General features: G+C 36.0%; 6 protein-coding genes across 8 annotated transcripts in view; 5 read left to right on the forward strand and 1 right to left on the reverse strand.

Annotated features, from left to right (window-relative positions):
* Window positions 1-1,813: 1,813 nt before the first annotated feature.
* LOC126719975 (G-type lectin S-receptor-like serine/threonine-protein kinase B120) lies at window positions 1,814-4,837 on the forward strand (the record flags this gene model as incomplete). Its single annotated transcript, XM_050422466.1, has 7 exons — window positions 1,814-1,991; window positions 2,094-2,293; window positions 2,383-2,593; window positions 2,711-2,948; window positions 3,031-3,181; window positions 3,286-3,596; window positions 4,736-4,837. Coding segments are annotated over 6 exons (1,287 nt in total), but the record flags the coding sequence as incomplete, so codon positions are not given.
* A 5,902-nt stretch (window positions 4,838-10,739) lies between these two features.
* LOC126719000 (pentatricopeptide repeat-containing protein At1g26460, mitochondrial) lies at window positions 10,740-16,692 on the forward strand. Its single transcript, XM_050421470.1, has 7 exons — window positions 10,740-11,589; window positions 13,468-13,690; window positions 13,790-14,272; window positions 15,037-15,243; window positions 15,566-15,703; window positions 15,804-15,992; window positions 16,366-16,692. Exons 1-6 carry the CDS (start codon window positions 10,931-10,933, stop codon window positions 15,990-15,992), a joined length of 1,899 nt encoding a protein of 632 aa, XP_050277427.1. The 5' UTR covers window positions 10,740-10,930; the 3' UTR covers window positions 16,366-16,692.
* Window positions 16,693-38,608: 21,916 nt separating this feature from the next.
* LOC126719976 (uncharacterized) lies at window positions 38,609-38,989 on the forward strand. Its single transcript, XM_050422467.1, has one exon. The coding sequence runs from the start codon at window positions 38,609-38,611 to the stop codon at window positions 38,987-38,989; it is 381 nt and encodes a 126-aa protein (XP_050278424.1).
* An 11,865-nt stretch (window positions 38,990-50,854) lies between these two features.
* On the reverse strand, window positions 50,855-57,789 carry LOC126719001 (triose phosphate/phosphate translocator, chloroplastic-like). 2 transcript variants are annotated; one of them, XM_050421471.1, is made up of 12 exons: window positions 56,931-57,789; window positions 56,663-56,737; window positions 56,068-56,133; window positions 55,883-55,961; window positions 55,683-55,803; window positions 54,917-55,012; window positions 54,424-54,536; window positions 53,595-53,672; window positions 53,368-53,484; window positions 52,268-52,367; window positions 52,048-52,148; window positions 50,855-51,305 (listed from the first exon to the last, which is right to left on the reverse strand). In XM_050421471.1, exons 1-12 carry the CDS (start codon window positions 57,218-57,220, stop codon window positions 51,279-51,281), a joined length of 1,263 nt encoding a protein of 420 aa, XP_050277428.1. In that variant the 5' UTR covers window positions 57,221-57,789; the 3' UTR covers window positions 50,855-51,278. The 2 variants fall into 2 exon arrangements, with proteins under 2 accessions (XP_050277428.1, XP_050277429.1); XM_050421472.1 differs by having other exon boundaries at window positions 56,663-56,734; window positions 56,931-57,787.
* Window positions 57,790-61,754: 3,965 nt separating this feature from the next.
* On the forward strand, window positions 61,755-65,062 carry LOC126719003 (uncharacterized). Of its 2 annotated transcripts, none has more exons than XM_050421473.1 (5): window positions 61,755-62,076; window positions 62,146-62,218; window positions 63,858-63,909; window positions 64,029-64,098; window positions 64,758-65,062. In XM_050421473.1, exons 1-5 carry the CDS (start codon window positions 61,966-61,968, stop codon window positions 64,842-64,844), a joined length of 393 nt encoding a protein of 130 aa, XP_050277430.1. In that variant the 5' UTR covers window positions 61,755-61,965; the 3' UTR covers window positions 64,845-65,062. The 2 variants fall into 2 exon arrangements, with proteins under 2 accessions (XP_050277430.1, XP_050277431.1); XM_050421474.1 differs by having other exon boundaries at window positions 61,757-62,076; window positions 62,158-62,218.
* A 5,953-nt stretch (window positions 65,063-71,015) lies between these two features.
* Window positions 71,016-71,227, forward strand: part of LOC126716451 (uncharacterized) — a 1,413-nt gene continuing 1,201 nt past the window's right edge. The window contains exon 1 of the mRNA XM_050417281.1: window positions 71,016-71,211. Within this exon, the coding sequence (XP_050273238.1) occupies window positions 71,110-71,211 (102 nt within the window). The 5' untranslated portion in view covers window positions 71,016-71,109. The remainder of the gene's footprint in view (window positions 71,212-71,227) is intronic.

Raw genomic sequence — 71,227 nt, forward strand, 5'->3', positions numbered from 1 at the left:
TATGTCAATGGAGAGGGTGAAAGTAGAGAAATTTGGAGAATCAAAAGTCTAAGATTATGGATGAGTCATTCTTGGTTTTCTTTAAGGTTTCTCTTTCAAAATTCTCTCTGAAAGCTCTCTACATTTCGTGGGTATAAGGGTATTTATAGTAGGGTACGTGAGGAATATGAAAAGTCATTTTTTTGCAAAACAGGGCATTCTGGTGACTCACTCTTGCGACTGAAACAAGTTGCGAGTTAACTGCCAGGCCAGATTGTACTTTTTGTTTTGTAGTGCTCCAGCTATTGCGACCTTTCAACTTCCTACATGCTTCACACGTGTGGCATTTTGGCGAGTTGCCAGTCGCGAGTCATTCGTGAGATCCAATAGCTAGAATCCTCTTGAATGCACACACTTGAATTTCTTCACACTCTCTCACACACAACTCTTACATTTTTCCCACCTGAATACAGGATATCTAATTGCTGAAATTACAAACAAATTTGGCACAGAATAAAGCTAACACATGGTTGAATAAATTCAACCTTACATTGATTACTAGCCAAATTCTTGTGTCAAAACAAAGTGTTACGAGGATGTTAATGTAATCATGTTTGGTTTTTATTAAATTCAAGTCAAGAAGCATATTGAAAATTTCAAGCTTCTAAAGATTTGTTTGAGCGAAAATATTCTCACTTGAGCAAACTTTGAATAGAGTTTGGTAGACCTCCCCTTAATCAAAAACTTAATCAAATGTTTGCTTGACCTTTGCTAAATTCCCGCTTGAGTTAAATTTTTGTCATGCCACTTGTTTAAATTAAATTTCCCTATATAAAACAACCCTTACTATATAGAGAGATAAACATTGCTATACATGAGCAAATTTAAGAGCCAAATTTCCTTTAGCTAAAGAAGTCCAAATTCCTCTCCTTTGAGTGTTTCTCTTAGGATTTGTTTAGATACCGCTTATTACTGAAAACACTGTAGCAAAATAATTTTTAAATGTGTAAATAGTGTCATAGAACCCAATTTTAAAGTTTTTGTTTTTGCTGAATTTCGTACTTTCGGATCCCGTGAACAATGTATGGGACCCACGAAAAAACGTTGGACGTAGCTGAAAACACTTTTCAGCTCTATCCAAACTTACACTTAGTGTTCAGAATTACATTTTGAGAGTTTCTTGCCTTGAACTTGAATGGCTAAAACTCTTATGCTATGTTTGGAAGTATTGAGAGAGAGGAGAGTAGAGGAAAGGAGAGTAGTGGAGAGGAGAGTAGAGGGGAATGGTTATCCTCCACATTGTTTGGATATTTTTTAAATTAAGTAAGGAGGAGGGGAATAATTTAGTCTTTTTTATTTGTAATTTTGTTAATATGGTAAGGGTAAATTTAATAATTCATTTGGTCAAAGCATTTTTATACTCTACTTTCCTTCCAAATCTCTTCAATTTGGGGGAATTAAAAATAAGGGGTTAGAAGTAGTTCAAACCCCTCCAAATCTCTCTCTCTTCTTCCTTAAAAAACATCCAAACCAGGTAATTAAATTACTCTCCCTCCCTCTACTCTACTCTCCTTCCTTCCCCCAATAGCCAAACATAGCATTAATTCTTTGCAACCACAGAGTTAGTTCTTCGACAATTAGTTGTTTTTGTTGATTATTAGAATTCCAAAATATTGCAGATGAGGTTCGTTCATAGAGAAAGTTCATGTGGAAGAATTTGCAGATGAGGTTTTGTATGTATGTAGGTTGTTTACCCCAAAAAAAAAAAAACAAACAAACAAACGCTAGCTAAGTAGGTTATTATACCTATTGCTTCTAGTGAATTTTGTAATCAAATCTTGGAATCTTCTGTAACCCTTTGATCTTTTTTTTTCCCTTTTTCGTGTTCAACAACGACTATAACTTTTGTCCAAATAAAGGAAATAAGAAATGGATTGTACCAGTGATCGTTACTGCTATACTTGTGCTTTTCTTGGGAACCTTCAGCTTATGGAGGATATATCGACAACGAGGTATATAATCACAAATAATATTTTATTTTTTGCATTGTGTTCAAAACTTTGTGCCCAATTTTTTGAATGGCTAGTGTACTTTGATATTAAATAACAAAACAGTTGACGCTGAAAGAAGGGAAGAGGAACACCTACTTGAGCTCACAACACCTGATAGATTATTAGATGCAGATGAGCTTGAAAAAGACGGAAATGCAAGACATAATATAAAAGTGTTCAGCTTTGCATGTATTGCAACAGCTACAAATAACTTCTCAGCTGAAAGTAAGCTTGGAGGAGGTGGTTTTGGACCAGTTTATAAGGTATGTTTCCAAAAAAAAAAAAAACTAGTTAAGATGGTTTTTAGCTTATGATTGACAGTGTTGAATAATCGATGTTGTATAAACTATAGGGAGCATTACCTGAAGGCCGAGAAATAGCAGTAAAAAGGTTGTCAAGAAATTCAGGACAAGGATTAGTGGAGTTCAAAAATGAGCTTATTCTTATAGCTAAACTCCAACACATGAATCTTGTCAGACTCCTTGGATGCTGCTTTCAAGGAGAGGAAAAGATGTTGATTTATGAGTTCATGCCCAACAAAAGTTTGGATTCCTTTCTCTTCGGTTAGCATTACTCTCATTTTATTCTTATGTAATTTTACATATTTTGCATTGAATATATCATCAATTTAATTATGAGTATAATGAAATCATCATACTTCACTATTCCTTGTAAGACAGATCCAACTAAAAGTTATCTATTGGACTGGAAAATACGAGTCAATATCATTGAAGGGATTGCTCAAGGACTACTTTACCTTCACAAATACTCAAGGTTAAAAGTAATACATAGAGATTTGAAAGCTAGTAACATTTTGCTAGACGAAAACATGTGTGCCAAAATATCTGATTTTGGTATGGCAAGAATTTTCAAGCGTGATGGATTGGAAGCAAATACTAATAGAGTTGTTGGGACATAGTAAGTTAGAACTTGTTTATTTTGGTAGTTAGATGAATTAGTTGTTCTTACAACTCCACTAATCCATTGGTTTTTGTCTTAGTGGTTACATGTCTCCTGAGTATGCCATGGAGGGCATTTTCTCTGAAAAATCTGATGTCTTCAGCTTTGGTGTTTTAATGCTTGAAATTGTGAGCGGAAAGAAGAACAACAACTTCTATAATGTTAACGGCTCACTGAACCTCGTAGGATATGTAAGTTTTTGAAGCTTATTACAGATTTAGCTATCTTCTTCACCAATTTTTTTTTTTTTTTTTTTCACTTTCCATAGTGTTGATACAAATTATGTCTATTTAAGGCATGGGACTTGTGGCAAAGAGATTCTGGGAAAGACATAATGGATCCAACTTTAAAAGATTCATGTCCTATGCACCAATTGCTAAGATTCATTCACGTGGCTCTCTCATGTTTAGAAGATAGTGCGGCGGACAGACCTACAATTCTAGAAGTTATTTCTATGTTTAAAAATGAAACTGCGCCACTTCCTATTCTTAAAAAGCCAGCATTTTTCACAGGAAGTAATGTCAATAATGAAGATTTACAGAGAAAAGAGTCAGAAAACTATTCAGTGAATGGCTTGACCATTTCTAGAATGGATGCAAGATAGAGGTATGACTTTCCACAACTATGCATTTCTATGTAGTTACATTTTTTCCCCTTTTAAAATATGATAAAAATAAACGAAAAATGAAATATTACAAAAATAATTCAAAGGAAATGCAAACTAGTATTTACATCCTTCCTAGGGAAAATTATTTTATACCTTTGAAGTATAACGAGGTTGTGCTCTTTCTTCTTACATAAATGATGGATCTCACGTGGGTTCCAGTTAGCTTAACTGGTAAAGTCTCTGATGGTTGAATAAGAGATTTGGGGTTCAATCCCTGCCTATACCGAAAACCGATTGGTGTCTTGGTCTAATGATAAAGAGCTATCATTAGAAGCGGACGCCATAGGTTGGAACTCTCTCAAAAAAAATGATGGATCTCACAATGAAATTAATTAGCATGAACCACTATTCAATTTTTTTTTTTTTTGGCTGAATGAACCACTATTCATCTAAGAAGAGTACCGCATTGATCATCTTAGTACAACTGTATTGAACAATTATTCCATATCATTAAACCGACATGGTCTCTATAAGTTTCAATGAAAAAAAAAGTATTGAAAAGTAGATCCAGCAAAATCTGAACTGAATCCATTAGTTCATTCAAATTCAGTGGATAAAAACAAGAATAAATAGGAAACCTTGTATTTGACCCGACCACTCAAGCAAGTAGGGTAGGATTGACCGAGGGTTACACGAGTACCCATTTCTTCTTCTTCTTCTTCTTCTTTTTCTGAAGAAACCCCGCCCCTAATTTCCTTTTATTTTAAATTTTAAGTTCTTATTTAAACCATTTATAGACTAGTTATATTTCAAATTTTCAAATTTTGAATTTTGAATTTTGAATTTTTATTGACTTGTTTTAATTTATACTAAAGCCATATTAAATTTTCTTTATTGTAAATGAAAATATTAATAATATTACTCTCCAACTTAAGTTACATTTCTTAAATATGAATATTTTTGGTATTAGATTTAGAACTAAAATAAATTAGTTTTTTTTTTTTGTAAGTTTATAACAGATTTTTTGTGTGCAATTTATTATTTTTCTTTACCTATCATGTTATATTTTCTTGTTAAAAATTTTTATATTTAATTATTTTATAAGTCATTAATTTTATTCATATTTTATATATGACAGGTGCTCTCAAGGATGATCTTTGGACCACGGTATCCAATTTTTATTGTCCTTTTGTGAAATTATTAGAGTAATAAATTGTTAAAGTTACTAGTTTGTGTTTCCTTGTTTATTTATTTATTTATTTTTTTAGAATCGTGTTTGTTTGTTGTATTGAAAGAAATATAAAAAGAGTTTGTCAAAATTTCTTATTTATTGTTTGTATGTGAAAAAAATAAATAAGAAAGTTTGTCAATCTAAGAGCAACCATATCAGTCCTTCCAAATAAGAAAAAGTAGACAATTTTACACATTTTACCCCAAAAATGACCCACATTAGTGGAGCTAAACTTGTATAAATTTTCATTGTTGCTACAGTAATTGTGTATATTGACACAACTACTATAGCTTTGCATTTCACTTTTAACTTTTTTATTCTTTATTCTCTCACCAAGTCAGATTGTTCTCAATTTCTCTCTCTCTTTTCCTCTAACTCCAAGGCCTCTTCTTTCTCGATCTCACACACTCTCTCTCTTCGTCTAAGTAACAATCATCTATGCCTATCTTTGAAAGATCGTCTCCTTGATTCTGCTTCTCTAGGCTTGGAGTTGGAGATCACACTAAAATATTTTATCATCTTCATTCTTGGGTTTCTAAAATTTTCTAGTTCATCAATGGAGTTTTGGTATGTGTGGAAGTTTAGATGCTGTAATTTAGGTGGATGAGTGATTTTTAGAGTTTGCAGTTTCTCTCTTTCTCATAGTATATAACCTCAAATCGTTGGGTTTTGGGTATGATTTGTTGGAAATTTTGTTGTGTTTTGGGTATTGCTGGAAACACAGAAGCTGGGTCTTGATATTTGAGAATCTTAAAAAGATGGGTTTTATTTAAGATTTGTTGGAAATTTTGTGTAATATTTGATTTTAGAGATGGGTTTTGGGTTTCGCAGGAAATTTTGATTGATAGGGCTATATGAATGTACACAACAAATTATTTGAAAACAAATATTTGAAATACATCATTTGAAGTTATCTTTATCCTCAATATGAATTTGAGATAAAAAGTGACTGCATCTTTATCTATTAGAGCATTCACAATGGGAATGACATATATTTAGCATAAAAACTCAAAACCCCCCACACATCCGGACTTGTAAAAACCAACTATTGCAAAAAAAATTTGCAGCAGTGCTAAGGTAGAATTGCACTGTAGCTCAATTCTTAAAAAAAAAAAAAAAATCTTAATATTTTATTCACTTAATTTATCAATTCCTCTCTCTCTCTCTCACAGGTTTTTGGGTTTTGGATTTTTGTTTTTATTTGGGTTTTAAGATATATTATTTTATTGTGTAGAAATATTATTATAATGTGTTGTATTGTAAAATAAAAGTTAGGATGCTAAGACTATTGTAAAATGGTATGGTATAATTGATAAAATACTTTTTTGGGATGGTAAAATAGGATGTGATAGAATTTTGGGATGTGAATGCTCTTACAAAGGTTGATTTAGAGTTGGAATCTCCATTTTACCCTTGAAGTGGCGGTATGAGAATAATAAAGATTGGATATTAGCCCAAATGGCTAGAAGGCTGTTTCACTAAGAGCATCAACATTAGTGGTGCCAAAAACTTAGTACTTAAGCATCACAAAAGTCTACTTTATCTATTTTACCACTTCACTTTACAAAACACCCAACATCAGTGGTTTTTTTTTTTTTTTTTTTTAGAAACTTTTTTTTTTTTTAGAAGCCAACATCAGTGATTTTATTTTAGCATTCAACACGATAAAATAATATAAACAATACAATAAAAATAATATATCTACTACAATAAACAACAACTACCACCACCAAGGCACCAACACAATAAAATAATATAACTTTTAATAAAATATTGTTTTTTTTCACCAATAGCCAAATTTTTTGGCTTTCCATCCACCATTGTAGTATGCTTTTTAGTTTTTAGTATTGGTGGTGTATGAATTTTTTGCACCACCAATGCTAATGCAGTAGGTAGTTTGGTATTCAAATTCAAAACCTGATTGAGGCTTTGCCAATATTCAGAATTAGGAAATCAAGATCCTTGTAGCCATCCCGGTAGAATTGACACTTCCTATAGAGTTATATGATTATATCATTGAACAAAGAAATAAAAGTGAGTTAGTCACAAGTTTCACCAAATGAGCCCAGCCCATACCATCATAGGTTTATGAAGCTTAATGAGTTCTTCAGCCCTGGTGCTTGGAGCTCTCTGAAATTTGTTAATGTCTACAGAAGTGTCCATTCAAAACTTGGGCGCAAGCAAACTATCCAAAGAAAGAATAAGGAGACATGATCTCTATTTGTTTTTGAAATTCAAATAGGAAAAATACTGATTAATTTTCACAAAATCGATAAAGATCAGTTTTATTTATTTATATATTTATTACTATCTCTTATTTAAAAGGATAAACCGTGGCACACTGAGTATATCTTTAAGTACAATTATTAGTTTACATGAGCAGTGTTAGTGGAATGTAAATTGTACATTGTAGGCACAATGATTTTTCTAAAGTGGCAAAGCAAATAAATATTTGTTACTTTTAGAGAAAGTGTACAATCTTATTATTTAGGGTGGTAGTGTATTGGTTATTGAGCTTCCAAATTGAGGTACTACATTTGAACCTCGCAATAGAAAGTGTTTAGGAAATATCCCACTCTCCTAGTTCAATGATGAATTCCATTAGTGATGGGATAATAGTTATGGCTCACAAGTTCCTCTGCTTGCAATCTCAAATTTAACGATTAGGATGCTTTTATGGTAACGCCAAGACAAAAAAAGTCACTCTACTCTAATCAACTCCGCAATTTATGTGCTAAATTAAATCCAAGATATTATAAATGAAAGAGGCTCAATTCTTTTGCCAAAGCCTCGTTGGGTCGGATTATGAGCTGTCCAATGGACATTCCTACTAAAAGAGCTTTCAATGCAACTTTGGGACATCATTGGCATTCTACTATGCTTTGTTTTTTTATATCACAGCCCAGTAGACCCAAAAAAAGGGAAAAACTCACTTCATGTGCATTTAAGGTAAGCCTATATTGGACAGCTTGTTTTACTATTTATTTTATTTTTGCTATTATTCATGAGTCTCATGTTACTTTTTGGTACTATTTATGAGTCCCGTTGTATTATTTCAGTTAACTTTTAGTTTTATCTTTCGGCAAAAAGTTTTCACTTTCAGCTAAATAAGCTGTTTTCCAATGGACCCTCTATTTCCTCATAATATCCAAAATACCCCTTATCACACACAAAATTACCATATCACCCCCTTAGGTGGATGAGTGATTTTTAAAGTTTGCAGTTTCTCTCTTTCCCATAGTATATAACCTCAAATCATTGGGTTTGGGTATGATTTGTTGGAAATTTTGTTGTGTTTTGGGTTTTGCTAGAAACGCAGAAGCTGGGTCTTGATATTTGAGAATCTTAAAAAGATGGGTTTTAGGTTTTGATATTTGAGAAGCTGGGTTTTATTTAAGATTTTTTGGAAATTTTGTGTAAGATTTGATTTTTTAGATGGGTTTTGCAGGAAATTTTGATTGATAGGGCTGTGAGATCGTATGCAACAAATTATTTGAATACAAATATTTGAAATACATCATTTGAAGTTATCTTTATCCTCAATGTGAATCTGAGATAAGAACTGACTGCATCTTTATCCATTACAAAGGTTGATTTAGAGTTGGACTCTTCGTTTTATCCTTGAAGGGGCGGTATGTGTGCAAATTAGGGTTGGTTTTTGGCTGAGGAGGAGAGAGAAATGATTTGGGAGAATAATTAAAAATTAATATTTTAATAAAATGTGGTGTAAAATAAATAACCTGATGTGGAGTGTTTTGAAAAGTGGTTGTGTAAAATAAAAAAAAGTAGGTTTTTATACTAAAATAGATAGAAAATTTTGCACGAACTAATACGAATGCTCTAATATAAGCAAATTTGCATTGAGGTTTTGACTTGCATTTTTGCAAGCCTCGACTGTGGCCTAAGTTATTGTTCAACCATAAAGATTGGATATTAGCCCAAATGGCTAGAAGCCTAGAAGGCTGTTTCACTAAGAGCATTAGCATTAATGGTGTCAAAATTTTAGCAATTAAGCACCACAAAAGTCTACTTTATCTATTTTGTCACCTCACTTTACAAAACACCCAACATCAGTGGTTTTATTTTAGCATTCAACACAATAAAATAATATAAACAATAAAATAATATATTTACTACAATAAACAACTACCACCACCAAGTTACCAACACAATGCATTTTCAAAAAAAAAAAAAAAAAAGTTACTAACACAATAAAATAATATAACTTTTAATAAAATATTTTTTTTCACCAATAGCCAAATTTTTTGGCTTTCCCTCCACCATTATAGCATGCTTTTTAATTTTTAGTATTGATAGTGTTAAAAATAGCAATATAGCAGTACCAATGCTAATGCAGTAGGTAGTTTGGTATTCAAATTCAAAACCTGATTGAGGCCTTGCCAATATTCAGAATTAGCAAATCAAGTTCCTTGTAGTCATCCCTATAGAATTGACTCTTCCTATAGAGTTATATGATTATATCATTGAACAAAGAAATAAAAGTGAGTTAGTCACAAGTTTCACCAAATGAGCCCAGCCCATACCATCTTAGGTTTATGAAGCTTAATGAGTTCTTCGGCCTTGGTGCTTGGAGCTCTCTTAAATTTGTTAATGTCTATGGAAGTGTCCATTCAAAACTTAGACCTAAGCAAACTATCCAAAGAAAGAATAAGGAGACATAATCTCTATTTGTTTTTGAAATAGTCTCTATTTGTTTTTGAAATTCAAACAGGAAAAATACTGATTAATTTTCACGAAATCGATAAAGATCAGTTTTATTTATTTATTTATTACTATCTCTTATTTAAAAGGATAAACCGTGGTACACTAAGTATATCTTTAAGTACAATTATTAGTTTACATGAGCAGTGTTAGTGGAATGTAAATTGTACATTGTAGGCAAAATGATTTTTCTAAAGTAGCAAAGCAAATAAATATTTGTTACTTTTAGAGAAAGTGTACAATCTTTTTATTTAGGATAGTAGTGTATTGGTTATTGAGTTTACTCCCAAATCGAGGTACTACATTTGAACCTCGCAATAGAAAGCGTTTAGGAAATGTCCCACTCTCCCAGTTCAACAATGAATTCCACTAGTGTTCTCGTAGTGAAGGGATAATAGTTATGGCTCACAAGTTCCTCTGCTTGCAATCTTAGATTTAACGATTAGGATGCTCTTATGGTAATGCCAAGACAAAAAAAGTCACTCTACTCTAATCAACTCCGCAATTTACATGCTAAATTAAATCCAAGATATTATAAATGGAAAGAGGCTCAATTCTTTTGCCAAAGCCTCGTTGGGTCGGATTATGAGTTGTCCAAATGGACATTCCTACTAAAAGAGCTTTCAATGCAATCTTGGGACTTCGTCAGCATTCTACTATGCTTTGTTTTTTATATATCACAGCCCAGTAGACCCAAAAAAAGGGAAAAACTTCCCCAAAAAAAGCACTGTTTTAAAAACCGGATCGGACCGGCCGGTCCGACCGGTTCAAACGGGAACCGGGAGCCAATCCGGTCCAGTTAAAAACCCCAAAACCGGTCAACAACCGAAAAACCGACCAAAAACCTGTCAAAAATCGGGATTGAATCGAAAATTCCAAAAAAAACGGTTCTATGTCCGGTTCGGTTTTTAAAACCATGAAAAAAAGTCACTTAAGGTGCATTTAGGGTAAGCCTATATTGGACAGCTTATTTTACTATTTATTGTATTTTTGCTATTATTCATGAGTCTCATGTTACCTTTTGGTAATATTTATGAGTTCCGTAGTATTATTTCAGTTAATTTTTAATTTTATGTTTTGGCAAAAAGTTCCAATTTCAGCTAAGCCGTTTTCCAAGTGACCCTCCATTTCCTCATAATATCCAAAATACCCCTTATCATACACAAAATTACCATATCACACCCATCCGAAAATCTCTCTCTGTCTCTCATTCTGTCACTCTCACTCACTCACACAGAACAGAACTAAAGAAATCTCAAAAACCCTAAAACAAAAACCAAACATCTCAAACTGGTTTGAAAATTGAAATGAAAACACTCACAAACTGAAACCTTAAACCCTGTCTCTGTCTCTGTCTCTCTCTCTCTCTCTCTCTCATCAATGGCTTCTCAAATGGCGATCCTAACTCGAACCCGAACCCTCTTCAAATCCTCCACCACCAAATCCATCACCACCTTCACATTTCTCTCCCAAGAGCCCCAACTCGCCGAGTCAACTCACTCTGACTCGCCCTCGCCACCGCCGCCACCACCACCACCACCAACAGCAACACCAACAGCAACACCTCTACCTCCAAACCCAGCTTCAGGTAGCCCACTCTACAACGAGAACTGGCGCAGCCCAATCGCCAACTCGCCCAACTCCCTATCCCTGACTCAGTCCCTCATGCCCCTGGGGTTTCTCGCGCAATCCCCGAACTCTCGCATCCAAGCTCTCTCCCAAACCCTAGATGGCGAGAGCATGATGAACGTGTTCGCCGAATGGATGGCTTCGCAGCGCTGGGGCGAGATGAAGCAGCTGTTTGAGTTTTGGATTCGGTCCTTGGATCGGGCCGGGAAGCCGAATAAGCCCGATGTGGGGCTTTACAACAATTACTTGAGGGCTAATTTGATGACCAATGCTTCGGCGGCCGAGTTGCTTGATCTCGTGGCTCAGATGGAGGATTATGATGTTGTGCCTAACACCGCGTCGTTTAATTTGGTTCTCAAGGCTATGTATAAGGCTAGGGAGACTGTTGCCTCGACTAAATTGCTCGAAAGGTTTGTCCTTCTTTGTTTTATTTTTTCCGAAAGGTTTCATTTTGGAATGTAATGTTATGTGTTTGTTGAAATGCCTGTGAGAAATGTGGGCTGGATTAAGTTTGGATTCGTTTTTTGAATGTGGGATTCCATGATTTTTGTATTTGGAAACGTGGGTCCCCTTGTCTGTATGTGTGAGACAAATGTAGAACGTGTTTGGAAGATTTTTGTATGTGGGCATGCGTGTCTTGCATGATTTTCTAGTTTTCTAGCTCAAATGACATATCTTTGGTCTAGTAAGAAGAGCAAGGTGGAGGGTAAAATTGGTTACTTACCAATAAAAATTCAGTTTTCTTTCCATATTTAGTAATGTGATGGAATGTATGTGATTATGAATTTATGACAGTTGTTGTTCTCAGAAATGAAATGCTAGGTAGTGGTTTAGTGCAGTATTCTTTGCTTGGTATGTCAAAGACATAAGAAAGTAACCCTTCTGTTGTAAGGCGTGGAATTAGACCAAGGGGAATCCCCATAGGAACTAGTCCCTTAGTAGAGAATATGATTTCGGATAGAATAGAATGACATAAAAGAATGCATGTGGCTGACTCCTACTAGTCTTCCAAGGATCCACATCTGACTCCAAAATTTTGGGACTAAGACTTGGTTTTTGTGGTTAGTATGTAGAGGATGGACTTTTTTGTTTTTATAAACATTGAATAAGTAAAGAGTACAATCATCGGACAAACAATTTGGAAGCCCAGAGGTATCTATTACAATAGAGTGCAAGGATCCTTCCAGGAAGTGACTGCATTGTGCTTCAGTAATCCAGAAAGACTATTTGTCTTGTGTCAAAATTTATACACTGTTTGTTTAGATTTTGCATTGTGCTGTGTCCCTTGGGGTGTTCCTGAAATGGGAGTTTATGGCATTGTCTGGCATCAAGTTTGACATAGAATTAGAACGAAGGGATTTGATGCCTAATCTGATTTAACATCATGTACCAGATATCTCTTGGGTTATGGTTTGTATCAGACTAATGAAGTTTGAGTTTGGAGGTTGTAAGGGGCTGGAAACAAGATTAAAGTTCACAGGATACTATTTGGTGCTGGATATTTCTAGGGTTCAATACCTATCAAAAATATTTCTAGGATTCAATCATAGAGTAATGAGAGGGGTGTATTTTGGGTCTCAAAAAAGGTAAGAAAAGGAAGAAAATCGTAAATGCCCTGTGAACAGCTAATTGGGAACTGTAGCAGGCCAGGTTTGTGGGTTTGGAGGCTTATAAAATGGGTTGTACAAAGGTTTTTATTGTATGAACTGTAGAGTTGTAAGGTTGGGAAATCAATGTTTGGTTGCGAAGATTTCAAAGTAGGCTTGCATCATGAAAATCCCGAATAGCATATTGGTGAAAATCTTGTGAAACTTTGTTTTATGCTGAATACATACATGGAGAACTCAGCCTAACGCTAACGAGACTTGGATACCAGTCGGGGGGGTGGGGACTTATAAGACCTGGACCCTATGGGTGTTAATTACTAAGCCCAAGTTATTAAAACCCACAAAAAAAGCCCAATAAAAGAATCCGAAACAAGACCTAATGGTCCATAAATGCTATCATTTCTAGATATCCATGAATTCACAGAAATAGCTCAACTCTAAAATTAAATGAATTAACTTAAACCAACTTTGCTTGCGTCAATGTCTGTACTTTGTATTGTGTGAACACATTTTCTGGCTAAATGCATGTAAAAATTAGATTACTAAAGTACTGCTTGAAGGATTTCCTTTCTTTTCATCCTTTAGAGATAACATCCTTGATACACATGTAAGTACTTATAGGTGTGTAAGCTGACATGCATTGACTTTATGATGAATCACTCTTCACTTAATGTTTATCAGGATGCTGCAGACAGGGAAAGAATCTCTTCCTGATGATGAGTCATATGACTTAGTTGTTGGCATGCTATTTATGACGGATGAGATTGATGCTGCCTTGAAATATATAGATATGGGTTTAAAATCTGGTTATATGTTGTCAACGAGGGTGTTCACTGAATGTGTGCGGAGCTGTGCCAATCAGGGCCGGCTGGATACATTGGTCTCAATTATTGAAAGGTGTAAGGTACATGACTGATATGGTTACTTCTTAGAATATTCCATGTAGGAGTGCACTTATCCTCCAATGTTTCTAACATGTGGCTGTTTCTATTGGCGTTGTCAGACAATGGATCAGAACAAAGCTCTTTGTCCTGCCTGGAACATGTGCAACTATATTGCAGAAGTTGCAATGCAAGAGGATAATAGCAAGTTAGCATTCTATGCCCTGGAATTTATGGCCAAATGGATTGCTCGGGGTGAGCAAGCAAGGCCAGCTGTTATGCTTTCAGTAGATGAAGGATTAGTTGTGTCAGCACTTGGAGCTGCCGGTAGAACCTACAGCTCTTCTCTATTGGATGCATCATGGGCAATCCTACGACGTTCCTTGCGTCAAAACAAGGCCCCTAACCCAGAATCTTACATTGGGAAGATATATGCCCTTGCATCATTGGGCAATCTACAAAGAGCTTTTAGTACTTTAAATGAATTTGAGGCAACTTATGGAAATTCTGATAAAGAAGCAGAAGAAGAAATGTTCTCTCCCTTTACCTCTTTAAATCCATTGGTCATGGCATGTTCCAAAAAGGGTTTTGAGACTTTGGATTCAGTATGTCTCTCAAACTTTAAGAATTATTAATAAGCACTCTCCGGTAGTACATTACTTTTTATGGACTATCTATTAGTTAAAGTTTTACATAATTATAATCTGCAGTTCGATAAATCTGCATTATTGTACTATTCTTGAGTTTCTGCAAATTGATGATAATAATCACTTTGGATGTTTTATTTACTTGGTAAAGGTTGCCTAGTGATCACCTCTCCCAAACCTTGTAGAAGTGGGAGCCACATGCACTGGGGATGACCTTTTGTTTTCTTTCCTTCTAAAAGCCCAACTTCTTTTTTGGATAAAGTTAAAAGCCCTTTGAACATTAATGCATCAGAAAAAATATGACTCATATCAACCCCTTCCTGCACCTCTCTGTGTTCCTGTGTGTTTGCTATTCGCTTATCAGGAGATAACCAACTATATTTTTCATGCCAAATACTTTAGAAGTCTCATGAGAAGACTGTTTGAGTGCTTGGCTTCACACAGTTTTGACTTTGATTCATTCCATTATGTTAATTTTGTTAATTCTTCTCATTAAGGACCAATTTATTGTATCTCAAGAATCTTGTGTCAAGATAATACTATTAGTAGCAGCAAGAGAGAGACAGTTGATGGGATTTTATCTCAAGTATGCTTTTCCTGTAGAGACTCTATATGCAACATGTGCTTTATTTTGGTTTAAAAATTAGGATCCGAATATTTTATGTGTCTACTCATTCATTTGCAGCTTCTTTCTGATCTGTATTTGTTATGATGTTCCTCAGGTGTATTTTCAACTGGAGAATTTAAGCCGTGCTGATCCTCCCTACAAGTCTGTTGCTGCTCTAAATTGCATAATTTTGGGTTGTGCAAATATATGGGACCTTGATCGTGCCTACCAAACTTTTGAGGCCATTGGTTCCTCTTTTGGATTGACCCCTAATATTCATTCATATAACGCTCTGATGTTTGCATTTGGGAGGCTCAAGAAGGTAGGACTCTCTCTCTCTCTTCCTCCCAGACACACACAGACATGCATGTTATAACCCACCCCTTCATCTGCTAGTGCCTAGTTTTGAGTTGCTGGATGAGGATTTGTAGCTAGTTAATGGTGGTTTCATAGGATTAACGAATTGTATGTTTCTGATTAAGGGGCAAGTGAAAACTTGTATTTCTTTGGGGTCCATGTTTATGCCCATGTGTTGCAGAAGGGCCTTGATGCACAGTCAAAGGCTGGCATATGCATGAGAAACACACACACAGTATACAATGTTACAAACACCTTGCTGAGTTAATTTTCTGGTTCTTTGGCAGACATTTGAAGCTTCGAGGGTGTTTGAGCACTTAGTAGGTTTGGGTGTTAAACCAAATGCTATGTCATATTCATTGCTTGTTGATGCCCATCTCATCAACCGAGATCCAAAAGCTGCTCTCTCTGTGATTGACGAGATGGTAACTGCATTTTTTTTTTATAAATTATAATTTGGTTTTTGTTTATAACATTCAGTTTCTCATCTCTGGAAAAAAAGCTAATGCATGTGTAAATGGGTAGGTAACTGCTGGATTTGTACCATCAAAAGAATCACTTAAAAAGGTCAGAAGGCGTTGTATGCGTGAGATGGACTATGAGAGTGATGACCAAGTTGAGGCCCTGGCTAGAAAGTTCAAGATTCGAATGGGTACAGAGGCTCGAAGGAATATGCTGTTTAATCTTGGGTACAACACTGATTTTGCCAGATAGGTAAATTGATGCACTAGAGAAATACTTGCATTAAAGAATGAGAAGTAATTATTCTTGTTGCCTGAACTGATCCTGTTTACATATGTCAGGCTTTTCCCAAATTTGGGCTATATTTTTGAGGCCTATAAATTGGATGGTTTGATATTGTTGTGACAAGTTTGACTGTTCAGAAGATCATGTGTGTCACTTTCATTCCAGTTTTTGGGGTTTCTTTTTCTGTCCAATAATTTTTCTTGAATGTATTCCACTTCGATATGAAGGCTAGTTGCTATTTGTTTTTAGTCAAAAAGGAGAGGCAATGTATGCTTGGAACTTAAAATAGGGTATCATACATCAACCATTACTGATTCATGATTATTTTTTCTGCTTGCAGGTCTGCCTCTTTTTGGGCTGGAAAATCTCAATGCTGATAGTTTGGTTCACCAAGTTCACAAAGTTGTCTTTGTCCTGATTAGATTTCATCCTTGTTTGTAAATTATCTGATTGTACCCAATTTTGAATCTTTGTAGGATGCGTTAGAATGATAGCCTCCTACAGCCTTTTTATACTTATTTTTCCCCCCCTTTGTTTATGGATTCTTTCTGTGCTATCTGAGGAGAACTAGAGGGCAGTGACTTGCTAAACGAGAGAAGATTTGAATGTTGACGAATAATTGTAGGACAAACCCAATTACTTAAGAAGTCCAGAGTAGGTTTTCCCATTTCCCTGTCTATTGGTGGGTTATTTATGTTGTGGTGTGCTCATTGGAAGGACAATTTTTTTTTTTTTTTTTTTTTTTTTGGAATTTTGATAGAATACTAATGTATGTGGAGTGGGGAATAGCCTAGTGCAGTCAGCTACTCCTTTTTACTTCAATGCTTTTATTTGAATCTCTGCAAGAGATTAATCAATTTATCACAAATTGAAAGATGAACATTGTGGGGGAAAGAGTTAATGGCATAATATTGCATATACAGGTTACCACTGCCTCTTTCTCAAAAAAAAAAAAAGGTTACCACTGCCTGCCCTTAATGACTTTAATGTATCTAAAAAGACTGAAACTTCAAAATTGAACGAATTGTTAAAAGTGATGATAGGAATATTACAAAAGTTTTATAAAGTAATGTGTTTTATTTTGGACAGTTCTATTTTATAGCTGAATATATTAACTTTGCATTAATAAATACATTTAGATTTGTCAACTATTAGGCTTCTTGTAACATTTTTTTAAGCGAAAATTACATTTTATCCTTATGTGGTTTGGTCGAAATTTAAATTACTTACTTGTGGTTTGAAATTTAATACTTTACTCATTTGAGGTTAGCTCAGTTAGAGTTTTGTAATCCACCTCTGTTAAAAATAGGGCTAAATATGTAATTTTGCTGAACTTTTATGTCTCTTTTATCCAAAAACACAGAAAATATAAAAATACTATATTAAATAAGATCAAAAGTGTTTTGAAAGAGGGGAAAATGTCGTTCACAAACATTGACAAGCAAGTTCAATCATCAATTCAATTGACATAATAAATGACCAAACTAATTTATAAAGTAAAGAGCCGGACATGAAATCGATCGTTGATCAGTAATTATTAGAGCATGATTTGAGATCAACTGCTCTGCAGCCATTTTCAAGTCATCAGGCCTCATGTTCTTCATACCTCCAGTGGCCATCTTCATCAAACCTGGACTAGACATCGTCTGCAATGTCAGTCACATAATTATAACTAATAAAACCATATAATTTAAAGATCCAAAAAATATTTGCAAATGTGAGCGTTAGTTAGGGCCCTAATCACACCCAATTCGACCATAATTCAAATATATCAACACCCAGAACTTAAAAAGAAATTTTATGAGATACCCAATTTTCAAAACTCAGAGTTTAATCAAATCAGTAGATTATGTAATAAACTGAAGAAAAAAGAGCTAATAATACGAAAGCAGAAATTTGACTTCTCTTTTTGTTGAGAAATTAACATATTTTTAACTTATTGATCAATTCATGGCCCTATGTTATTTTGGTATTTCCCCATTTTTGTTTGCTTTCATTCGGGGTCAAGCGACTCAAATTCACTTAACCCCTTCTTCTTCTTTTCTCTCTCTCTTTTTTATTTTTTATTTTTTTTATAGAAGAGTTTAAAAAAGAAAGTACTTATCTAGTTCAATTCCTTCATTATCACTACGGCAATCAATTTATTGTTCTTAATTCTTACCTTTATAAAATAAAATTACATTTACAACAACTTGTTTTTTTAAACCACATTTACAACATCTTATTGCTAGAAAAAAGAAGGATAAACATATTATTTCAATGTAATAATAAGATACTTTTAGTAAACATAAATATCATGCCTTTAGCTCATATAATAAATAAATAAAGCAATGAGAAAACCCAATTTAATCTTAACCGCAGGCACTAACTTTTTTTTTAAAAATCAAAAATCAAAACTGGAAAAGTAAACACCATTTTAATCTATTTCAATCATTTTTTTTCCGAATTCAATGAACAATTATTTTTTTCAATCAATATTTTATTTTATCTTTTTTTATTCAACGAAGTAAGTTAAATTATACCTAAATATTATATATATATATATATATATATATATATAAAAGGTGCACACAATAACTAAATTCATGAAGTTTTGATCCAAAAAGCCCAACACAATGAATTTAGTAGAGTATGGGTTTAAGAACTAAGATTAGATAAGTTAGATAGAGACTTGCATGGGATAAAGGTACACATGAGCAAAAACAAAAACTATTACGTTGAAAAATCTTCTAGTCCGAGGAGATTCAAAGTTATATTTATGTATACAGACCAGTACATTAGGATTTCTTTGCATGCCACAGTATTCTTGCCTCTTTTTTCTATCCCCCCTCCTTTTGGGGGTTTCTATACATTATATAGACCCTTCTTTACCATCTGGGTTTTACACTTGTTGATCATCTAAACCTCCACTTGAGCACCCATCCCATCAGACACCTCTTCCAGTCCTTTATGAGTTGCGGTGGCCAAGACAACACTGTTCAGGGGTCTTCTCCATATTAATGCGGCCAGGAAGGTAGTTGTAGTGCATTCAATGTGGTGGTGGTAGCTTTTGCTGAGATATTTTGTGTTTCCACCATTTTCACGTATTTAGGGGATGGGCTTCAGTGGCTTAAACATACCTCTGCTCCGGGTTTTCAGTGTCCGAGGAGGAATTTCAGTGGCTTGAACGTACCTCTGCTCAGGGTTTTCAGTGTCCGAGGAGGAATTCCTCTTCGGACCTTTTTTCTTTGTCTCTCGTGATAAGGCTTAAAACGTGGATCACTGAGCCACGTTGCCTCCTCGGACGGGCCTAAGGCCCAACTCGTTATTTTGGGCCGTAGCCCCTATAATAGCTCCTCAAAACTCCGGTTTTTTATATCCATCCGAGGAGAAAAGCGGGGTTTTGACTTTTGAAGGGGCAGGATCGATTAATTTCCGGTTCGCGCGTGTGGGGAACAGTTGATCTTGACGCGTTGTAAGTTACAAGGCGTTACTTATTAATCCAGGCGGCTTTATGTCTCCCGTATCCAACGGCGAAGCGGAAATCCAATGGTTGACATTTCTCCTAGATCTTTGAGCGGGAATGACCTTCTCTTTTTCCCCTTGCTATATAAAACCCTAAGGAGACTCTTTTTTGCTTTTCTCCTCTACTATCATATAAGAAGTCCAAAGAACTCCAACGCCCAGATATTCACGAACAGTCCAGCCCTTTGAATTTCCGTAGTTATTTTCGTGAGACGTCTTTCCCTGAAGAGATATCTAAGTGCTTCAGAGATTGTTGTAAGGACACCCGTAAGTTTTCCTTCCTCTTCGTAATCTCGATTTTCATCTCGGCCCTCCTTCTCGGCCTATCAAATTGTCTAGATGGGTAAATTCAAGCGTCTAGTAGATACTCCGACCGCCATGGAGGCCTTTAGAGCTAGGTATTGCATCCCACAGGGGGTGGTTTTGGAGTATTGTCCTCCGGAACGAGTGCTGACCGATTGGGAAGAGAGTCAGGTCGTCATTCCCATGATCGCTTTTATAGAGGGAGGAATGAAGCTTCCCATACGTAGGATTACTCGAGATTACCTGTTTAACCATAGGTTTACACCACATCAATGCGCTCCCAACCTATTTAGGGTTTTGGGTAGCATAGACGTTTTGAACGAGCAGATGGGCTTAGGCCTTACATGGCACGACGTAGTCCACCTGTACGAGTGCCACCATCTTGACAAGGCGGGGTACTACCTTAAATCCTGGTCTGAGGTCGTTAGGTTAATTTCCTATCTTCCTAAGTCCAATAAGAGTATGAAAAATGACTTCCTAATTGTCTCGGGGGAGTGGAGCGACGGTCTTCATTGTCCAACTCGGGTAGGAGAACCAGGTGCGGTACCTTTAGGATCAATCCCTTGGGAAGGGAGTTTAGCCCTTTAGTCTTACTTCATTTGAAGATTCAAACACTTTTTTTTTTTTTTTTTTTAACTACAAATTTCCTTCTCGGCTGTTTTACAGATAGGCACCACGTCGTTCCTCAGCTGAGTCTTACGAACGTTCAAGCCTTGAACTACCTCCTAAGGTCGGAGATATTCATTCATACGGATGGGCAACTGCGTGCTGCTCATTTGATCCTAGGTTACGAGTCTTTATCCTGCGCTTTCACGGATGTCGACCATTCTATAAGAGCTGGTAGTCCAAGGTTGGCCAGGATTGATGTGTCGAAGCCAGGATTTTTGGCTCGAAGGGACCTCCCGCCTGTGGTTTTGCCCGTCCTTCAGAACCTTCAACCAGCCGCACTGCCTCCCCCACAAGAAAATCTTGAGGCCGCCGCGTTTGTTGAGGAGGAGACTGAGTCCTCTCGTCTCTCTTTAGAAGAAGAGATAGACGAATTTTACTTTGAGGAAGATATCCTAAAAGCTCCTTTGATCGAGCTTTCAGACCTTGAGGGAGAACAGGATAGGAATTCCGTGGTCGGCGTTCCTCTTGTTATTACCTGCTCGGACGAATCTTCAAACGAGGAGGTGGACAACATGGCCTCTAACAAAGGAAAGAGTTTGCGAGAGCTGATGGCTTCTCGAGGCAAAGGGCAATCATCGAAGGTGCCCTCCAAGTCCCAGACCCTTATCCTTTCTCCCGTTGCTCCATAACTCCCTATCAATCTCGGCTTAAAAGTTAATCCCGACCTGAAGAAGAAAAGTCTGGCTCAGTCCCTTGAGGAAGGCGAGGTGGGTCCTCACCAGGGGGGTAAACAGCAAAAAACGACTCAGGAGCATAGGGACAAAAGGGCTTTATTTGTAAAGAGCCGAGAAGAGATGAAGCGAGCTGAAGTGCGCGTTACTCCGCGTACTTGGAGCCCGAAACTCGAAGTGGACGGAGCCGCAATTCCCTATACTGCTTCAGTCCGAGAGTACAACAGGGGCCGAGTAGGGTACATAGCTGAAGCCCTAGAGCAGCCTGTGCTCCTTCCCAAGGACATGGAGGCTTACAGGCGATTTTCATAGCCCGAGCTCTTCCTATCCCTAAAGAGAGATATTGTGATGGTAAGGCAATTCATCTTCTTCTCGGTAAGATCATTAGATCCTATCATGTTTTAACACATCATTTTGTCATTTCTTGGGCAGATTACTCAGCAAGTGTTTGTAGCCGAGGAGTATTGCCGCAACAATCGCAAGTTAGCTGACGTCGAGGCCCTCTCTCATGTCGAGGTGGAGAAGGCTCTAGGAACCCTTAAGCAGGAGCATTACGAGCTATCTGAGAAACTCAAAGAGGCTGAGAAAGGCCGCAGGAGCGTTGAGGCTGGCTTGAAGAATGCTAAGAGTCAAGCCGAAGATCAACGCCAAAAACTATACGTGACTGGGACCAACCTTGCCACTGAAAAGCAAACCATGTTGGATCTCAAGGCCGCGTTGCAGAAAGCCCAAGAAGAGGTGCAACTTGCAAAGGAAGCGGCTCAGCTAGCCAAGGAAGCATCTAAGTCCGAAAAAAGGGCTGCCTACCAGCTAGGGGCGGAGGAGACTGAGGCTAGACTTTCCGAGGAGCTATCGGAAGTATGCAGGGATTACTGCAGTATTTCATGGGCTCAAGCTCTTGATGCTGTAGGGATCCCTGCAGATTCTGCCATGAGATTGCCTGAGAGTGTCTTCTTCCCTCCAGAGATCCGGGAGATCCCTGCCGATACTACTGAAGTTTTCGAGCAGCCTACGACAGTTCCTGATGCCATTCCCTTAGCTAAAATTGCTGGGGGCTCTGGCCAAGTCGAGGATGTGGAGGAAGAGAAAGGTAGGGGCAAGGGTAAGGGAAAGAAACCCTCCTCTAAGGCCAAGGATCCCACTAAGGAAGTAATCACTGAGGCTGAAGACCATGGGGCAGATTCACAGGCCAAGGATGCTCTTCCTCCTCAGCCAGAGCAAAAGTGTGATCCTCCTGCTGAGGCTTAGTTCCTAGGGTCCTTACTATTAATATTATCTTTTTTGCTTCGGACGAAAGTTCTATTGCCTTTGGCTTTTTGCATAGACCTCTTGTATTATTTTTGGTTATCAATACAAGTGCTCCTTTCTTCATTTTTTATGATTGATGTTGATGGAATTTTATTATATTTTTCTGAGTTAATGTTATTGTTTCTTTAGTTGATGTTTGCAACCCTACCAAAATAAATAAATGAGAAGAAACAGAACTGTGTAATAAACTTAGAACAATAAATGCTATCACGCCTGACTATGAACATACCTTAGAATGGGATAGAAGTCCCGAGTTGTTAATTTCCCCTAAGTCTGTGGTCCAAGGAGCCATGAAGGACTTAGGTTCTGTTTAAAACTTGGATAGATACTATAAGTTATTAATTTCCCCTAGATCTGTGGTCCAAGGAGCCATGCAGGACTTAGGTTCTGTTTAAAACTTGTATAGATGCCATAAGTTGTTAATTTCCCTTAAGTCTGTGGTCCGAGGAGCCATGCAGGACTTAGGTTCTGTTTAAAACTTGTAAAGATGCCATAAGTTGTTAATTTCCCCTAAGTCTGTGGTCCGAGGAGCCATGCAGGACTTAGGTTCTGTTTAAAACTTGGATAGATGCCATAAGTTATTAATTTTCCCAAAGTCTGTGGTCTGAGTAGCCATATAAGACTTAGGTTCTGTTTAAAACTTGTATAGATGCCATTAGTTGTTAATTTCCCCTAAGTCTGTGGTCCGAGGAGCCATGCAAGACTTAGGTTCTGTTTAAAACTTGGATAGATGCCATAAGTTGTTAATTTTCCCTAAGTCTGTGGTCCGAGGAGCCATGCAGGACTTAGGTTTTGTTTAAAACTTGGATAGATGCCATAAGTTGTTAATTTTCCCTAAGTCTGTGGTCCGAAGAGCTATGTAGGACTTAGGTTCTATTTAAAACTTGTATAGATGCCATAAGTTATTAATTTCCCCTAAGTCTGTAGTCCAAGAAGCCATGCAGGACTTAGGTTCTGTTTAAAATTTGGATAGATGGAAGTGAGTCGACAAATGCGCGATAATCACAGGATGCAACACAGGCATAGTTGTTTTCATTAATAATAATATCTTTTCAAATTGTTTACATTCCATGGGCGAGATACAGTTTTCTCGTCTAGATCTTCCAGATAATAAACACCTATTCCTACCACTGAGTTGATGCGATATGGTCCTTCCCAGTTGGGTCCCAGCTTACCCCAGGAAGGGTTCTTGGTGCTGCCAATAATTCTTCTCATCACGAGGTCGTCTGGCCCTAGTGGCCTTAGTTTTACATTAGTATTGTACCCTTGCTTTAGCTTTTAGTGGTAATAGGCCAATTGGATCATTGCCCTTTCTATTTTCTCCTCGTCTAAGTCTAGACTCCTCCCTAGCAATTTGTCATTATTCCTTGGGGTAAAAGTGTTGGATTTCAACGTTGGGAAACTAGTTTCCAGGGGAAGCACAGCTTCGGCCCCATAAGTCATTGAAAAAGGGGTTTCTCCCGTTGACCGTCGCGGCGTGGTTCAGTAGATCCATAAGACGTGTGGTAGCTCTTCCACCTACCTTCCTTTTGCATCATCCAATCTCTTTTTCAGCCCATTCACTATGACCTTATTCACAGCTTCGGCTTGCCTATTTCCTTGGGGATAGGCTGGAATGGAATATCGGTTTGTGATTCCAAAGTCGCCGCAATATTTCCTGAAGGTTTTACTATCAAATTGAAGGCCGTTGTCAGAGATGAGGGTGTGAGGAGTTCCAAAGTGCGTAATGATGTTTTTCCAAATGAACTTCTTTGCATCCACGTCCCTGATATTGGCTAACGGCTCAGCCTCTACCCATTTGGTGAAATAATCAGTGCCAACTATTAAGTATTGCTTGTTCCCTGCTGCTTTCGGGAAAGGGCCGACAATATCCAGACCTCACTGAGCGAACAACCAAGGACTGGAAAGGGGGTTAAGGACTCCCCCCGGCTGGTGGATATTTGGGGCAAATCTCTGGCATTGATCACACTTCTTTGCATATTCTTAGGCCTCTCTCTGCATGTTTGGCTACCAGTATCCCTGGGTGAGCGCTCTGTGTGCTAACGATCTCCCTCCCATGTGGCTCCCACAAATTCCCTCATGCAGTTCTTCAAGAAATGATTCTAATGCCTCTGGGTGTACGCATAGTAAGTATGGCCCAGAGTAGGAGCGCTTGTATAGCTTGTGGTCTTCTGACAACCAGAACCGAGGAGCATTCCTCCGTATCTTCTCGGCCTCTAATTTCTCTTCGGGTAATATATCATCTTTGAGGAAGTTGACTATGGGATCCATCTAGCTCGAATTCCTTCTGACTTGATGGATTCGAATTGTATCCTCTGTGGTTGTACCTATCTTGCATAAATCCTCAACAAGGATCATCCGGGGTAGATCCTGTGCAGAAGACGTGGCAAGCGTGGCCAGCGAATCCGCATGTGTGTTCCCACTCTTAGAGACATACGTCAAATTAAAAAATTCAAAGTCTGATTGCAGGCGTTTGACTCAACCGAGGTATTCCTGCATTCTTACATCTCTAGCCTCCAACTCGCCCCTTACCTGGCCTACGACTAGTCTGGAGTCCGAGAACGCTTCTGTCGCCTTTCCGCCCATTTTTTGCACCATGACCATTCCTTGCAGCAAAGCCTCATACTCGGCCTCATTGTTTGTAGCCGAGAACCCAAGTCTTAATGATTTTTCAATGGTAATATTCTCGGGCGATATTAGAACTAGCCCTACCCCAGATCCTTTTTGGTTTGCCGCGCCATCCACATAGACCTTCCATCGCGAGGCTCCTTGTGCAGAGATTGTTCCAACCGATTTTCCATCCATGTTTTCCTCCTTGGTTACTACTTCTACAGTGGGTTCAGCAAATTCAGCGACTAGATCCGCGAGGACTTGGCCCTTGACAGAGGTTCTAGGCATATATTTAATATCGAAAGCCTTTAGAAGTGTACTCCATTCTTCCTGTGTAATCGGCGCTTCAGAGCACCTATCAGAGGGGGAGTTAAGTCAGGACAATGACCGCGTGTGCCTGAAAGTAGTGGGGAAGTTTTCGCGTGGCATGCACTACTACAAGAATTGCCTTTTCCAGTGGTAAGTAGCACACTTCAGCGTCATGTAACGATTTACTTACGTAATATACCAGTCGCTGTATCCCATTATCAACTCGTATTAATACCAAGCTTACAGCGTGAGAGGCCATTGCTATGTATGCGAACAAAACCTTGTCGGCCTCAGGGCTAGACATGATGGGTGGCCGGGACTGGTATTCTTTAAGTTGCTGGAAGGCTATGACATAGTCCTCGAATCATTCGAATCCCTTCCACTTATTCACCAAGAGGTAAAAAGGTCGGCATCGGTCTGCAGATCGAGAGATGAACCGATTCAACGCTGCGATTATACTAGTGAGTTTTTGTACTTCTTTCGGGTTCCGAGGAGTTTGTAGGCTATTAATCGCTTTGATTTGGTTCGGGCTTACCTCTATTCCTCTGTGGGTTATCATATAGCCCAGAAATTTCCCAGACCCGACCCCAAATGAACACTTAGAAGCATTGAGGCGCAGCTTGTGCTCCCTTAAGATGCCAAAGATGACTTCAAGGTCTTTCACGTGCTCGGACACCACTTTACTTTTTACTACCATATCATCTATGTAGACTTCAATAGCCTTGCCTAGTTGTGGTTCGAACATTCTGGTCATCATCCTTTGGTAGGTTGACCCTGCATTCTTTAAACTGAAAGGCATCACCTTATAGTGGTAGTTTTCGACGGGTGTCATAAACGCCGTTTTCTCCTGATCTTCTAGAGCCAGTGGTATCTGATGATAACCCTGGAAGGCATCCAGGAAGCTCATTCTGGGGTGGCCTACAGTGGCATCTACCAATCGGTCTATTCGAGGCAACGGGAACGGGTCCTTCAGGCATGCCCTGTTTAAGTCTGTGAAGTCTAAGCAGATTCGCCACTTCCCTGTCTTCTTCTTTACCACCACTGTATTTGCCAACCATTCGAGGTAAAAGACTTCTTTGATGGCCCTTGCCTTTTTCAGCTTCATCACTTCATCCCTAATAGCGTCGGCATGCTCTTTCGACGGGTGCCGGGGTAGCTGCTTCTTTGGAATGGAGGACAGGTTAACGTTCAGGTAGTGACAAATGAGGCTAGGGTCAACCCTCGGGGCATCGTAGGCATCCCATGCAAACACATCAACGTTCCTCCTCAGAAACCCTACCAGTTCCTCTTTTTCTTGAAGAGGTAATTTCAAGCCGACTTGGAAAAATATTTCTGGATTATCGTCAACGGCAACCCTTTCTAAACTTTCACATTTTATCTCCTCTGCTAGTTCGCTGACTTGTGCTGCCAAGGCGGTTGATTGCTATAAGCCCTTCACAGAAGCTGAGGATTCGGCATTGGACCGACACGAGATGGCGGCCACCATGCATTGCCTAGCCATGGCTTGATTACCATGAATTTCTTCCACTTGGCCCCTGGATGGGTATTTTACCTTCTGGTAAAGCGTAGAAGACATGGCTTCCAGGGCATGGAGCCAAGGTCTTGCTACTATGGCCATGTAGGGTGAGTAGGCATCGACCATGATAAAATCTACCTCCACCACCTCTGATCCGGTCTGTATGGGTAATCTGATCTGCCCTTTTGGTACAAACAACAGTCTTCCCTTCGAAATTTATAAGAGGAGAGTCATAAGCCGTTAAATCCTCAGGCCTTAAGTTCAGCCCCTTATACAGATCAGGGTACATTACTTCCACTACAATGCCCGGATCTACTAGTACCCTCTTCACGTCAAACCCTCCAATCCTCAATGTAACCACTAAAGCATCGACGTGAGGTTGGATAGTTCCCCCCTTATCCTTGTCCGAGAACCCCAATATTGATGAGTTTCCCTTTTTAGGTCTTTTGGACTCCCTCTCAGCGTCCTCGGCGGTCAGTACCCCAGAAGGGAAAAAGCCGGTTCTTCCTGGGGCGGCAAGGATGACGTGTATCATCCCCATGAGAGGTCTCAAAGATACATCTTTCCGAGGCTCTTGAACTGCTTAGCCCAGATGACCTTTGGAGGGGTGTAAAAGGTGATGTAACTTTCCTTCTCGGATCAACTGATCCAGGTGATTCCATAGATTTCTGCAATCCTCGGTGGTATGCCCGTGGTTTTGATGATAATGACAATACAGGTTCTGGTTGCGCTTCGAGGGGTCTCCGACCATTTGAAGAAAGGTTCATTTTTTATTTTCTCCAGAACTTGTTGCATCGGCTCTCTGAATATGGTATTAACCGTTTGCATGTTGGTTTATCCAGCCTGTACAGAAAAATCCCTCCTCGGCTAGTTACTGTTATATCGTTCCGACCTGTAATCATTCACTTTGGGGGGAAGATCTTCTCCTTTCCTTTACCTTGTAGCTGGTCCTCTTCCACCCTCTTATATTTGTCAATCCTGTCCATCAATTGGCGAACGCTGGTGACGGGTTTACCAGTTAGAGATTTCCTTAAGCCGTGCTCGGTGGGGAGGCCACTTTTGAACGTGCTGATGGCGACATCATCATGGTTTTCATCCATCTCGTTATACATTTCCCAATATCTATCTGAATACGCCTTTAAGGTTTCCCCCTTATGCATAGACAAGGATAATAACGAACTTAGGGGTCGTGGGACTCTACTATTTGTAATAAAGCGAGAGCAAAAAACTTGAGTGAGATGCTTATAGGAATCTATGGAGTTCGTCTTCAAGTTGTTGAACCATCTCATCACCACTGGTCCCAGGCTGGACGGAAAAACTTTACACATCAGAGCCTCATTCTAGGAATGGATAGCCATTCTCTGGTTAAACTGGCTCACATGTTCCACAGGGTCTGCTTGGCCGTTGTAAATGGCAAACGTAGGTTGATTGAAGCGCCGAGGTAATTTAGCCCCTTCTATCCTGTGCGCGAAGGGTGATTTAGAGATCTGATCCAGTGCCTTGTTCATGGCATCATTACCCAAACCCTTACTGGATGGGCTCTTATATCTCCGTTCAGGGCGCAACTCCTTCTCGTAAGAAAAGGTTTCACTTAGGAGAGTTCTTGATCTCCATCTGTAACTGACATCCTCCTCCTCGTTAGAGGATGTATCTGAGCTGGAAAGGGACTACCTTCGCTGTGCACGGCGCAACTTATTTTTCAAGTCGTCTATCTCTCGCTGCATGGTCTGATAGTTGTTTCGCCTTTGGGATATGTGACTACCTACTTGGGAGTGGTTTTGGCTCGTCTAAGTAGTATGTACGCTTCCCTCTCGATTTCTTCCATTGCCTGGATTTAGCCCAGGGTCAGGAGGATTATTTTGCCGTTGGGGCCCAATAGGTTCTGTCTGCTAAGGGTCAGCTTGGTGTGGATTTTCTTGGTGTGGACCTGATCCTGCCATGCTTAACCGTCGTACTTACTAACACTTAAGTTCTTCCCACAGACGGCGCCAATTGTGGGAAGACAATTTTTGGAGCCCAAACCCTAATCGTGTGAAATTTTGATCCAAAAAGCCCAACACAATGAATTTAATAGAGTATGGGTTTAAGAACTAAGATTAGATAAGTTAGACAGAGACTTGCATGAGACAAAGGTACACATGAGCAAGAACAAAAACTATTATGTTGAAAATCTTCTAGTCCGAGGAGATTCAAAGTTATATTTATGTATACAGACCAGTATATTAGGATTTCTTTGCATGCCACAATATTCTTGCCTCTTTTTTCTATCCCCCCTCCTTTTGGGGGTTTCTATACATTATATAGACCCTTCTTTACCATCTGGGTTTTACCATCTGGGTTTTACACTTGTTGATCATCCAAGCCTCCACTTGAGCACCCATCCCATCAGACACCTCTTTCAGTCCTTTAAGAGTTGCGGTGGCCAAGGCAACACTGTTCAGGGGTTTTCTCCACATTAATGCGGCCAGGAAGGTAGTTGTAGTGCATTCAATGTGGTGGTGGCAGATTTTGTTGAGATATTTTGTGTTTCCACCCTTTTCACGTATTTAGGGGATAGGCTTCAGTGGCTTGGACGTACCTCTACTTCGGGTTTTCAGTGTCCGAGGAGGAATTCCTCCTCGGACCTTTTTTCTTTGTCTCCCGTGATAAGGCTTAAAACGTGGATCGTTGAGCCACATTGCCTCCTCGGACGGGCCCAAGGCCCAACTCATTATTTTGGGCTGTAGCCCCCACAATATGCATTCTATGAAATTATTAATAAGTTTATTTTTCTTTTTCTAGATAGAAAACATACATTTTAATTTCAATATTAACAATATATAAACAAAAGAAAAGTCACAAAATAATTATTTTTCAATACATTTTAAATAGGTCATGTATGGACACGTTTTGCAGCCCAAACCCAAGATGTATGAAATCTTGGCCCAGTGAGCCCAGTATAATAAATTTGTAGAGAGTGGGTCGAAGAACTAGACCATAATGAATTTGACAACGGCTAGTATGGATTTAAAAGATGATCAAGCAAGAACAAGGAAAATAGAGCTGAATGAATTCACTGTCCGAGGAGATATTTTGTCATACAAATCAATAACAGTTGGGTACCAGTAGAATTTTGATTGCTACAGTATTCTTTATCTATTTTTCTGATCCTTTCCTCATGGAGGGTCTCTTACATTATATAGCTCCCTTTGGACTATCTTGATCCTACACTTGTTGATCATTTGAGCCCTTATTTGAGTACCTGTCTCATTAGACACCCTCTTTGGATTTTTGTGAGTTATGGTAGCCAAGACAGCACTGTTCAGAGGTCTTCTCCACATAAATGCGGCCAAAAAAGTAGTTGTAGTGCATTCAATGCGGTTGTAGTAGTTTTCCCTTAGATATTTTTGAGTTCCTCTCCTTCTCGTATGTTCATGATGCATGTCCCTATCACTAGAGCTGCATGGAAGGTCACTCTGATCATTGGAATACATATTTAAGCTGTACTTATCGTATTCGAGGAGATATTTCTCCTCAGACAGTCTTCCCATTTGTATTTTGCTCATTAAATCTTGAGCTTGAACCATCCATTACCATTCGTTCCTTCTCGGACCACTAATGCTCTCGGCCAAGGCCCAAGACCCAATATATGATTTGGGCCCTTAATCCTACAGGTCATTTATCAAAATGGAGTTTGGCGTTATTTTAAATCTTGGAAATAATCTTTAATAGATTTTATACTAAATTTGCACTAATTTTCCTTTCAATATATAAAATCAAATAGTCCTTTTATTTATTTTTAATGTTAATATTGAACACTTATCTAGTTATCTTTTATTTACTCTTTTAGATTTTATTATTTTCTTTGTATTCTAATTTCTAAACATCATGTATTAGTCATGAATTCACTTTATTATCTGTTATTGCTCTTAAATTGATATATATTTAATATTATATGAAAAATAAATACTTAAAAATATTTAATAATAAGATTAAAAAATATTTAGTAATTAATATATATATATATATATTTATATTTCTAACTCTATATCGGTTAAGATTTAGGGCTGATGCCATTTTTTATTTCTTTTTTGGCCAGAAATCCGTATTCAAGTATGAATTTGTAAAGAAAATACTGTTGTGAAATTAAACCACTTACACAAGATTAAAGAAGAGAGACAAAAAAAAAAAAAAAAAAAAAACACATAGAATTTACGTGATTTAGCAATTGCCTACATCCATAAGTGGCGACAGAGAGAGTTCTAGTATAAAATAAGAAGATTGCAATAATAGCACACAAGCACTCTCACAAGATTCAAGCCCCAAATACACTCTTTACTCTCTCACACAAAGAATAGAGTGCTTTATAAAGCACCCTATTGTATTTAGCAATACACTTTTCCTCTATTAATGCTTACACAAAATATGAGAACCTCTCTCTCTCTCTCTCTCTCTCTATATATATATATATATATATAGGCGGCTAGAGTATTAACATTGCCACACATATATTCGAGTCGGTAAGGGTAGTTCTAAATTACTAATCTAACTAGAACTTAATTTTCAAGTTCTTAGTATTCAAAGATTTTAGAACCAAGTTGACTGCCATTAGCATAAAGCCAAAACTGACACTGGCAATCCAAATACAAGACACACGCAACAAATCTCCCTTAAATTTGGTCAAGCCAAAGGACTAACACCTCCTTCGCCACCACCATACCACTAAGGACTATCACAAGATACAAACACCAACCAAGTCCAAGCAATGTTTGAACTTGTCATCTGGAACCAGTTTCGTCAACATATCAGCTGCAATATTCTCTGAAATGTGAACCTTCTTAAAAAAAATTTTTCAATAACAATCGACTCTCTTATCTTGTGCGTACTCTCTTATCTTGTGGAACCTCACAGCAACATGTTTTTTCCTCACATGATAAACCTCATTCTTTGCTAAATAAATGGCACTCTAACTGCCACAATGCAACTGAATTCCTCTTTGATTCAAACTAAACTCTATGACTAGCCCTTTCAACCGCCATGCTTCCTTTGCAGCTTCACTTGTAGCAATTTATTCAAGTTCAGTAGTAGATATGGCTATTGGTAATGCATGTGGATCTCCAACATATAGGCCCGCCTGACAATGTGAAAATATAACCAGTAGTAGACTTACTGTGACCCGCATTACGTGTATAATTTGCATCCACATACCCTACCACTAAATTATCACCTTGTTGCGGGGCAAACAAGATCTCATGTTCTAAAATATCTTTCAAGTATCTGAATATCCACTTCACTATAACCAAGATCTCAGGTTTATTGTATAATATGAATCCATAAATAAAAGGTCAATGGCTTATTTTAATCACAAAAATTTTAGAGAGAATTGGAGAAAAAATAATGGAACAAAAGAAGATACTCTAGTGGGTTATAGGTTTTGGCCCAGATAAAGAATTGGTGATAATATAAATTTCGTTTTGAAGAATGTTATTAATTTTTGGTTTCCTCCACTATTTCAGATTGATAAAGAATAATAAAGGACATGTTACATAAAATACCGATTATTTGTTTGTATAATGATCCTTATCTAATTACTCGAATCATGTGAAGCGACATACAATTGTCACTTACACTCACACATAAGATAAGAGTTCTTCTCGTATTTATTGACATGAAGTTAGTATGTTAATTGTTATCCTCTTTATCTCTTTAATAATTATTATTTTAAATTAAATTTTAAAAAATTGTGTCAAAATAAATTGAGAAAAATAAGCTAACAAATAAGTTACTATCCTAATCACACATGGTAGGGGCAATGGTTTTCTTTAAAATATATATATATAAATATATATATATATAAATATATATATATATATATATATATATAACACTCTTTTGTTACAAAAACTCTGTAATTCTAGATTTCTAGGCTTATAATAATATTCAAAAAAAAAAAAAATTCACATATATTCAAAAAAATTAAATGTATGAAAGTTGTGTGATTGTGTGTGATGATTGAATGATGAGCGGAAGTCTAAAAGAGAGAGCACACATAAAGATTTATGTGATTTGGCCTAACATATGGCCTACGTCAACAGTGATAAACCCTTGACGACTACATATTATATTAAACACTTGTGTTACTATGAACCCAATGTACGGTTTATATAGTAGAAAATACTTGACTAACCCTAGACTAACCTAAGAGTTAATATTTTTGTTTTACAAGTACATGGACCTACAATTAGTTTAAGCCACTTGGGCCATAATATATCTTAATGAGTCTAACAAAATTGTTGGAAGAAGATGTGGTTCACAAAGTTGAATACTTGATGACTACATATTATATTAAGCACTTGTGTTATAACGAACCCAATATACGGTTTATATAATAGAGAATACTTGACTAAACCTAGACTAACCATAGACTAAAAGAGTTAATATTTTTGTTTTACAAGTACATGGACCTATAATTAGTTTGGGACATTGGGGCCATAATATATCTTAATGAGTCTAACAAAATTGTTGGAAAAAGATGTAGTCCACAAAGTTAAATAGGTGATAGTAATTCCATAGACATTTTTGATAGGGTTGAAAACAAAAGAATTGGAGTACTCAAAAAGACTTATATTACAAGAAAAACCATAACTCACTCATCGATAGTATCAAGTTCAACTACCACCGCTGGCACTGAATTTGCATGAGCTTAGTCTTGACAAGTTATCACTACAACACTCAACGATATATACTAATTAACAAGTTCAAATCTTATATCCTATCTTTCTTGCTCCACTATATACTCCACCAATAAAAACATGTCACATTTCCACTTATTTAATTAAATTTTATGATTGTGACTTATTCCTATTTCAACAACCTAAAATTAAATAAAATAAAACCCAACACCTCTACCCCACCACCACCTTTGCCGGTGCCAGCCACCGATACCATTGATATCACCGGTCAAGGCCAACCTACCTCGCCTATACTAATTCTTTGTTTTCACCATATGCCTCGTTTAGAGCTAATTTGTCGTTGCAGAAGATGAGTTCTATCAAGGAGAAGCAAGGGAGAGGGAGGTCTAATTGATGCATATTAAGGAAAGTTCCAAAATTGACACACCTTGAATATCACTCGAAAGGGTATTTGGTGATTGTTCTGCTGATGATGAATATAATAACGCTAAGATTTTATTAAGCAAAAGAGAGATACCCATTGTGGTTGAACTAAACGAGGGAGATCAAATCCAATCATAAAGAAGGGCATTTCATCATCTGGGTTGTGAGAGAAGCAACAAATGCGTATTTGGAGACGGAAGACTAATATTGGACTCCCTGCTCTAATTTCCTTTTCTTTTTCTTTTTTCTTTTTCTATCCTTTTTAGAAAATTTATATATATATATATATATATATATATTTCAATATTAGAACCTTCTTGACATACTATTCATATATTTCTTTATGGGGTAATATAATTTTTTGGTCTCTAAATTTTATTAAAAATTTGTATTTCTTCTCTAAACTTTAAAAAGTTCATTTTTATCCTAAACTTTGTAAAAGATTTTTTTAAATAGTTTGGAGAGAGAAATAGGGATGAATTTTTTTTTTTCAATAGTTTAAGGATGAAAAAAAAAAAACTTTTAGTAAAATTTAAGGTTAAAAAGTAAAACATTTTCAATAATTTAGAGACAAAAAAAAAAAAAAAAAAAAAATCACTAGTTTGAGAATGAAAAACGAACTTTTTAAAGTTTAGGAATTAAAACTTTTGATAAAGTTTAAGAACTAAAATAGTATCTGTGGGACCAAAGAATTCGACGACCCCGACCCACTTTATACTAAGCCCAAGGCCCGTGCCGAGGAGGGAAAAATGCCCGATGACGTACAAAGAAAGCCCAAATGGCCTAGAGATGTTGTCGAGGACAATCCTGTCCTTGGCACTCTGGACCCCAGAAGGAAAGAACGGCATGCCATCAAAGGCAGCTTCCTAGAACGCCCCCAGAAGAAAGGACGAGTACAGAAGGACACACATAGGGGTATGGTGTAGGAGCAATTCAAGGAGAAGCTGTCACCTCCACATTGAATGCACCCAACTAACGTTCTGGTCGCATTAATGAGGAAAGGACCTCTGAACAGTGCGGCCTTGGTTGCCGCAACTCACAGAGGGTTTGGGAAGGTGACTGATGGGACGAGTACTCGAGTAATGACCTGCACGATCAACAGATGGAGGGTCAAGATCGACTAGAAAGAAGTATATAATGTGAGAGACCCTCCAAGAAGTGAGGATCACGGAAAAATAGGAGGAGAGAAAAAGGAGAAAACTATGGCCGTCTACATGATCTTGGAAACAACTGTAACCTAGTACTGAAAGAAGAAGAAGAAGAATACAAAGCTCCTTGGATGAAACGCCCAAGGACAAAGTTCCATACTTTAACCCATCTCCTTATTGCTCAGCCCGCACCTAACCGTGTCTAGTGATTGTGGTTTAGACTAAGACCTAGTTCTTAAACTCATTCTCTAAAAATTTATTGTATTGAGCTAGTTGGGCTTGAGACCTTTCGTCCAATAGAAAGAGCGCTCAAACCCACCCCCTACAGTATCTTACCAAAAGATGATCATTATATGTAAATATAATTTTATGTTATAGAGGTAAGAATTAAGAAGAATTAATTGATTTTTCCAAAGCTATAATTAAGAAATTTAATTAGATACGGATTTTTTTAAATGAATAAATAATTAAAATTTGTCTAGATGTGACCCATAAACCATATCACGATCTATCAATCAATAAGTTAAAAACATACTACATACAAGCTATAATCTAATTAATTGAAAAATCTAAACCCTATTTAATAATGGGGAATTAATAAATTTACATATTATTTTTCTCATTTTTTTCGGATGATGGAATGACAAATATAATAATAATAATAATAATAATAATAATATGTGAAGCTGAGAGAAAGTCAAATTAGAATTCTCAATTAAACTTCTAATTTTGCGTCATGTGTCTAGATTTATGCGTGACCACGCCATAATTATCTTTTAAATTCAAAATTAGATTTCAATTGTGAGTTAAATTTTTGCCATGTGTCCCAAATGTGGGGATCACTATAAATATCTATCAAAGTATTCATTGTGAATGAATAATTTTCATTCAATGAATGAAATTTTTTTGTCATCTGCTTTAATCCCGATACAATATCTATGGCCAAGATGAATAAAATGCAGCTACATCCCCTTCACTCTCTCTTTCAATATTTGATTGGAGAGAATGGAAAAGTTTCTAGCAATGAGTATAAAAAATCTAAAGTTTGAGATTGATTTGTTTGGATCATTTGATTTTAGTTTTTAATTTTGCTTTGTTGAGTTGTTGAGAGAGAAAGAGAAATTTTTTTTGTTTGTGTGTGAGAGAAAGAAAGATGTATAGTTGACAAGTCGGAGTGAAATTTGAACTAGAAAGATGGAGAAAATGGAAATTACCTATGTAGATAACCCTTAAAATGAACCAAGTTTAGTGTAGCATGTAAATGTTCCATACCATTTGAATGATAAAATGCCTTTGATAGAAGTGAGAATTAGAAGAGGCAAAAGTGAATGGTTTTTGAAGTGGATAGATCAGAGAGGAGAAGTTAGTTCAGTTATTTTCCAGTTAATTCTAATTAAGGTTGTGTTTGATTCAATGGAAAATATTTTCGTGGGAATATTGGAGTAAGGAATATTTCGGCAAACTAGCTAGCTCAGCAACACCGACGAAGATCTGCTTCCACACTCATCTTTGCCAATCTTAATCAAGGTCTGAACCTTTCGATACCCTAATCTCTGATTGAATATTGCGCATTACTTTTGTTGCTGTATTTGTTTTTATTGATTGAATGTGTCAGTTAGGGTTCGGTTTTGGTGTATGATTTAGGGTTCAATTTTGGTGAATATAGGCTTTTGGTGTATGATAACACCTAACCCTACCTTTGTAATCTCACCATTTTATAGTAAAACTTTCTCCTTGACATTACCTATGGATAAGATAGAAAAATTGGATTACAAACATAGATTACAAAAAACAATATAATTAGAAAATTAAAAAGCCTATTTGTTACTAAATTCTGTATTAAAGGTGATCAAAATTTCATACTGTGGCTGTATTTGAAGAATGCAAGGAGTTATTAATCTTTGGTTTCCTCCACTATTTCAAAGTGATAAAGGATGTCTTCTTTTGTTAATAGAGAAAGATAGTATGAACAAATTTTGCGTAAAATACCAATTATTATGAATAAATGTTATATAAAATGCCAAATATTTGTTTGTATAATGATCCTTATCTAAGACTTGAATCATGTGATGCAACATACAATTGTCATTCACACTCACAAAAGATAAGAATTTTTTCTGATTAACTAAATTGTATTTATTGACATGAAGTTAGTATGCTAATTGTTATCCTCTTTATATCTTTAATTATTTTTTTAATGAAATTTTAAAAATGTGTGTCTAAATAAATTAAGAAAAATAAGCTAACAAATAAGTTATTATCCTAATCACACATGTTATAGGCAAAAGTTTTCTTTAAAAAATAATATTTATTTAATAGTCTTCTATTACAAAAACTTCATAATTCTAGATTTCTAGGTTTATAATAATATTTAAAAAGTTTCACAAATATTCAAAATTAATTAAACATGTTTAAAACCCTTTATAAATTAAATTGTTGGAAGAAGATGTTGTTCACAAGGTTGAAGAGGTGATAGTAATTCCAGTGATATTTTTGATAGGATCGAAAACAAAAGAATTGGAGTACTCAAAAAGACTTATGTTATGTTATGAGAAGAACCATAACTCAATCGTGATCCATCAACAATATCAAGTTCAACTACCACCACTGGCATTGAATCTTGCATGAGCTTAGCCTTGACAAGTCATCAATACAACAAACAAAGATATATACTTATAATTAAACCTGTCTAGAATATTAGAACCTTCTTGACTTACTGTACGTTCGTATGTTTCTTTCATGGATGAAATATTATTTTAGTCCATAAATCTTGCCAAAAGTTTGTTTTTCTTTCTAACCTTAAATTTTTTTTTTCATCTTTGAACTTTGTAAAATGTTTATTTTAATAGTTCGGAGAGAAAAATAGGGATGAAAAAAAAATTTCAATAGTTTAAGGACAAAAAAAAATTTTCAATAGTTTGAGGATAAAAAACGAACTTTTTAAAATTTAGGGATGAAAAAAAAAATGTTTAGTAGAGTTTTGGGCCCAAAATAATATTTTACTATTCTTTCTTAATTTTTATGTGTCTCAAATCTTCTTAGATAGAAATTATATGTTTTCTTCTCAAAGGAATTTTATACATATATAGGATATTTATTCTTCTTTTTCTATCTAAAAGACGAGCACATTATGTTGCTGTAATTATAATTTTACTTTATAAAGGTAAGAATTATGAAGAATTGATTGATTTCTGTAGCTATAATTAAGAAATTGAATTAGATATGGATTTTCTTTATAAAAAAAAATGACTGGATGTGACCCGTAAACCATGTGATGATATGTCAATCAGTAAGTTAAAACATACTATGTACAAGCTAGAAGCTTATTAATTGAAAAACTCTCGTTCCATATGAGCTTCTTCCTCCCTTGGCTAGGTCTGAGGGTATAGGTTTCTAACTTCTACGTTACTGCCAAGTAATTGCACTCAAGGTCTCACGCCATTGGGAGGCAATGGCAGAAGAAGTGATCAATTGCTTAGAGAACATGAAGTTGACAGCGGATGAAGAAGTTACGATAACCATCTCTGATGAAGGTCGACGATTGGAGATCGAAAGTTGCACTCTGAGTTTGATTGGTAAGTTTCTTACGTGCAAACCTTTTAACAAGAAGGCGGCGAAAAATACACTTAGGAGAGCTTGGGGACTAGAAGATAAGGTGCAAATAGTTGAAGTGGGCACTAATCTCTTTCAATTCAAATTCAACATAGAGTTTGAATTGGAAAGAATCCTAAGAGGTGGTCCCTGGTCATTTGATAACCAGTTGCTCATGCTCATACGGTGGAAAAAAGGGATGAAAGCGGAAAATGTCCAACTTGAGCATGCTACACTTTAGGTTCAGATTTAGGGTGCTCCCTTTGATATGGTGTCTTCCCAAGTAGCCACGGAAGTGGGTGGTAGGCTGGGTAAAGTAATGGAGGTCGAGAAAAGAAAAAAGCAGGAAGACTCCAACTATTTTATGCGAGTCAAGGTGGCAATACCAATATCTAAGCCTCTTCGACATGGTGGATTCTTAGTAGGATCTAATGGTGAACGGTCGTGGGTAACATCCAAATACGAGCATCTTCTTATATTTTGTCACTACTGCGGGCTATTGGAGCACTATCTGCGACATTTTGCTAACCATTTTTCTACAATAAGGAGTGGAGAAGAGGTAGACTACCAATATGGAGACTGGCTTAAAGCCCAAGGAGGAAGAACCTCATCACCGGTGAAACGGCATCCAGAAAAGAAGGCCGAGACGGGGGAAGGTCAGGGATTCAGGCTAACAAGTCAGTTCAGTGGACCGGCGGCGGAGGAAGGGTCAAATGGAAACCCTAGGGCGACTAAGAGGCGGGTGGAAATTAATGCCCGAGATTCTGGGGAGGTTATGGATATTACGTTACAAAAACCGATGATTAATGCAATAACGGTAACAATGAAGGAAACAACTGGAGGGGTTCAAGGGGAATTAAATAACAAAATGGAGGAAAAATTAGGCTCAATGACAGCACATGAAACCGATGTTATTAAAGCGGGAGTCACGCATGAAGAAGTTTCAGAGGAGGTAACTACGATGGACTACGTGGATACTAACATGCAGGTTGGGCCTCACGTGCCAAAGCCCAAATCAACTTGGGTTAGGTTAAACTGTAAGGCATATGGGCCAGGGGAAAAAGACAGTGGACAAAACAAAATCTGTGTTGAGGAAGAGAAGTGCTACGGAGATAGAAAACAGAGGCAGCCACACAGGTTCTGATGCACAGTCTGGGAAGAGAGGAAAGATGGATACTTGTGACAAAGATGAAGTAGAGATATCAGCGGGGGTGGAGGGTCACCCTTGCCGAAAGCAAAGAAACTTTTAAGTTGGAACTGTCAAGGGCTTAGGAACCTTTGGACAGTTCGAAGCCTTCGCAAACTAGTGAGAGATCAAGCTCCCAAGGTGTGTTTTTTGATGGAAACAAGATTAGACAAAGAGGGTTTTGATGGATTATATGGAGACTTACCATTCCCTAACTGATTTATTGTAAAGTATCCGGATTTAGGGGGTGGTTTAGCACTAATTTGGAAGAATGAAGTGCATCTAGATGTAGTAAACTATACGGAAAACCATATATTGGCCAAGATTGTTGAAGAGAACGGATTCATGTGGTTCTTAGCGGGGTTTTATGGATGGCTGGAGGCAAGTGAGAAGCATAAGTCTTAGGCACCTTAGGCAGATTGTTGATGGCCCGTGGGTGAGTATAGGGGATTTTAACGCAATACTTAAGTCCACTGAGAAGTTAAGCAAGAGGCCTCCACAACACAACCAAATGGATGCATTCTGTGAGGCTCTAGATCATTGCCAATTAGAAGACTTGGGATTTCGGGGATACCAATATACATGGAATAATAAAAGACCCGGGGATGTGAACACCAGATAGAGATTGGATCGAGCCACGACTACATCGGATTGGAGAATGAAGTTTCTGAGTAGCATTGTAACCCACTTATCAACTCATGCCTCAGACCACTTGCCCATTCTTTTGCATGTCCTAAGCTCAAAGCATGTTCAGGTTCAAGGCCGAAGGAGATTTCATTTTGAGGAGTTGTGGCTTTCGCATGAGGAATGTGAGAACGTGATTAAGAGTGCATGGGAAGGAGGTGGGACCGACCCATTTACGTTGGAATTGCTAAGGCAAAAAATGGCTGATTGTGCAGCGGACTTACATGCATGGGGCTCCTCCAAAACATAACCCCAGTTTGAGGAAATAAAAAAGCTTCAGAAGCAGATTAAGCAGTTAAATGCGATGGAGTTGATTGAGGACAACAAAGCAGAGTTTTTGGTGGCAAGTAAAAACCTTGATACTTTATTGCTTAAGGAAGAGATTTATTGGGCACAAAGGTCCATAATTCCTTGGCTGAAACATGGAGACAAGAATACAAGATTTTTCCATTCAATGGTATGAATGCTCTTTTCTACCATAAATTTTGGCATGTTGTTGGTGACATGGTGGTTAATGCAGTATTAGATTTTTTAAATTCTGGTCACGTAGTGCCTGAAATAAACACTACATACATTGTCCTTATCCCTAAGATTAAATCCCTTGAAAAAATGTCTGATTTCAGACCCATTAGTCTTTGTAATGTCATATATAAAATTATCTCCAAAGTCTTTGCCAATAGACTAAAACAAATCCTACCCAATATAATATCCCCAACACAAAGTGCTTTTGTCCCCGGCCGTTTGATAACTAATAATGTACTGGTAGCGTATGAGACACTACACACTATGCATGGTAGGAAAAAAGGGAGGAAGGGTTCCCTTGCGCTTAAACTGGATGTTAGTAAGGCATATGACCAAGTGGAATGGAGTTTTTTAAAGGGGATTATGATTAGGATGGGTTTTCCTAAAGTATGGGTGGATAGAGTTATGTGTTGTGTCACTACACCTACTTATTCTGTTCTTATAAATGGGAAAACATATGGTAACATCACTCCAACTAGGGGACTCCGTCAAGGAGACCCCCTTTCACCTTATCTTTTTTTGTTGTGTACAGAAGGATTCACATCATTGCTTCTTAAAGTTGAAATGGAGAGACGAATACAAGGTGTATCCATTTGTAGAGAGGCCCCAAGAATCACCAATTTATTGTTTGCAGATGACTCACTGATTTTTTGTCAAACTAAACAATGTGAGGTTTAGGTGATTTTTGAGATCTTGTAGGTGTATGCTAAGGCATTTGGACAATGTATCAATTTGGAGAAATCTTCGGTGTTTTTCAGTAGCAACACACCATCAGATTAGAAGGATTGGATTAAGGAGTCTTTGGGAGTGAAGGAGGTGGACCGGTTTGAGTCTTATTTAGGCTTGCCTATGTTGGTGGGGTAAGCAAAATATCATTCATTCCTTAAGGATAGAGTATGGAAAAAGCTTCAAGGGTGGAAGCGTAAGATGCTCTCTAAAGCTGGAAAGGAGGTGTTGATAAAGGCAGTGGCTCAATCTATTCCCACATACTCTATGGGGGTATTTCAATTACCCAAGAAGCTTTGTGAGGAACTTGATACAATGTGCGTGAAATTCTGGTGGGGACAGGTAGGGGAGGAGTGGAAAATCCATTGGAAGAGTTGGAACAAGCTGATTGAAGCTAAAAAAGTAGAAGGGATGGGTTTTCAGGATCTAGCCTCTTTCAATCTAGCCATGTTGGCAAAGCAGGGATGGAGGCTAATACAGCAGCAAGATTCTTTGATGTTCAAATGCTTCAAAGCCAGGTATTTTCCACGGAGTCATTTTTTGGATGCCTCTGCCTCACCTAACCGTTCATTTGTCTAGAGGAGCATAACGGCAACTATCCCAATCCTAAGATTTGGTTGCTGTTGGAGGGTTGGAGATGGATAAAAAATTAGAGTTTACATGGAAAAGTGGATACCGAATCATCCAACAAATGGAGTATTGAACCAGATGAGGGGGGTGGAGAGCGACTAGTATGTATCGGAACTTATAATACAGGAACAGAGAGTATGGAACTGTGAAGTCATAAAGGCATATTTCCATGGTAATGATGCAGATGCTATTCTCAGAATCCCTGTAAGTCATAGACAAACATTAGATGTAATTATTTTGTTACATACAAAGAAAGGTATCTATTCGGTTAAGTCGGGCTATCACGTGGCGAGACAACTCCAAAAAATCAATTAGTGGGCAGAAACATCAACAGGTCCGATCAGAGTTTATGTGTGGACAAAACTATGGAATTTTAATGTGCCTAACAAAATTAAAGTGTTTGGGTGGCGTGCATGCCAAAATATTTTGCCAACCCAAGGCTAACCTTAGGCAACGGAAGATTATTGAAGAGGACGGTTGCATCCTCTGTTCACGTGAGTTAGAAACAAGGGTTCATGCACTGTGGAATTGTGCAGTTGCAAAGGATGTTTGGGCGGGCAGTTTGGTTTGGTTGCAGAAAAGGAGTTCAAACCATCAAGATGTACTTCAGTTATTCCATGAGTTGCTGGTTTGACTGTCCAAATCGGAGTTTGAACTATTCCTGGTTAAGGCTTGGCTGATTTGGAACCAAAGGAACTCGGTAACTTACGGGGGAAAGATTAGAGACCCGAGATGGCTGAATAAGAGAGCGTTGGACTACCTCACTGAGTTCCAACAATCCCAGGTCTAGCTGCAAGCTCGACTGCCACGTTCAAGAGTGAATGTGTGGTATGCCTCGCTGGAACCAGCCTACAAGCTTAATTTTGACGCTGCAATATTCAAAGGAGTTGAAGTGCTCGGGGTTTGGAGCTATAATACGATGGGTAGGGAGAGGTAATGGCAGCTTTGTCCATTAGAGGGCCACTAGTTGAGGATAATGAGGAGGTAGAAACACTAGCTTGTAGACGTGCGATGGAGTTTGCCACTGACGCAGGATTTTCAGAGTTGGTTATTGAAGGCGATAATGCAACGGTTATAGCTTCCCTCTCGCATCCTGGGAATAACATGTCTCGGCTTGGCCATATAGTTTAGGATATCCAGTGGCTTTCAACCGGACTTAGATGGGTTTGCTTTAGTCATGTAAATCGGGGTGTTAACTCTGTGGCACACTTGTTAGCTAGACACGTGAAAAATGTTACAAAGGACATGATTTGGATGGAGGATACTCCCCATCCAGTGGCTGAAGCCTTGTACTTTGATTCCATGCATTTATTTGAATGAATGAGAAGATCGTTTTCAAAAAAAAAATTTTGAAAAATCTAAACCCTATTTAATAATGGGGAATTAATAAAATTAAATATTAAATTCTATCGTTTAAACATAAATTACATCTGTTAGTAAAATTTACATGGATGTAATGAATCCAAGAAACCAACCAACATCCTATTTAATAACCTAGCTATTGAATGAGTTCTGAATAAATAAATAAAATAATAATGAAAAAAAGATTGCAAATTGCAAATTGTAATGGGTAAGCAATAAAAAAATCAATATAATTAAGTCCAGTACATAAAAATCAATCCTCTTTATTTTTTGTCCATTTTGTGTTTATTTGAATAATTTAAATTCAGAAACCAATGTGATAGATTGCAAAATATGTTTGACCATTTTGGGTTCATTTCCCAGTCAAATGCAGCATTTATGCATTATTTTTTGTTAAACTAGAGATTTTTGGAGTTTGGATATTTGGTTGAATGAGTTAGGGAAGCATTTAGTTTAGAAAGTTTAGAGGCTTCAATGTAAGCAAATGCAGGTGCTGTATTGATCTGGAAGCAGTTTATGCTTTTAAATAAGCAGTTTGTACTCTCTTGAACATTATACTAATTTGTGTTATTGTTGTATCTCTAACAATAATGATTTATGCAAGATCCGTAATCTTAAAACATTAAAACCAAGAAATAGGGCACACACACACACACACACACACACACACACACACACACACAACCCTAAAGACTAAGTAACCCCAATAAAGGAAAGAAAAAGAAAGCTTACCTTAGCATTTGTATAAAAGATTCATCCAAAGAAAGCTCATGCAAGATCCAACTATTGTTATTGTCTGTTAATTTTTAGACCCCTGAACATACAATGTTTAACCTGATTTTACTGTTAAGTTGTTACTTAAGTCAATTATGTAGATATTAGGTTAAACATAAATCAATCATATCATGCAGCAGAAAATTAAATAAGACAGAGATATGATGACTCAGGAAAACCAATGAAACAAACCAGTTTCAAGGTAAAAAACTTGGAGGGACCAATCCGAAGAAGAACAATCCACTATATCAAATAGAAGTTTACAGTCAAGAATATTTAATTCGTAGTAAATTCAACTGTAATTATCAAACCTAACTTTGAAACCCTTAGACTTCTTTGATGTAGATCTATTCCAACATGAATCTCCAGTTCACGCTTTGCTCTTCAATACACTTAATATCTGAAATTTGGGTTGCAACTTTGTTCCACTTGTACTTATGGAATAAGATTGATCTTCGGTAGATATGCTCGAAAGAGTAGAAGGTACAAAATCTCTCAGATCTCAAATGAGTATCTCTCTAAGACTTGAAAATATGCTTTAAGGTTTTCCTTATATACTAAATAAATCTGGACTGAAACCCTAAATGTTTAATGGGCTATTGGGTTTGATCAAAATTCTTCATAATCACATCGATCTCTATCGGTTGAAGCTTCTTCTCAATCAATCGAGCTAGCCTGATTTTTAATTCCTTTTCCTGCAGCTTGTATGTTCTTAATTTCTAATTTGTAACACTTTAAGATATGTCTAATATTGCTCATAAACACTAAGATCTATACCTAGATAAGTTTATGTACACCATTTGCCAACAATCAAATCATTTAGAACCTAACCTTATCTTTAGACTTATCATTCTTATAATAGAAAGATTTTTAAATCCTATTCTTCTCATCATTTTATTCTTTGTATCCCAAACATCCTTAGCATGCTTTTTTCTTGAAGCATTGCCTTTCCAACAACCTCCGCTGATGGTTCACTTGATACGAGAGCCATTAGAGGAGACCCTCTTCAACCTTGTCAAGAAGAGCTGAAGCTCTTCGTAGTTTTCTTCTAGATATGGCCCTCTAAATCCTTCCCAAGCTTTCAAAGGTTTAGTGTTGGGTGCGTAAAGATCGTGTTTTGGAATAAAACAGTCCCATATGTTTGTATTCCTATTACCTTTGGGTAAAGGTAAACATGAATTAAATGTTCGTTTGTGGGACAAAACCTGAAACTTAGAAAGCATGAACTTTTTATTTGGGATGTCATACTCGTGTCGAACACAAGACACATCTAAGACATAGTGTCCCAGGTTTTTTTTTTTTTTTTTTTTTGTGGAAAATTGCACAAGGTTGAGGCACTTATCTTTTATTTCATTTTTATTTTAATATTTAACACTTATCTAGTTATCTTTTATTTACTCTTTTAGATTTTATTATTTGGTTTGTATTCTAGCGAATTTCTAAATATAATATATTAGTCATGAATTCACTTTGTTATCTTTTATTGTTCTTAAATTGATATATGTTAAAATGAATACTTAAAAATATTTAATAATTTATTAATATATTGTAGTTTATCTTGATTGTTTCTTGGATTCTTAAATTATAGCTAGCTCTCTAATCTTCTGACTAAAATGTTTAAGGGCTTGTGTAGTCGGATATGTGACTAATCGTGTATATATATAATATACTTTCTAATTGTATTCTTTGTGTATTATGAATCTGTTAAGAAAAAGGAGTTGCAAAAAGATAAATACTGTGTTTTTAAGTTTTGGAAAAGTTTTGTTTTTTTTTTTTTAAACAATGGTTAGTACCTTATCATATAATATAAACCCTTCCTTCTAGTACTACGCTCACAATTACAGAGTCACGAAATTAACCTTCAAACACAAAACACATTTTGGGAAACAAACACAGCGAGCGGAGAGCAAGAATCAAACCATGGCAGCTGCATCATTATCTTCATCGTCGTCAACACTTGAATGGCCAGGCGAGTTCGTGTTTGATCCAGTAGACGAACTGCTAGTGATTCACTATCTTTATACCAAGGCCATAGGAATTTCCTACTATGAATGCCCTGAAGAAATTCCGAACGCAATCTTTACGGCACTTAAGAACCATGGGAGATATGGGAGAAGATGGAAAAAAGCTAATAACTGTGTGAGGAACAAAGAAGATATGTTCTTCTTCACAAGATTGAAGAGGGTATGTTCCAACCGACGTTACAAGTAATTATTAGTATTTAGAGAGCAATGATTTGTCATCTCATATAATTGTACATCTCACTAATTAAATCTGAATACTTTGGCTCGGCCATCTCTTACTATCAATCTTAAGAGGAGTCCAACTATCAGGTTATTGAATAATTTTTTCAACCATTATTGACTACCCTCATTGTCTATCCCACCACAGTAGCTGAAATAAAAATAAACAAGGAAAATATCGTTACACAATCATTATTACACACTTTCTTTGAAATATTGTTTTCATTTTAGTTAAAATTGTGAAATAATAAAATCATATATTGAAAATACGATTTCTCCATTATAATTGAAATCATGATTTTAAAGCACAATTTCAATTTTCATTGCAGTGTGTATAGTGAGTGTGCAGTGCAAATTAGCGAGTGATAATCACTACTCAGATAAATAACTGATGTTATTAGCAAACTAAGACCATCAATTATTTGAAAACATAAAATTGCGGAGACAACACCAGGATACACATTCCCTTCCAATGGCTCCCATTTGTTCACACTCATCAATACATTTTGGACCTAAATAAATGAAGGGCACGGAATTTAGGAGTCCAAACCCACTTAAAATAGTGAGGCCTGTACCACCCAGTTAGGCCTAAACAGATAAATATTTGTTTAGAGAGTGGGGAAAACAAGTCAGGCTCAAGTCCAAAGATTCGAATAGGAAGGGAATGAATGAAAGTTAAAAACAAGCAGCATTAATGGTTCTTCTCAAGTCCGTCCAAGGACAATTTTTTTTTTTTTTTTTTTTTTTTTAACACAAGGATATACACTGCTCTCTCTCTCTCTCTCTCTCTCTCTCTCTCTCTCTCTCTCTCTCTCTCTCTCTCTCTCTCTCTCTCTCTCTCCTGTTCTTGTTCTAATCTCTTTTCCTTGATTTTTTCCAAATCCCCTCATCTGGAAGTTCTCTTCCTTTATATACTCCTATGCTTCTTGCATCCTAGCCCTCCATCTGCATCCCTTTAAGTTCTCCACAAGACACTTGTCCCATTAGACTCCTGCTGAAGGTGGTAGAAGGGGCTATTTAGCTGTGAATCTACTGTTCATGTGCCATTTTCTCATCAATACAACTAATAAAGTTGTTACCAGTTATTTAATGCAAAGGTAGTAGGTAAGCTTTCACAAGAAACTTCTTTCAAATACCTTAACTTTCTCCTTGAACGTCATTCTCTCCACTTGGGTTTCCAGGAGATATTTTGTTCCTTCCCTCCTTCTCTGCGAGCAAACCCACTCCTCGGGTTTAAAGTGCTTCCACCTAATGAACGAATAATGGTCATAGCGGTCTTAGTCTTCCTTGGTCCTCAGGTCCCCATAATAAATTTTAATGCATTATTAATATTTAAATATTATTTTTTAACTTTCTATATTATAGATATTTTTTTGGTTTGAAAATCATTCTTCTTCTTTTATGAGATGCAAGTGTTAGTTTAGTTCTTATATTTAGTTTTTATTAACATTTATTTTGCAATTTGTTAAAAAATAGTTATTTTGACACACTTGATAATTTTTTTTTTAGTCATGAAACAGTTAAAGGTTTAAACTGGATTGAATTTTTTTTAGTTCAATATTTTGGAAGACTTTTAAAAGGTGGAGGAAAGAAGGCAAAACTCACCCATATTTTTTATTTTAAAAAAATCAATTATCTTTCTAAATTGTTAAATCATACCTTCTATAAATTGTTTGGGACATACAGGTCCGGCTGCACGTGTGTTACTACTTGCTATCTCTCAATATTGTGGTTTTTTTTTTTTTTTTTTGAGAGAGAGAAATTCAACTTATGACGTCCGTTCGATGATAGTTCTTTATCATCAGACCAAGACATCAATCGATTTTTAGTATAGGCGGGGATTAAACCTCAAACCTCTTATTTAACCATAGAGACTTTACCAATTGAACTAACTCGAACTCAATCAGCTTTTAGTTTCTATTTCTTAATTAAACAATATCATGGTTCAACTCATATTTTGATCCAAAATAATAATAATAATAATATAGGCACTATACGCACGCTTTATTACCTACAATTCTACACAGTACTAGAGCAGAGTTCTCCATCAGAAACCAAGAACGATAACAATCTTCTGACTAAAATGTTTTAGGGTTTGTGTCGAGGGATATTTGACTAATCCTATACTTTCTAACTCTAATTAGAGTCGGTTAAGATTTAGGGCTGACTCAAGTGCCATTTTTTTTTTTTTTATAAATCTTTTTTGGCAAGGAATCCGTATCCGTACAGAAAAGGAACGAAGTTGCAAAAATACATATAAATTAATACTGTGTTAAACCTATCCTACACTCACACAAAGCACATTTTCAGAAACACAGCGAGCTGAGAATAAGAGAGAGCAAGAGTCAAACAATGGAGGCTGCATTATCATCTTCATCTTTATCCTCATCGACGCTTGAATGGCCAGGCGGGTTCGTGTTTGATCCACTAGACGAAGTGCTAGTGACTCATTATCTTCATCCCAAGGCCACGGAAATTTCCTACTGTAAATGCCATGAAGTAATCCCAGAACGCGATCTTTACGGCACTGAAGAACCATGGCAGATTTGGGAGAAGATGGAAAGAGCTAATAACTGTATACGAAACAAAGAAGAGATGTTCTTCTTCACAAGATTGAAGAGGGTCTCTTCCAAGTCCAACCGTTGCAAGAGAAGCATCGGCAAAGGTTGTTGGAAAGGCGATGGAAATTCCAGCGATATTTTTTACTGTGTCGACCAAAACGAAAGAAAAAGAATCGGAGTGAAAAAGACTTACCATTATGAGAAAAACAACGTCAAGACCGACAAGTCCAAGGCCAAGGATGACGAAAACAACCACCGCTATCGCTGGATATTGCATGAGATTAGCCTTGATGAGTCTTTACTACAACACGCTAAGGTACTTACTAATCATCTCTAATTTCCTTTTCTTTCTTTGTGTTTTCTTTCTAGAAAACTTCTAAATATGGAATATTAGAGATTAAGATGATAATTTAAAGTGAGGCCTTTTCACATATGATTAGTTTGGTTTAAGTTTAGTTTCTTGACATACTTTTCTTTTTTTTTTTAAAAAAATATTCTTGACATACTATTTTTCTATTTCTTTGTTTGTATTTGTGTCTCATATATCTTCTTTTCTATTTTTTTTCCTATATTATTATTATTTTTTATTTATGAATATTATTTAGGGTTTGGTTTAAAGTTACATTCTTTATTTGTGTCTCATATATCTTCTTTTTCTTTCTCTTTTTAATACTACTTTCTTAATTCTCATTTTTTGTGTGCAGACAGGAGATCTGGTGATTTGTAGACTTAGAAGACATTCTAAAAAAGAAGAGAGTGTGTCAAGTCAGAGTATAACTGTCATAGATCGTACTGCAAATCTGTTAAATCAGACTATAAGTGTACCAGATCATACTCTAGATCAGACTACAAACATGTCCAATCAAATTTCAAATGGACCAGATCAAATAGGAGAATATTGGTTGAACCGTCAAAATCTAAGTACAGATATATCAAATCAAATAGGAGAATATTGGTTAGATTATTCAATGACAGATTTAGGAGAAATAACAATTAATGGGATTCATAAAACTTGACCCAACCTTTGTAATCTTACCATCTTCATGGTAAAACTTTCTCCTACTTGTGGATGTATGCCTTAGACCGAACCATGTACATCGTTGTATTTTATTTTATGTATAATTGTTTATTTTATTTTTTATTTTTATTTTGTATAAACTCATTGCAATAATTAATAACACAATATACTTATAACAATAACATAAAAATAATGGGTTACAAAAATAATTCAAATAATTCTAACCATTACGATATGTGATGAATTTTCCAAGACAGACTACAAAATCAGTTAATAAAGAAAACAAAAAATGGCAGTTGCAATTTAATCTATGGCTTCCACATTCCCCTCTCGGGACATTGCAAATCCATCAAGCTCTAATCATATATTATATAGAATTACTTTCTTTTAAAAAAAAAAAAAATCGATTTTCTCCTCTTAAATTACTGAGTCATCAAGTAGGTCCACTAAATTAAGACCTACCACTAAAACATCTAACAAAGTTGTGTGTGAGAGAGACCAAATTGAAGCTTTTCCATTACAACAGTGCATTCTTCTAACACACCTGATAAAATTGAAATGGTACAATTTTGAAATACAATATGAGCTCTTAGAATTTGTAAAAAAACTTCTGTTTTGATCTTATTCTTTTCTCTATTTCCCAGAGCTGTTATTTTAATGGAAGAATCCACCAACGGCTTGGAAACTTGAACCATCCAATTTAAACAGCAGCACCAGCTCTGTACTGCCTGAATCCAAAGATATCATCTCAAACAATTTTTATGAATATCCTCACTACCCTCATTAATATACAGGGTTTCCATAGTCAATCCAACAGTGCAGCCCTATGATGTGGAAGTTGCTGCAGCCTTCTGAAAAGTTTAAGTAATATATGTGAGGCCCAAGTCAAAAAATGGCTTCTTCAAAAGGGGGGAAAAATTGAAGATAAGATACATAATAATTTTGGTCTATCACAGTTACAGTTCATGCTCATTTCAAATGCTAAAAGAAATATTTAGAAATAAAATCGAAGGGTCTAAAGGTGTTGATTGTTATTGTTATTATTTGATTTGCAAAAAGGGTCTAAACTTGAAAGCCTAAACGTGTACTAGAATAACTTGGGGGTGGCAGAAGTCGAATATTGCTTTACAGGCAGATAAAGAATAGAAATGAATGGAATGAAAAGAATCCTTTCCACTCCATCAACTGTTTGGAAGTTGATTGATCTACTAGTAAAATTATCTATTTGTTTTCTTTGCATTCCTTCTTTAAAAATTCCCAAACACATTGGACGAAATGCACCATACTCCATTCCATCCGTTTTATTATTTTATATAAATCCCTAACATAGTGTTAGTAATGTGAAATGCCTAGGTTTTATTTCATAATGTGGCAGCATAGCCTAATGCCTATTGAATAAAATAACATTTTGTCTATAATGGCTCAAGTTATGCAGTAAACAACCATGTTTTTGTAAACATGCTCTGAAGAACATTCGTTTTCTCAAGAAAAAAACAATCCATGTTTTACCTAATTAGTGGATGAACTTTCCTTTCAATTCAGTCAATTTCACAAATAAAGGAAAAAATATCACAAACAGAATGGAAATATTACCCGTTTTTGCTCTTCTATGTTTGCCTTTATTAGGGAATAAATGGCTACACCCGCAATTGCTATAATAGTACCAATTCCAGTTTGTGTGGATATCCTATTGCCTGTGAAATTTGAAACCATAGGGATATGACATCAAATCTAAAATTTCCAGTACACTGAATTTTCAGAGTTGCTTATTTAACACTGCATATAATGTCATAAATAAGCAATGAGCAATTACCGAATACAACAATAGAGAATCCAATGACAAAAACTCGCTTCAATACATTTCCAACAGCATGTGTAAGTGGTGCAACACGTTCTAAAGTGTTAGTAGCAACCTGCAATGTAATTTCAAACCTGAAGTTAGGAAACAGAAGAATGTGCTCCAACAAAATACTTTATCCGGGGCAGAGGAACCAAAAAAGGTTTCAGAAATACCAAACTGCAACTGTTAAGTGCTGATTGATTTTGTTGGACTTTATTGATCGTGATTGATGCTATTAGAGGGCTTTCAGCTTTGATTATATTATATTTTTATATCCATATATGATGCAATCTCATTATGAATTTACTTTGTTTACATTTTTTTTATGTAATTTGGGATCCTATTCAAAGGGCCCAAAATTCACTATTGTAGGCAGTTGATGGATTTTATAAAATTTGGGTTGGAAGCTTGCTTCAAGTGCTTGGTGGTGATTCTAAGCAAGCCTAGATGGTGATTCCTAAGTTCCTATGCTTCTTCCATGCTTGGTGCTGATTACAAACAATCCTAGTTTGTAATACCTAGGTTCTATTTTTCTATTTTCATCGCTTTTCCTAATACCTAGATCCTATCTTTTTTTTTAAAAAAATTCTTATTTTTGTTTCCCAAATGCGAGTCCCATTTTTAGAGTTTATTTTCCTGCATAACGCTTGAGATATTGAGTCATATTGTGTTTCTATCAGACACCTAGACAAGCACACAGTTAAACAACCCAAAAAAAGGCACATGTTCAACAACTCATCCATGGTCCATTCAAATGCAAATTTATGTACAGTGGAATATGAAAAGATAAATGCCATAATTTAATGATGCAGCTTTTCTACTTTATAACTTAAGTCTTTTCAAATGATAGCATTCTTCAATATCCACATTGATTGGTCATGAAGAAGTAGATGAGTAAGAAGAAAACCAAGTACTAATGATCTGATGAGGGGGTAATATCACAAACCCAGATGAAGGTTGAAACAAATTGAAAGGCTGAGAGGTAAAGTCAACATCAACATATATCAAACACAAAGATCTCATATACCTTTAGATTAAAGGAGCAGTTGAATATGGCATGTTCTATAGCATACCTGATTGTACAGATGATAAAACATGCCAATCCAGAACAGATCAGAGACGAATTTGTATAAACCCACTTTGGCAATAGCGTCCCTAAAACCATATTGCATTAGTTGGGGGCCCTCAATCTGAAAGGAATCCAAGTAATCCCACGGTTATCTGTAATAAACTTTGATTGAAACATTGAGATAATAGATTAACAAAACTTTATACAATATTCAAGATAAAATTAACTCACAATAATCGCTGGCGGGATGCAAACCAAGAGAGCAATAATTGAAATATAAGCATACACATTTGTACTGTCCATTCCTGTCTGTTAAAAATAGAAGGATTAATTAGACAACTTGGACTAATGGTCAATGGATGTAGAAAGAACTAGAAATGTATTACCTCCACTTAATTTATCCCAGAATTTTTCACACAATAGTTGCTCGGTTGGCTAATATATGAAATAGCTGTGGTTATTGGGATTATAGAATCTTGACGTACTTAAAGGTTGAATCAAATATAATAGTTCCCTTCCAAATACCTCATCCGTCAGGTGAAATTCTTAACTTTGTTTTACATTGCATTGTTTACAGTAAGATTCTAAAAGGTGTTTGATAATCCTAGGAAAGAGACAAGAGCACATTGTGTTTTACATACAATTAACCAACATTGGCTATGTAATCCTAAAGATATCAATCAACGCAGCTCAACAACACTTTGTCACCTGATGCAGTTACAAAGGTGTAATTTAACACATCAAACATAACTCTATTTAGGAAAATTTCTGACTAGAGCTCACATAACTTGTTCCATACGAAAGACACTTTTTAAACTTGCCTTTTGCCTTGCAGAAGAAATTCATGATTGCAACAGATTTTGACACAAGGATATGTTTATAGCCAACAGAACTTACAAACATTTGCTTTCTTAGACAAAACCCTTGTATCACTATCCACCTTCATGAACTAGGCCAAACAGCATACAATAACATGAACCTGGAAACTAAGCTCTAGAACTTATAAGATTAGAACAGAACTTATTCCTAAGCAAGTACCATGTTTTCTGAAAGTGCTTACCATTGCTTTCTTGGAATAGATACTCCTGTAGGTAAATGCTATGTTTGAAATCATTGCACTGATGAAACCAGTCCAATTGAAAGAAAGTTCAGTCAGTGATGCCATTGATACACCTGCAATAAAAGTTACAGACTATATCAGTAATGGTTGATGAAATATAAAAGCTGATTCTATACTGTATTCAGATTTAAGTAGTGAGCTGGCATTGCCAAGGTTGAGAAATTGGCTGCAGATGCATATCCATAGATGCACTCACGCACTGCATACAAACATATATATATATATATATATATAGTGCACAAAACCCCCATTTCTGCGGGGTCTGTGAGAGGTGATGTGTGTGTGTGTGTGTGTTCTGTATGTGTTTAGTTCTTGACAAGATTACAGGCAGCATCAGTAATATCTCCCACATGCCAGATTTATGAAATCGAACTTCTGTCCTTTCAATAAGAGAAGTAAATAGAAGGGAGAATTTCAGAGTCCAAAGAGTTACCAATAACAACTGGGGCCAATGATAGCCATAGGGACAAAGGAATTTGCTGGCCTAAAACAAACTGAGAAGCAGCAGCATTGAAGAATGGCTCCAAGGCTGCAGAAAATACATCAAGACTAGTTAGGAACTAGAAACTATCATAAAATTTACTGTCTCTCACCTTCACCAAAAATGTTGAGTATTATTGATCAAAGAGGCATTATCATGACATCTATATTAATTCAGATTAGTGTAATGGAATTAAATGAAAGAACAAGTTACAGAGAAACTAAAATGTATGTCAATGAAAAAAATGTATGTGGTTATATCTACTTGCAGTTGCTTTTCTTAGGAGCTTCCACCAATAGGAACCTATGCAGGAATACATTTTCATTACATCTTTAAGCACACATGGTTGATCATATACACCAATGAGTGCCAACAAAAATCAACCCACAACATTGTCATCATCAAGCCAAGGAGGCAGTTAAGAACCGCAACAAAATTTTAATTTTGACAAAGTAAGAGAGCCCCAGCTGCAGAACATCCAATCCGGTGAGTAAAATGACAGCTGGACACAGTCCTTTCAACTTGAACATATGATGCTGGTGATTTGCACCAAAACATTATAACCCTCATGCTTAAAAATAAAAAAATAAAAAAAAAATGTTGACAGACACATGGATGCACACACTCAAAGATATGTCCAAAAGGACTTTCATCAGGCCAATAGATGTAAAATACTAATGAAATTAGTAAAAGAAGCTTTTTCCTCAAAATTTTCTACCTTTAATGGTGTGTGTGAAAGATACTGCGACAGCTGCAAATGATACATTAGACATGACATGTCCAAGGGCATGGCAGAATGCAACTGGAGTCAGTAGTACCAACAGCTCCTTATTAATTGGCTGCATACAGGGTAAGACAAGTTCATTATTGCATGTACCTAGAGAAGAGAAGATAGCCAATGCAGAAGTTGAAACTTACAGCACGTTTTGGTAGACCAACACCCCAAGAAACAAGACAGTACACCACTCCAACTAGGAGATGTACTACAGAAACAAAGCTGCAAAAGATATACAAGATTTTCAAATTGTCATATGGGGTGAGATTTTTCAAAAGCCACAACAATTTCAATATAATGAAAATGAAGCATTGTGAAAGAAGCATACTACGGATATGGGAAATAATTGTAGACTTTCTTGTTGAGTATATTGAAGATGACATTTAGGAAGTACCTGCATAGAAAACATGGAATTGTATAACATTTAGAGATTAAGTGCAATTGTTTAGTCAGTGAATTGGAACAGCTTAATGTTAGCTTACAAAATCTCCTCCTTCATTTCATTAGGGCATGTATGATTCATGCGCTTTATAGTAAATAATTGACAGCACAACCGATGAAAATAAAGAAAATAACATGATTAGTGAGTGCAATATACATTTTATTCAAGTGAAAAAGGAAAAGGAAAGAACATTTAAAAGTACATTGCAATGTGCATATACTCTGAACATAGTAGTATGTATATTTAAGGCTGCATTGACCCCTTGCACCCTCATATGGTTTTTTCACCCAAAAACAAACCATGAGAATTAGTTAAAAATTGTGACATTCTGTTAACTGAGTCCTCCATTACAAATTTAAACAATTCCAAACTATTGCTATACCCTTCAAAAAATTCAACTGGGCACCTAAGTTCATAACTTATTGTGAACAAGCAATGTATCAAGTCTAAACACAAAAATGTACATACTATGATAGCTTACCACATAAAGAAAAAGAAACCAGTAACCAGTGCAGGATATCTCTCAGCAAAGCTCTTAGAAGGCTTGGCATACCTGCTATTTCACATATGACTATCAATTATCAAACAAATACAGATCCCAAAATAAAAATCCATACTGGTTGCTAAGAATTACAAGTGAAAAAACCAACAAAAAAAAAAAAAAAATTCCCTTTCTTTTAGTTTTTTTCTCTGCATCCAAACTTAGTCTTAAGTACTAAATAAAAGAAAATTGAAGTGATGAATTAGACCCGTCAGCATCTGCGGTTGTGGCGGCCACAACCGGAAATTCAACAGAGCCTCGCCGTCTCAACAATTCACTCAAACCAGAAAATCTCAAGGCCTTGCCTGAGAATTCAACAGGTTTCTGAGGTCCCTGGTTCTCTGGCAGTGGAGAAAAGGCCAAGCATGTGGACTTAGAACCCAGTGACCGAGTCTTGAGCACAACATGATTAGTTGTAACTTTCTTGGGTGACAAGTATAATGAAGAAAATCTTGAAGTTTGGATTGAACATTGAAATGGGTTGGTCACTAAAGCCATGGTTTGCAACAAGACACAAACTTTATGGGATTTTGATAAGGAAAATGGTTTGAGGGGCTTGAATTCTTAGTGGGTTTTCTGAGTTTGGAAGAATACAAAGTACAATGAAATTAAAGACGTTGAAAACAAGAAACTGTATGCAGGGGATAAATTAGAAAGAGTACTATTTGGTTTCCTTGTTTTTAACTAACAAAAATAGTAGATATTATAACTATAGAAAATCCTATTTGTTGTGGATTTTTCTTTCTTTGTGTTCTGGTAATGAACTAGATTCGGAGAAAACAATGGGTTTTGGTTTGAAAAACCAGACAAAATTAAGGAGGGAATGTAGTTGAAGCTTAAGGAAGTGAAACAGAAACTCAAAAACAGTTTCTGTTACAACAGGAATCTATGAAAAGCATCAAAGTTTGAGACTTTGAACTTTGAGTACTAGTTGCAAAGAGCGTATGGGAGTTGTTGGGGACAGTGATCATTGGGTGATGGACTTTCAATAAGAGAGAGACAGAGAGAGTGAGTGTAACATGGGGTAGTTGTTTTTTATTCTTTTCTGTTTTCTTAATTTCCCTCTTAAAATGGTATCTGCCTTTCATTGTTTTGTGAAGAACCGTTGTTTAATAGGAGTTAGGTGACAAGGTTGTTGTTGTTGTTGTTGTTGTTGTTGTTTTTGTTTTTGTTTTTTTTTTTTTAATACAATTAACGTCTTTGAAGTTTGAGTTAATGTCAATTAGGTACAAGATATTTTAAAACTAACCAACTTAACTTCTACTCACCGTGACAGAGAGAAGAGAAACAAGTAATGGTTTAGAGGCCAAATTATTAAATTTTAAAAAGTTTTAAATCTGGTTGATATTAGTCCAAACCTCAAAAGTGTTAACTGTATTTTACCTTAATTTTTTTATACATCCAATTATACATATATTAGATGCATGACATGTTCTCTCTTAAATAAGTCCAAAATTTAAGTTTCATTAAGTTTATAATTAACCCTTAAAGGTTGGTTTAATGGCTAATTTATTTAGATTAAATTCTTCGAGTGTATTGTGTGGGTGGATAGAGAATTTCACATCGTATTTGACAAATAAATCATGAATTTTGAGTTTATACATATATCAGATGCATGACATATTCTCTCTTAAATAAGTCCAAAATTTAAGTTTCATTAAGTTTATAATTAACCCTTAAAGGTTGGTTTAATGGCTAATTTATTTAGATTAAATTCTTCGAGTGTATTGTGCGGGTGGATAGAGAATTTCACATCGTATTTGACAAATAAATCATGAATTTTGAGTTTATAAATGATTTATCAAACACTCTTCTATTTTCCCCCTAAAAAAACCACTCTTCTATTTTATTTTATAATGGAAAAGATTTTTCTTAAGCATTTTATAATTAAAAGATTTAATGCGTTTTTAGAACGCACAAGAGGCACTGTCTCTTGCAGGGTCAGCCTTTTGGCTAATGATTCACCAATTGCAAATAGACATTGTGGGTTCCCACCAAAGGCAATGTCTCTATCACTCGACTCAGTCATTGTCATCATTGTCATCAATCATCAGAAGTTTATGAGCCTTGAATAATAGCAAAAATAATCTGAGTAGTAAAATAAGTTAGCAAAAATAATCTTTGTCAAACGGACACGTAATGTCATTACTCATTTCAACTCTACAGAAGTTTATGAGCCATTGGACTAGAAAAGTTATTCCAATAAAATAATTTTGATGCCAAACAAAGTACCTCCATTATTGTTGAATATAACATCATGAATTGCTTTTCTAAGAATCTGATCTTGATTTTTGCTTAAAGCAAGTAGAAAAAGTAGTCTTCTTTCGGTAAGGCAAGGCTTTTGTTGAGTAGTTTAGTATATGGACAATATAAGATCAGTTTTAGACACGTGTTACGTTTATGTCCTATCAAATGTATTGGAGTTCTAAATGGACATATTTAGAAGCATGAACATTTCATTTAATATGTTATACTCATGTCATTCTGGTCATTTTATGTTATAATTTTCTAAAAATTATTCGTGTACCTATACAAGTCTCGGTCCATGCTTTTCTAGAGGACATATCACACAAGCCAAAGCCCTTTTGTTAAATAATTAGTTGAAATGCTATATAGCCAGGTAGCAGAACTAATCAACAATTGCTAGGAAAATAGATATTAGAATATATGAATTGAACCTTAGTTGGAGACTGGGTTGTGGAAAATATGTTGGCCCATGCTGACAATTCGAAGTGTTGGTTACAACTTTTGAAGGTTAGTTATTCAGTTAATTATATCACAATATTTTATTGTATGGGTTTACAAAGCCTTTACTGTATTATTATAGTAATAATAAAAGGGCCTGTGATGCTTGACGCATGCAATGGATGGCCATGCTGTTGGCATTGTCAGCTAGCGTCATTAGCATGCCCTGGTGGTCATTGTCAATTTGTCATCATTCTTATCCTTATTATACAAACATTTGCATTATTGAGATGATGAGATTTCAACTTTCAAGGCCATAAATGAGAAAGTGATAAGAAAACTGTGCTAGTTGTGATTGTTGCTATCATGGACTTCATTTCTATTGCTACCTATAACTAGCCAAGAAAAGGATGTATACTTGAAAACAATTGTAAGATTTTTCTTTTCTTTTTGTTTTGGTTTGCAAGAGGCTTAATTGGAGTCTGTAAATCTAATACTTGGTTCAAAGACTTCTCTTCCTTCATAAAACATAGAAATCTACAACACCTTAATACAAAACTACAGCCTCAAACTAGTTGAAACATTCATAAGATCTATCTTCTCCAAAGAGGCTCTAACTTTGATTATAACTAGTCAGTACCCTGTACAATGTACAAGAATTTTAAGCATAATACGATTTTCTCTCTTTTATTTTTTGTCTACATATGAATTTGATAATTATTGTAATTATAATAATAATTTATTAGTCTAAATATGAAATTTTGTTATAATGGTAAATATTAATAAGTATTTATTATGTTTGTGGCATTTATTAGTTTATATATAAAAAATTTAATAATTATGATCATTATTAATAAGTAATTATTATGATTGTGGCATTTTAAGAAAATATCACTTTGCAAGATTCTAATGGGGGATTTAGTATATAATAGAATTTAAAATCGAAAGCTTTATAAGACCTCAAAACTCAAAAGCTTATATTTCAAAATACTATGAGGTCAATCAAAAGTCAGTTTTTTTTTTTTTTTTTCCCTGTCTTTATCTCCAAAAATATAAAGTCCATTTTTTGTATTAACTAAAAAAAAGTAGTACATCTTGAGTCAAAGGAGACTCAATCAAATGCATTCATCCTATTAAAAAAAATGCCAATTAATTAGTAGTAATACTTTGTTTTATAAAAATTAGTAGTAATACTTTAATATGAAGTCCGAGTGTGATGAGGTGACAAGTTAATTGAAGAGACTTCTAAGTAATGTGTCAAATGGCATAACTTTAGACTCTTTTTTTTTTTTTTTTTTTTTTTTACTCAAACAATAAATAAAAGAGAGATAAAATCATATTGCCCAAAAGAGGGAGCGACAGGATAGGGATGGGTTTTGTTCGTTCCACCTTGTCTTGCCCAATGTTGTCCCTCAACTCTCTCTCTCTCTCTCTCTCTCTCTCTCTCTCTCTCTCTCTCTCTCTCTCTCTCTATATATATATATATATATATGTATGTATGTATGTATGTATGTATGTATTTATTTATTTAAAGTATTTATATATAATTTTTTTTGAGAATACATATATTTTTTATTTCTGTATTTATATATATATATATGTATTTTTTTTAATACATAAACAATTAATAATTTTTTTTTAATTCCTTTGAAATGTTTCAAAATTAATCATTATACTTTTAGTAGTATAAAAAAAAAATGCCATTGCCATGAACTCTTTCTCAGATTTTGAGTTAAGACTTTTTAATAAAATCTCAGTAATTTTAATAGCAACAAAGAAAGGAAGAGATTTTTTAAGTAACAAAAATGAGTAAATAAAGAATTTTGAAACACGGAACAAAAGTTGAGTACGAAATATATATAATTAAACCTTCTCTCTCTCTCTCTCTCTAAAACCACTTCATTAGATCTTCTATGCATTGAACTAGATAAAATGGTGACCTATATTTTAAAAATGGGACCGGACTAGCCAGTCCGACCGGTTGAACTAAGAACCAAAGGCCAATTTAGTCTGAAAAAAGGCCCAAAACATGTGAAAACCAATCAACAATCCGAAAAAACCAGTCAAAAATCGAGTTGAACTGGGAATTTTGAAAAAAAAAAGGTTCGGCTCTCGGTTCAGTTTTTAAATTCATGATGGTGACGCATTTCCCAAAATACCCTGTCCAAAGAAGGGACAGAGACAAAACACCCAACACCAACGTATCCTAATCCTTATCCCCCTTGGGCCTTGGCATCCCTAAAAATATTGGTTTTGGATCCATTAAACAAAACCATAACATTTTCGCCTAGGCCCACTCCAACACCTCTACTCAAAATTAGGGCTGGCCCAACAAAATCCCCCAATAGCAGTACCTACTAACACTCGCAGCTCTGCTCTGAATCAGACCCCAAAAACCCTAAAAAACAAAAATTGATCCCAGAAAAAGAAAAACACTGGAAACACTTTTTACAAAATTTACTGCAACAACACCACAAAATCTAAAAAACAGTGCTTTTTTTTTTTTTTTTTTTTCTCTGTTTGTGTGTGAAATAAAAAATTAAAATTAAAAAAAAAAAATGAAAGAAATTGAGAGTGGAGGAGGGAAAGGAAGGGACGAAGAGCAAGACGGAATGTCCGTACACTCTCCTTGCAAAGCTCCTCCTTCCTCTGCTTCTTCTCTCCCCAAGGTATCAATTCCTTTCTCTCTCTAAATATTGTTTTTTTTTTTTTTGGTGATTGAATGGTGAATCTTTTAGGAGCAATCGCAGGTGGAATTGGAGCTTAGGCTGTTGGAAGCTCTCGAAATTTACCCACCTTTTAAATTACAAGGCAGGTTTATCCTATTTTTTCTTATTTTTTTTAATTTTTAATTTTAACTTTATAAATTTTCTATGTTTCTTTATCTGGGTTATTTATTTATGTGTTGGTGAATTGGTGTTGAATTTCTTATTCTGAAGAAATGAGAAAGGAGAAAAAATATTTTAAGCAATATATTGCACAAAAAAAAAAAAAAAAGGAAGCTAATTTAGAAATTCAGTTATTTAAATTTCATATATTTTTTTTAAATTTTCAATTTAGTCCTTTAGCTTTAATTCTTTTGCAATCTAGTCCTTCTGTTTAATCAGCATCGTTTTGTCCACCAAATATTGAAATGAATGGCGAGATTGGATGGGAGTAGAAGGAAAGGGCTAAATTGAAAATTGATTAAAGTTAAAAGACTGGAGTGAAAAAAAAAAAAAGGTTGAAATTTGAAGGATTGAATTACAAATAGGTCAAAATTAGAGGGTGTAATTTATAGTTTAGTGAAAAATTAAGTATTTAAGTGTTTCTTTAAAATTTTTAAGAATATTATATGAACCATCAATTATGTCCCAATGGAAAGCTGTGTCATTGAGTTTGAAACATGAAGGTTCAATTTGTGTTTCAGGGGTGTGTGTGAGTTTGAGACAGTTTTCTTGATTGCTATTTGTCTTTGGTGAGACAGTTTTCTTGAAACATTTGATATGTCATGCTTGAAGATAGTTTGAAGGGTTTAATGAACTTTGGATGAGAAATGAATGTAAGAGCATCGGCTTCTTGTTTGTGTTTTTTTTTTTTTTTTTTGCCAATGAATGGTTTGGTGACAATCCAAGCAAAATCATATGGCCAATGAAATCACATGAAATAATTTAATTGGGAAATTTAAGGTATAGCACCTAAAGAACCATATCTAACTTTGTTCTTTTGTTTCTAAGTTATAGCATCAAAGCTTTCCAGTTCAAACTATAACCAACTTGAACATTTCCATGAAGATGGTTTTGAAATGCAACATTGTTTGTATGTATGTATGTAACAATTGGCATAGAAAAAACACTGAATGAGGGGTATGTTATGATACAATTCCTCAGAGGAATGCAGAAATGAGGTTATCTGCTCTCCTTGGTTAAGTGTTGCTGTCTCCATGTATTGAAGATTTCTGTGATGTTCTACTTTAACCCAAAAAGGAATTAAGCAGATTATCAATTTATGAATTGAAGGAAGCATGGCATGTTTAAAAGCAACTTATATTATTTGATATATGACATTGAGGATTTTATATTATAGCAAAGGTTCGATCAGTGTATTTTTCTCCATACTTGGGCAGCAGTTTTTTATTTTATTAATTGACAATGATGAAATAGCAAAGAGCTGATTAATGACTCCCAATGAACTCATATATGGTCTGGTTTTGGCAGAAAATCTTGAGTATTTGTATCCATTTTTTGTTTTTGTTGAATTAAATTTACAACCTGGTACATATAGAATCTGATGGCTTAGGTCAATTTAAGGGGTACTGTAATAACTTTCATATTGTCAAGAAAAAATTCCTCTATCATGTAATGCACTTGTTATTATTAAGAAAATTAAGGTACATCAACTTCCGTTTGTGTTCTTACCTTATTAGTATATCTAGCAATGGATGAGCACTCAACAAATTGTTTCCATGCAGGGATACATCGTCACTTTGTCCTCTTTGGTTTGATGGAATTTCTTCGGAAAAGGTTTCTTTTGTCTCAAAAATCTCTTTTGTTCAAAACTATACGATGGTTTTGGAGCACAGATTTTTGTGAACATTCATTTTCTGGTACATGCTCTTAAAATATTTAAGTTCTTGTCACAGCTTTGATCGACCGTTTTCTTCGGATGAGGTCCTGCAGTTACTGGATCGTTTCTACAACTTAGAATTGCTGGTATTTATTAATTTAAATGATACATATCTTTTTCTTCTCCCATACTGCCATCAATTGCTATGAACTCATTTTTATACACAAAAAGAAAATCAATGGACCTCTCTTTTTCGAATTCTCCTTCCCATTTTCCTTTTTCTCTTAACTTTCTAAACCCCATGTAAATTAGTAACTATTTGTCACTCAATCAAATTTTGCAGTTCAAATGTTGCAAATATTAAAATACCTAGTTATCTACTTATCTTTTGGTTTAATGGTATTTTGGTAACCATGCTTTTATGCATTGCAATGCTTGATGACCAACGTGGTGTTCATAAAATAAAGTGTAGCTCAGGTGAAGATGTAGGCATACATAAATGAAGTGTTAGAATAATTAGATACTAGGTGAGAACATATGAAAGTAAATGTAGCTGATAGACATGCAAAGCTCTTTGTTGGAGGTTACTAAGGATAAAGAGCAAGAATGAATTAGAAGAATAAATTACACACATAGATTTGGAAACATGAATTTCTTAATTGCAAATATGCAATTTTGAAATATGCATTTGTAAATATGCATTCTAGAAAATCCCCCTGCCCCTATCTATTTGATTTTTTGTTTCAAGAGCTGATCCATTAATTTACATGTTGATCTTGCTCTTTTCTGTTCTTTTAAATTTCAGAAACCAGATGATGAAGATGTGGAACTCCTGAATCATGAGGAAGATTTTTGCTTGCCTCAAAGTTATTTCATCAAGGAAGAGTCGTAACTCACAATTTTGGTATATATACATGTTTTGTTTAAACTTGTTTGTTCAGCCTCTGATGTATGATGGCTGTATCCGTTGCACCTATTTCCTTTTTTTCTTTTTTTTCTTTTTTGTGGTAGATTGTACAGTGGCAGTTTTGTCTGTCTTTTATCTTAATCTAACTCATAATGGTTAGGTGCAAACTTGATGAGCAATCGATGTTGCTTTAAAATCTTCAATAGGGTTAGCGTGTTGATATAGTTCTTGTAGTTGCCTCTTATATGGGTTTCCTCTCTGTCGAGTTGAAACTATGATTGATGCAGAGCCATAGCGAGTAGCCAAACTTTTGCAAGTGACGAGTTTTCTATTCAGATAATGATTTTCTCGTAGAAAGAGTTGAACCAGCATGTAATGAGGCAAGAGTATCTGTTCCTTGAGTCAAGTCAACTAATTCTAAACAAGTCACTGCAGACTTTGATCTTTTGTTGATGCTTTGGAAACTAAAGTTGCAGCTTAGTTTTAATGGAGGTGGGTTTAGTTTACCAATCAGTTTGACATAATGAGGGCTTAGAAACTATCATTTGGTTGGAAATCCCCTTCAATGAGTCATTTATCATTTAACTTTAGCATGAGCTGCCCAAATTATTTTGTCACCAATCCCACAAGGATCGTTGTTTTCCATGTTTAAACTAATGGCAATAGTGAAGTTCACAAGATTAGTCCCTATTTTCGTGTGTGAATTGTGAAGACAGCTCCATATTCTCCATCTCATCAAGATAGGTTCCCAATTTCCTCCTTTTTTGCTGAATGTTCCCAATTTCCTTCTAGTCATAAATGGGAAATTATTGTGTACTCTCGCAATATCATAAATGCATACTTTCTCCTCTTATATAAATGGTAGGTCTCACTAATTAAATTCATGGTGGGACTCACCATTATGTGAAAGGGGGAAGTACGTATTTATAGTACTCCGAAAGTACCTAATAATTTTCCGTCATAAACAGTCATTCATTTGAAATTATGATACGAGGCTTCTTTGAAATTTTTTACTCCTATTTTTGTCTTTCCTAATTCTTTTTTTTTTTTCTCTCTCTCAATTGTATTCAATTTTAAAAAGAGAAAGAAAAGCAAGAATATAAATTCCTAGACCTAATCTGGAGCGTTAAAAGCTTTCATCAAGGGCTTTAACAAGGGTTTCAGTGCATTGGATGGTACACAAGCTCAACACTTGGCATTTTTTGATCACATGTGGTTCCTATGTCGTGTCTAGTGCACTAGATTAAAGGACACAAGTCTAGATTAAAGGACACAAGTCCAATCTTGAAGGTATAAACTTATCCCTTAAGCATGGAAAAAAATATTTTTGAGATAATGCAATTTCAGTGTACATGGTAACTCCATAAGAAACACTAAAGATATCTAATATATTGTTTGGAAATATATTCACCAAAGATGAAATTTAGGTACAAGTTTTTATGTGTTGTACTATGTTCCCCCAAAACTAAATGAGGATAAAATTGCCTATTATAACCTCTCTTATACCTCACAAAAGTTGTAGTTTTGTACACTAGGTATGATCATTACTATGTTCTCCAATTAAATTTAACCACAAAACTCTATTTTTTCCAATTAAATTTAACCACTCTAACTTTATACTGGTCAATGAACTATATAGTTGAATTTAAGTATTATCAGGAAAGAAATACTTTTGTGCTGTATTGATTAATGCAACCATGTGGTTGAATTGAATCAAGGCATTTAAGGTAAAACACCTTGGCAACTATACTTAAGTTTTATCCAAACACAAGAAAGTTACTCTCTCCGTCCCAGTTTAATTGTCCTCTATTTCATTTTGAAATGTCCCAAAATATTGTCATCTTTCCAAAAATAAAATTAATTAATTTACTAATGTTCCTATTATACCTCTACTTTATTTTTAAAACTATTTGAAAAGAAAACTAACAAATATTTAAAAAATCAATCTAATTGGAGTACCTTTTTAATTGCCTTATTAAAAGTAACTCTTTTAAAAAAAAAAAAAAAAAAAAACTAATAAACTTATTTAAGAATAGTTTTGTAAATTTATACATTTTTATAAGGCAGAGAAGACAATAAGTGATGTTTCTTTAAAAAGTTTAATTTTTCAAACATGACAAACAAATTGAGACGGAGGGAGTATTTGTTAACGTTGGTCTTGCTTGTTCCCATATAAACTCAAAGCTCTATTTCATTTTGGAATGTCCCAAAATATTGTCATCTTTCTAAAAATAAAATTAATTAATTTACTAATGTTCCTATTATACCCCAACTTTATTTTTAAAACTATTTGAAAAGGAAACTAACAAATATTTAAAAAAATAAATCTAATTGGAGTACCTTTTTAGTTGCCTTATTAAAAGTAACTCTTTTTAAAAATAATAATAATAATAATAAACTTATTTAAGGATAGTTAAATTTATACATTTTTATAAGGCAGACAAAACAATAAGTGATGTTTTTTTAAAAAGTTTAACTTTTCAAACATGACAAACAAATTGAGACGGAGGGAGTATTTGTTAACGTTGGTCTTGCTTGTTCCCATATAAACTCAAAGCTCTATTTCATTTTGGAATGTCCCAAAATATTGTCATCTTTCTAAAAATAAAATTAATTAATTTACTAATGTTTCTATTATATCCCAACTTTATTTTTAAAACTATTTGAAAAAGGAAACTAACAAATATTTAAAAAATAAATCTAATTGGAGTACCTTTTTAGTTGTCTTATTAAAAGTAACTTTTTTTTTAAAAAAATAATAATAATAATAAACTTATTTAAGGATAGTTAAACTTATACATTTTTATAAGGCAGATAAGACAATAAGTGATGTTTCTTTAAAAAGCTTAACTTTTCAAACATGACAAATAAATTGGGACAAAAGGAGTATTTGTTAACGTTGGTCTTGCTTGTTCCCATATAAACTCAAAGCTCCTATCCGAGAAAGTTTCAGGGAATTCTGCCTCTAAGGAGTTGCCCCGCCTATGTTGTGTGAACTTTTATAAATACAAATAAAATGCCAGTTCCCCCCCCCCCCCCCCAAAAAAAAAAAAAAGGGACCTAATATTGATGGAAAAACCATGATTATTTTTTGGCGAAAATCACATTTTGGTCCCTACATTTTGACTCGATTCCCGTTTTCGTCCCTAAGTTTTTTTTTTACCGCTTTTAGTCCCTCTCCAGAAAAGCGGTTCCATTTTAGTCCCTACCGTTACTTCATAAACGAATATGGCTGATGTGGCAAACGGCATTGGTAGTCAATAATAAAATAATATCTACAGTATCACTGTTAGTTACTCCCGCCCATTCCTAGTCACTTGCCACTCACGTGACGGTCCCTAACCAAACAAAACCCCAAATCAGTCAGATGAGATCTAACGGCGAACTTGCTGAAAATCCCTAATCTCTTACCTTACCTTACCCGTTGCTCATCACAAGATCACAAGACCGATCAAAGAACCCACAAATCGGCAAGCACAAAAATCCCACAAATCGGTAAGCTTCAGTGTGTTTGTGTGTGCTGAGCAGATTGCGAAGGTCGTATTTCTCTCCAACTCTCTCTCTCTTATGTTATGAATGCCATTTTAAGTGCTGGGTAATCGTTCTGGGTTTGAATCGCAGTTGTTGGGTTTTGAGAATTTGGGAATTTTGAGATGTTGTGTTTTGTTATTGCTCTGGAATTTCAATCTATCTTTGTTTCTCTCTCTCTCTCGTTGTGTCTCACTTTCACTCGCTCTCTTCCTCTCTCCCTTTATAGCTTTTGTAGTGGACATAATACTGACCATGATAGTGGAATATTGTTTGGCTGTTGTGTGTTGCTTTTGTTATTTGCGTCTCCCTTTATAGCTTTTGTTTATCAGGGACCACATTATCAGGGACCACATTACTGACTGTATTTTTGTTGGCAATTGCATTGTTTGTCTGTACTATGTGTCACTATTGTTTATCAGGGACCACTATATTGACCTTTGATAAACCATGGAATCTTTGTGTTGGTATTCGCACTGATTGTCTGTATTGTGTCTTGCTTTTCAAGAAGTGGCTGGGTCCCTGTGATCCATTTGTCGGTATTATATGCTTTTTTATTTGTTTATTAGCCTAACAAAGTATTATTAATATCTGTTTTCATTTTCATTCTGTTTTCTTCCCGTGACTTGCATGCAGGATGAATGAGCTTTTTACTCTGCATGTCCACCATGGTGGGCATTTCATGTGGAACCCTCAAGCGTATGTGGGAGGGACAATTGATATAGTGGATAACTGTGACCCAGATAGGTGGTCAAAAGTAGAGATTGAGAGTATATGTAGGGATTTTGGCTACTCTGAAGTAGATAAGCTATGGTATAAAATGCCTGGTGTGGACCCAGAGCGGTCAAATTTCCATCAGGTGGTTGATGATGATGCTGCTATGTTCATGACTGACTTGGTGAAGGGATATGGGGAGATTCATGTCTTTGTGGAGCATCCAGTGCATGAACCAGTTGAGTTACCAGTAGAGGATTTTGAGCCCTTAGCTGCTGCAGTACCTGGTAGTGAAGTAGAAGGTGTAGGTGTAGAGGTTTTTGCTAGTGACAGAGTGCTTCAAAATGATAATGAAGAGTATAGACCTAATTTTTCACAATTTGGAGGCCATGATGATGCTGAATTTGTTAATGAGGAAGTTTGTGCTAGGAGGGCTGACAAAGCACCAGTTGTTGATGACCAAGTTGAGGAGAGTAGTGAGGGCAGTGAGGGTGCATACTTGGGCAGTGAGGGTAGTGAGGGCAGTGAGGATGAGAGGAGTGACTTAGAAGAAGAGGCAGAGGCAGAGGCAGAGCCAGAACCAGAAGTGCAACCAATGAATATTGGTGAAGATAGTCCTGATAGTTGGGACAATCAAGCTGAAAATGCTGAGGTTGAAGCAGGACAAATGGGTGGTGGTGTCATGAATTCTGACTATGAGAGTGAGGAGTTGCTTAGCCTTGATGAATCATCATCAGGCAGTGAGGGTGGTGATGATTCAAGTGATGATGACATCCCTGTTGCTGAGGTTGACAATTCTATTAGAAGCAGCAAATATCCAATCTTTAGGCCAGTAGCCAAAGCTAAGAACCTTAGGTTTGAAAAGGATATGTTGTTCATCTCAGCTAAACAATTTAAAGATGCTATAACTGATTATGCAGTCCATGGTGGGTGGGGTATAAAATTTGTAAAAAATGACTTGGTGAGAGTGAGAGCCCGATGCCAGCCAGGGTGCAATTTTGTTGCCTACCTTGCAAAGGTGCCAAGGGAGAAGAGTTTTAGATTGAAAACACTGAACATGGAACACACATGCAGCAGAAGCTATAGAAATCCAAGGTGCACAGCATCATACATTGGGAAGAAGTTAGTGAAGACGGTTAGGAGACAGCCTGGCATAAAGCTTAAGGATATTCAGGAGGCTGTGCATGAGAAGTATGTGGTTGACATAAGTGCAGGCAAGGCAAGTAGGGCTAGAGAGAGAGCTCAAGATGCTGTTGATGGGACCCACACTGCACAGTTCAACCAACTATAGGAGTACTGTGATGAGTTGAGAAGGTGCAGTCCTGGGAGCACAATATTGATGAAGGTGCATACTTATGAGGATGGTGATTTGGCAGCTGAGCATGGATTGGCAACCGGGCTGCCATATTTTGAAAGAATGTACATCTGCCTTGAAGGTTGCAAGAAGGGCTTCTTGGCAGGGTGCAGGCCAATCATTGGTCTAGATGCATGCCATCTGAAGACCAAGACAGGTGGTCAGCTGATGTGTGCTGTTGGCAGAGATCCCAATGATGAATACTTCCCATTCGCATATGTAGTAGTAGAGGCTGAAACAAAGGACAGTTGGACCTGGTTTCTTAATTTATTGCTTGCTGACATAGGAGATGACAAGCAATGGGTGTTCATATCTGACCAGCAGAAGGTATGATGGTAGCTTTATTGCTTGTTGAATTATTTGTAGTTAATGGTAGCTTCATTGCTTGCTGAATTAAATGATTGTGCTTTGCAGGAGTTGGTGAACACCTTTGTTGACAATTGGCCACAGTACGAGCACAGGATCTGCTGTAGACATTTATACCAAAATTTGAGGAAAAATCATCCTGGTGTCATTATTAGAGACCTTTTTTGGAAAGCAGCCAAGGCTACCTATCGGCAAGCATTTGAGAGGGCAATGAATGAGCTAAAGGAGGTGGATGAAGATGCATTCAAATGGCTGTAATCTCAGTCAACAACTATCTGGGCTAGGCACATGTTCAAAAGTGATGGGCAGAGTGACACGGTCTTGAACAACATGTGTGAAAGTTTCAACAGCACGATAGTTAAGTTCAGGAGCAAACCTATAATCACCATGGTATGCATAATTCTCC

This window comes from Quercus robur, chromosome 3 (genome assembly GCF_932294415.1).
Source record: "Quercus robur chromosome 3, dhQueRobu3.1, whole genome shotgun sequence".
In the NCBI taxonomy this organism is placed as follows: domain Eukaryota; kingdom Viridiplantae; phylum Streptophyta; class Magnoliopsida; order Fagales; family Fagaceae; genus Quercus; species Quercus robur.

What these genes read in the sequence shown, in the direction of transcription:
- LOC126719976 (XM_050422467.1), top strand. Translation starts at nt 38,609, where the DNA reads ATGGCAGAAGAAGTGATCAATTGCTTAGAGAACATGAAGTTGACAGCG.
- LOC126719001 (XM_050421471.1), bottom strand. Translation starts at nt 57,220, where the DNA reads ATGGCTTTAGTGACCAACCCATTTCAATGTTCAATCCAAACTTCAAGA. An exon ending in ACAACCGCAGATGCTGACGG is followed by an intron (nt 56,738 to 56,930) that starts GTCTAATTCATC and finishes TATGTGAAATAG; the next exon opens with CAGGTATGCCAAGCCTTCTA. An exon ending in ATTGGCCCCAGTTGTTATTG is followed by an intron (nt 54,537 to 54,916) that starts GTAACTCTTTGG and finishes CTTTTATTGCAG; the next exon opens with GTGTATCAATGGCATCACTG.
- LOC126719003 (XM_050421473.1), top strand. Translation starts at nt 61,966, where the DNA reads ATGAAAGAAATTGAGAGTGGAGGAGGGAAAGGAAGGGACGAAGAGCAA. An exon ending in CTGCTTCTTCTCTCCCCAAG is followed by an intron (nt 62,077 to 62,145) that starts GTATCAATTCCT and finishes TGAATCTTTTAG; the next exon opens with GAGCAATCGCAGGTGGAATT. An exon ending in ATGGAATTTCTTCGGAAAAG is followed by an intron (nt 63,910 to 64,028) that starts GTTTCTTTTGTC and finishes TTCTTGTCACAG; the next exon opens with CTTTGATCGACCGTTTTCTT.
- LOC126719000 (XM_050421470.1), top strand. Translation starts at nt 10,931, where the DNA reads ATGGCTTCTCAAATGGCGATCCTAACTCGAACCCGAACCCTCTTCAAA. An exon ending in GTTTTGAGACTTTGGATTCA is followed by an intron (nt 14,273 to 15,036) that starts GTATGTCTCTCA and finishes GATGTTCCTCAG; the next exon opens with GTGTATTTTCAACTGGAGAA. An exon ending in TCTCTGTGATTGACGAGATG is followed by an intron (nt 15,704 to 15,803) that starts GTAACTGCATTT and finishes GTAAATGGGTAG; the next exon opens with GTAACTGCTGGATTTGTACC.